Genomic DNA, 72,089 nt, shown 5'->3' with positions numbered 1-72,089 from the left:
TATCCCTTGCCAGAAGAGGTAGTATTACCAGTAGAAGTTTTTCCAAGTTCCCTTAGAAGAATTTCCCACTGGCTCATGATCTTGGTAAGTTCAAACAGGGATATGTTTGCATGAACCTTCTTCATATCTTCTACAATGTTGTAATCTACTGCGAGAAGACTGACCGAGGTGTCTGGGGATGGAACTGGGTTTATGGTTTCCGGTGGGATGGTCTTGTCTTTCCTGCTAGCAGAAACACTTTTAGTTGGAATTGTTTTCTCGAACTTTCTCTAAGTGTTTTGCGTTGAGCTAACCGAAGGACTTAATTTTCTTAACAAATTTTCTTTGAATTTCTGTTTCGGCACCTCAATCATAGTGGTCGGCCCTTGACTTCTCAAGTTGTATCAGTTACTCTGCTTCTAGGTCAAACCATCACTTAGAGGTTCCTTATCAGCAGTACTTTTATGGGTTACGAGAACACAATGATACCTGTTTACTGCATGCCCATTGCTTGGAACTTCATCAGCTGCAGCAGCTTCTTCCTCCTCTTGATCCGCCTCAGCTTGATCCTCAACCATGACTGTGTCCACAAACTGCGCAATTATTCTTCTTGCAAGCCGGTTCCACTGTGGGCACGTATTTTCCAAATGACACTCATTATGAAACGTGCAGTATGAGTATGTGCCAATTTTTTCAATGTTCAGCACCACATTGGAAATCTACGCAGATTTTGTCGGTTGATTGTTGTTGTCAGAAGTTGAATTCCTTTTAGACATGAACCTGGCGGGCTTGCTGCTCACGGTAGTCTGGCTTGTCCTTTGTTTAATTTCATCCATTTTTGTGGTTAGGGACTTCACGAGACGAGTAAGGCTTTCAAGATCATTCGGTTCTTTTTCCTTAGCCTTGCTCACAGAGGCCTGAGACCTCTTACCTTTGTCTTTGGATTCCTTTGTAGGTTCATAATTTGTGATGACTCCAATAACGCGTAGGTCCTTCTCTACGAAAATAGCCTCTTCATAGTTTTATGTTAATGTTGGTCCCACAGTTCGATTTAAAAATTGTTCAATACTTGTTGGCAAGGCAGAAGTGTAGTATTTGATGGTGATGGAGTCAAGAGGTTTTGTGTCATCCAAAAACTTGTTCAAGATGCGATTAAACCTATGATTGAAATATTTAACCTTTTCTTTATGCTCCATCTTAAGACTACCCAACTCTTTCAATAACATGGCAAGGGTCTTATCTTCAGCAAATTTCTCAAGAAAGATTCTTTTGAATGCCCTCCAATTCTGGATGTAGTTTGGAGGAAGGTTGTGGTACCACACAGCTGCTCTACCATCCAAGGTACATGGGAAAAGTTTGCATTCAACATCATCGTAATGTACCTCAATTGTTTGAAGGTGTAGATAAAAGTTTTATAATTGACCTTCAGCCTTCACTATCTTGTCAGGGTCATATTTCATCAATATCTTCTCCACATGTCTCGACATCTTGTGTAAGACACCCGGAAGTGCCAATCGGCCCTAAGTCATCCAATCTAGATTCTGCTCTGTCGTGTCTTATTCTTTGTTGTCATCCTCTTTCTCTTCTGAATCGGATGGTTCCTCCTCTTCTTCTTCGTTTCCTTCCTCTCTACCTCCCCCGTTGGAATTTGAACCTGAGAGTAAAGGGTTGCCTCCTTCTCCTCCTTGAAAGAGTGGAGGTTATTCTTCCCTTTCATAGCTTCTGCTAGTCTTCAAGCGTGGCAAGGATTGTTTCTTCAACAAATGAAACCACTACTCTTGTGGGGGTTGTCTTGTTCTTATTTTGAGAATATGGAAGAGTGATTACTCTCAGATTATTCCAACATCTTTTTCAAATTGACAGGTGGTGGGGCGGACAGCCCGAAGTTGATGGTATGGGATTTCATGTTCAAACCTGGGCGGTGAGGAGTTACCAATTTCAGAGTTGCAAGTAGGGGAGAGGGAGTGGTAGTTACTACTAGAAGATGGATTAGTGGGGATGGGGGAACAATCAGCCATAAAATATTGGTTTCCCTCCTTCTAGAGCCAGAAATTTTGACGGTGTTGGACCTGCCAACAGCAAGGGTATCTCCCCGATATGAAGTCCCAATTAGACCTCACATCGTTTGGTGTAGGAGTCCCATCCGGTATGAAGGCACGGTTTCCAAATACTTAAATATTTTCCTTGGCTCTAGTTGTCAGCACAAGAGAGTGATGTAATGGTATCTTTGAAAAGCAAGGTGAGTGTGCCTGGTGAGTGTGCAACACAACTATGTGTAAGTTCTCTTACTGCAAAAGGGGGGAGAAAAGTGAGCCTCTAAGTGAGAGGTAATAGTACCACCTAGGAAGAGACCCACATGAACCAAAATTTTTTGTCCAACATCTAGCAAAATAGTCCATAGCAGATGCGACAGTAATTAAAACCAATGAACAAGAGAAGATTTGTCTACCATCCAGCGAAATAGTCCCTAGTGGATGTGACGGTTGTTATAATCAATAAGCAATGAAAGGTCTGTGTAGTATCCCGTGAAATAGTCCACAAGGATGAGACAACAGTGACAACCATTACAGCACATTCCCAACAAGATCAACACTAAAATAACCGAAATAGTTCAACTATCTTAGTACATGTGAAAGCAAACATGAAATACAAACATTCAGAGAATAGTCTTACAAACATCCATAAGTCATGCATGAAAACATGTTGGCCTAAAAAGGATTTTGTATTTAAGCAAAAGTTCCAAGACACATATTTACATTGTACATCACTAGCCCTAGTAGTGGGACATTGGAGCCACTCTTGCTCCTCAAAGAACTAAATGATCTCTCTAATGCTTTGTGGGAGGAGCCAAGGTGATAAGTCATATGCTCATACAATGAGAGGGTATATATAACCAAGGGTTTATGCTTACCCCTTGTGACTCTTTGACTACCCTCGTGACTATTTAGGTTCCTTTGACTTTTCAACCTACATGACTCTTCATATTCAAGTGTGTTTGTTGGACTTCCACTTTACAATAAATTTGATTTACAATAAACATGGCCCACAATCGTGATTTGGCATATGACAACTCACGACACGACTTGACATGACATTATTAAGATGGACTGGCTTGATGATGTGGCAATATCAAGCCACTAGTGCTACTGAGTGATAGATGTGTTCTTGGATGTGCTTTCTCTTCTCCTCTGCATAGCTTGATGATGCGGGTTCTTCAATTATCTTCGGTCTTGGAAGATGGTTGCACACTTGTGTTCCTTTTTCTTGCTCTTGGTAGGTTCATTTGTCCATTCGGCTACAAGTGATTCTTTAGGCATGCTTCCTCTTTCTTCTCCTTCTTCATCATCTCGTCCTTATTAGATAGTGTACTTGTTCTTGCAATTCACTCATGACAGGACGACATCAATCTGAAAACTCCCTAATCTAAGATGATGCATTGTTATCCATGAACTGAGCCTGGGACCGATGACAAGATGAGAGAGAGGGCCCAGTAATTGCACATTGCGCAGTTCCAGGTGATAAGGAGAGGGGTTGATTGCTGAGACTGTGCAGAGCGCAGCTTAGGCTTGACTGAGGAACTTCTTAGCACAATCCTTACTCGGGAGAAAAATTGCATAGTAGCCATTAGGAGTCAGGGTTGCGCAGTTCAGGAAAACATTGGCTAATGCGGGATGGGACACTGGGAGGCATAATTGCGTAGCTTTCAGAGGCAAGTAGGACTGGACAGTAGAGAGACCTGGAGGAAAAATCTGTGCAGTTCTTGAGGCCAGTGAACTCTGACTAAGAGAGGACACTGGGGTACACCTCAACACAGTTATGGAGGCCAAGGGAGGTTGGGTTCTCTAAGCATTGTCACTTTGCAGCATGCAAGGGGAAGAGATTGAGGACTAGAGGTGCGAAGTGCACAATTCAAGTCAGACTAGGAGGAATTGTTGCTCAATTATGGAGGTCAAGGGAGACTACTAGGCTCTGGAATTGCGTAGTGAAATTGCCTTGGAGGGCAGTGACTGTGCACTATGCAATTCCAGGTAGTAAGGTCACAACACTAAGGGTTGAGACTGCGTAGTGTGTAGTTCAGTCAGGGTCTGGTGCAGTTGGGTTGCCCGATCAGGAAGATTTTCATAAAAGTGGCTAAGTGCGGGAGGGAGATATACTTGTGATGAACTTGAAATTGTGATCACACACTTAGCATACTTCGATGACACAACATTATAAACCACCGGAGCAACAAGAAATAAATTCCCTCTGTGTGACTATCTCATAACAAGAAGCAACAAGTGTGACACTTGAGATAGACTTTAGGACGACCATGACGACACTTGTGTGACAGTGCTCAAGACTCTTTGTATGAGTGTGATGGGTGTTTACATAGCTAGGAAAACTCGTATACACAAATACCAACCTTCGAAACCACCAGAAAAGGTTCGCAAACATGACATATTAGTCACACATGCCAAAAGACTACATTTGATCCAACAAGCAAAAGGGGGTCAGAGGACTTTAGGAAAGCTCATGAAATGAGCTTAAGTGTTTGCAAAAATCAAGGGGAAGAACAAGGAAGGCTTCGAAATTTGAGTGCAAGCCAAAATTTTGGAGGGTGTTGCAACCGCTACAACACCTTCAAAATTGTATAGAATATGAAATCCCACATGCAACTTTGATCTGGGAGGATCCAAAGATGCTTCAAAATTTGAAATTCTCAAAACCTAATGAAAATAATGTGATGTTGAATATCTCAATGAGATCTTTCCAACGCAACTAGAACAGGTGAAAATGGACTTCATACGTGAAATTTATCACATTCGGAATGTTTCGGGCAATAGTAAAAGGTTGGGCAGGGCTACCACAGTTAGGGTCCCACCCTAACCCCCTTATTTATGTAATGGGATCACGTCATAGTCCAGAGTCAATAAAGCCCATATTAATAATTGTAAGTGGTTAACCCGCAATTAATGCGGGACCACAGTTAGTTGCAAATGGGCCGTAGTATTAGATAGATGGTATTAATAAAACCCACGGTATTGGTCTGTGGTATTGCATGTATGAGTCATATATAAAGGATAGAGACTCCCTGCGAGGAGCATCGTGTCTTATTTTGTAATCGAGCTCTGCTCTATCGGAGGTTGCCCCCTCGAAGAGGCAAGTGAACATTACTCTCTGAATAATAAAATCATTGTTGTTCTGTGTTCTGGGTATCTTCTCTTCGCATATTCTGTATTTGGGTATCGTTTTGCAAGCTAAGAGCATAACAAGTGGTATCAGAGCACTTTCCAGGGCCGGTGGGATCTCCATTTCTTAGCAAAAAAAAAATTTTTTTTTTTGGCTAAAGACGTGTTCCGGCGTCTTTAAACCACGGGATCTGTCGTTGAGCGCATAAACCTGTGGATTTGGGGAGGCATTCACGCAGGAAATACAAGAGGTGGTCACATCTGTTGGACTCCCTTGTAACCCCTGTGGGTACCCCTTCGAGTAGTAGCGCATTAGACAGAACCGCGCACGGACTGTCTTCCACGTACCCTCTGGGTATATCGGAAGCCCCCTAGGCTCCCTTGAAACCTCGCCATAGATAAACCGTCGGCCGTCTTGCGGCTACAGTACACCTAAAACAACACCCGGAGAGATTACTCACCCATACGATAGGGTAGTCGGGTTGTACGGCTAAGGGTACGGTCGATCCTCCTTAGTTAGAGCCCTAAAACATTGGGCCGAGTACTACTGCCAGACCCTTGTGTATATTGCGATCTGTAGCACCTGAAACTCCTCAAGACCATAGTTCCCTTTTCTATCAGGGGATCACACATCATCTCTTCCAGATCCGCTTGTGCCAAGGGGTGCAGCAGCAGCAGACATCAGTCCCGCAGTCTCGAGTTTGCATATCAGCCACTCTGATCTGTTAGATCCATCAGATCAGCAGCAGCAGTCTGTTCCACCGCCCAGAGCTATCCAATCCGCCATTCAGATATCTCAGATCCACCAGATCGGAATCGTTGTGAAGGGTTCCTATACCGGGGTATAATTTTCGCAGGACTTTTGGCCGCATTGACATTTTGAGGAATTGGCAACTGCAGTATTGATAAGGAAGGAGTAAAACTCCGTTAGGAGTTTTCAAAAAAAAAAGTCTGAGATCTTCCGGGGTGCTTATTGGTGATCTAGCCCATCAATATCAGGACGACGAGCTAAGCACAGTGGTACCATTCAATTCTTAGTGAAAATTTTTTAGGCGGTCCCAACTTTAAAAAAAAAATCAGGTTGGTGTATGGTAGAAACTAGAGCTCAAGCGATGGCCAATGAAAGGATGGACAAACTTGAAGAATCCATGCAAACCGTCCACGTTCAGCTTAACCGACTAAATAGCCTGGTCGAGGGCATGATCCAAAAGGGCAAGGAGCAAGCCCACCAGGAGGTGTATAATGGAAATGGACACAATGAGGGTGAGTCTAGCCACTCTCCTCACATCTAGCACACCCACCAACAACCCCGTCAGCGACCTCCCAAGTTGGATATGCATAAATTTGACGGTTCTCACCCGTCGGCATGGATAGCCCAAATGGAGCAGTATTTCAATCTGAATCGCATCTTAGATGATGAGACTCAGCTTATGGTGGGGAGCATGTACTTGGACAATGAAAGGTGACAATGGTGGGAATGGCATCAACGTTGCAATGGACCTTTTAGGACTTGGACCAAATTCACAAAAGCTCTTCAAGACTGCTTTGACCAGGAATCTTCTTTTTTGGGTCATCTTACTAAGCTCCGACAGACTGGTACAGTGAATGAATATATTACAGCTTTTGAAGCCTTAGCCTTCCGCACTTGGGGTCTCTCAGATGTGCTCTACACGGAATGTTTTATCAGCGGTCTTAAAGAAGCTATCAAAGCCCAAGCCTACTGCACCACCCTCCCACATGGACAGAGGCTTGTAAGGTAGCTTGTGACGTGGAACGTGCATTAGCAGCCCAATACAGTCGCCCAAATTTCTCCGCTAAAGGTCGCCCCCCACAGGCTCACAACACGACTCAAACACTTAAGGTCCAAAAGGTGTCACCTGCGGAAATAGCCGAAAGAAGAAAGCAAGGCCTATGTTACTACTGTGATGAAAAATACTCCCCAGGTCATAAATGCAAGGAGCCCAAATTTTTTCAAATTGATGCCACTGACTACAGCTCAACAGAGGAAGATCCACCACTTGAGGAACATGAGCCGCTAGAAGAAGACAACCAAAAGGACAATGTCTCTGATGAACCAGTTATTTCGTTGCATGCTTTGGCAAGGATTTCTTCCCCTCAAACTCTCAAAATCAGAGGTTTTATTAAACATCGCCCAGTAGTAGTCTTGATTGATAGTGGAAGTACACATAATTTCATCCATCAAAAAGTCGCAGAAGCAGTGCATTGTTTTGTACGAGCAGTTTCTAACTTCCAAGTCCAAATTGCGGATGGAGGCACAGTGAAATGTGAAGGCCGTTGTGAAAATGTCAAACTTCAAATGGGGGATTATCAGTTGAAAACCCACATGTTTGCCATACACGTGGGGGGTTGCGACATTGTCCTCGGCGCTGAATGGCTCCGCACTCTTGGGCCAATCACAATGGATTTCCAGGAGTTATATATGAGTTTTAAGCAGAACAACTACACACATACCCTCCATGGACTCCAGGCGGGAGCCCCCTCTATCATCAGCTCGCATAGGATGGAAAAATTGTTAAAAAAGGGCAATCATGGAGTTGTAGCTCAATTTAATGCCATCCAGGCAGTTGAAACCAAGTCTCTGCCAATTCATCCTGAGATGCAACAGATTTTAAATAACCATCTGCCGGTCTTTGACAAGCCTCATGAGCTTCCACCCTCGCGAGGGGAACATGATCATAGCATCACCTTGGTTCCAGGGGCCCAACCCCCAAATGTGCGGCCATACAGATATCCGTTCACCCAAAAGAATGAAATAGAAAAAATAATCAAGGAACTTTTGGAAGCAGGTGTCATTCGTCCCAGCATTAGCCCTTATTCATCCCCAGTGGTCATGGTGCTCAAGAAAGATGGGGAGTGGCGGATGTGTCCCGACTTCAGGGCCCTCAATAAGTTGACAGTCAAAGATAAATTTCCCATCCCGGTGGTTGACGATTTGCTGGATGAACTCAATGGGGCTCAATTCTTCACTAAGTTGGATCTTCGCTCAGGCTACCACCAAATTCGCATGAAGGAAGTCGACATTCCCAAGACTGCTTTCAGAACTCATGAAGGCCATTATGAGTTCCTGTTCATGCCATTTGGTCTTTGTAATGCCCCCTCTACTTTTCAGAGCCTTATGAACCACATTCTCAAACCATATCTCAGGAAATTTGTCCTTGTCTTCTTCGATGACATCCTCATCTATAGTTGCACTTGGGCCGCACATCTTCAGCATGTAGATCTACTCTTGCAGCTGCTCCGCAACCATAAATTATTTGTCAAGATGTCCAAGTGTTCGTTTGGCATGGCAGAAGTTGAGTATTTGGGACACATTGTGGGGCGTGAAGGTGTCAAGGTGGACCCCAAAAAGATCCAGGCAATGCAGGAATGGCCTCAACCTAAGACCTTGAAGAGCTTGAGAGGATTTTTGGGTCTCACAGGTTATTATCATAAATTTGTCCGCAACTATGGTCGCATAGCGAAGCCCCTCACCCAACTCCTAAAGAAAAATTCATTCTTCTGGAATTAGGAAGCACAACAGGCCTTTACAGCTCTAAAAAATGCCATGTGTTCCACTCCAGTCTTAGCACTACCTGACTTCACCAAATCTTTTGTCATTGAATGTGATGCTTTGGGTACAGGTATTGGGGCGGTCTTAATGCAGGAAGGGCGACCTTTGGCCTTCACAAGCCAACAACTAAGTGGGAGGAATCTGGGCCAATCTACCTACGAGAAGGAAATGATGGCCATCTTACATGCAGTCGAGACTTGGCGACCTTACTTATTGGGGCGACGTTTCCAAATCCGCACAGATCATCACAGTCTTAAATATTTTTTGGAGCAATGCCTATCCTCCCCACAACAAAATAAATGGCTCGCCAAAATGCTGGGATATGATTATGAGATCATTTACAAGAAAGGGAAAGACAATAGTGTAGCAGATGCATTATCTCGCCAATTTGAGGAGGAAAGTACTCTGCTAGCAATTTCCCTCCCCATTCCAGAATGGATTGAAGAGGCTCGCAAGGAATGGTTTTCACACCCCGGGCTCTCCCAACTCATTTCTCAATTGCAGGTAGATCCAAATTCCACAATGGTGTACTCGTGGCAGGATGATATTCTTCGCTACAGGGACAGAGTCATAATATCACCAACATCCACCCTCAAAAGTCGCATTTTGGCAGAATTGCACTCATCTCCCATTGCAGGACATTCGGGCTTTCAGAAGACGTATGCTCGCACCAGAAGATCATTTTTTTGGACAGGCATGAAAAAGGACATCCTTAATTTGGTAGCAGAATGCGATGTCTGTCAACGCCACAAAGGGGAAACTGTCAACACACCAGGCACATTACAACCATTGCCCATTCCGGCATCAATTTGGATGGAGGTTTCTATGAATTTCATTACAGGTCTTCCAAAGTCAGGGAACAAGTCCGTCATCATGGTGGTTGTGGACCGACTGTCAAAGTATGCTCATTTCTGTGCCCTACCCCACCCGTTTACACCAACTTTGGTCGCTCAATCTTTCATGGATCAGATCTTCAAATTGCATGGCATGCCCACTTCTATTGTGTCCGACCGCGACCTGATCTTCACCAGTAACTTTTGGCAGGAACTCTTTAGGATACAAGGCACTCAACTAAAACTCAGTACTTCCTATCATCCGTAAACGGATGGTCAAACCGAAGCCGTCAACAAATGTCTAGAAACCTACCTTAAGTGTTTCACTTCAGAAAAGCAACACCTTTGGGTACAGTGGTTACCTCTGGCTGAATGGTGGTATAACACCAACTATCATGCCACCACCAAAATGACTCCCTATGAAGCAGTATATGGTCAACTTCCGCCTTCACCTACTTTGTATCTCAAGGGGTGCTCAAAAGTAAAAGCAGTGGATCAACTCCTACAACACCGTGCAACCATGCTCGCCCATCTTCGAGAGAATCTTCATCAAGCTCATAACCGCATGAAGCAACAGGTAGACCAGCATCGCTCAGAGCGCCAATTTCAAGAAGGGGATCAGGTCTTTTTACGGCTACAACCATATAAGCAAACATCACTCAAAGACAAGGGGTGTCAGAAACTATCTCCCAAATTCTACGGACCATATCAAGTACTTCAGCGCATTGGAGAAGTGGCTTACAAGTTGGCCTTGCCACCTACTGTAAAAATCCATCCAGTTTTCCATGTCTCATGCCTCAAGAAAGTGATTGGGAACAATTGCAGAATTCAGACCAGTCTACCTGAATTGGACGAAGAAGGGTCCATCTGGATTCAACCCGAATAGGTCCTAGACACACGAGACAAGCAACTGCACGGCCGCATGATTAAGGAAGTCCTTGTCAAATGGAAAGACACCTCTCCGGAAGATGCAACTTGGGAACCAGCCACTATTCTTTAGCAGTTTCCGCAGCTTCAGCCTTGAGGACAAGGCTAGTCTTAAGGGGGAGGGCATGTTAGGGTCCCAACCTAACCTCCTTATTTATGTAATGGGATCACGTCATAGTCAAGAGTCAATAAAGCCCATATTAATAATTGTAAGTGGTTAACCCGCAATTAATGATGGGACCACAGTTAGTTGCAAATGGGTCGTAGTATTAGATAGATGGTATTAATAAAACCCACGGTATTAGTCTGTGGTATTGCATGTATGAGTCATATATAAAGGATAGAGACTCCCTGCGAGGAGCATCGTGTCTTATTTTGTAATCGAGCTCTGCTCTATCGGAGGTTTCCCCCTCGAAGAGGCAAGTGAACATTACTCTCTGAATAATAAAATCATTGCTGTTATGTGTTCTGGGTATCTTCTCTTCGCATATTCTGTATTTGGGTATCGTTTTGCAGGCTAAGAGCATAACACCACATGGCAACACCAAGAGGTGCCACATGGCATGTTGACGCCAAAAATAATATGACCGACAAGTGGATTAGTCGTAGGATGACATGTGATAAGTTGTACAGATGACATGGTAACATAAACAGAGAACATGTGGCATCATTAGGTGACATAGAGATGACATGGCTAGCTTTGGGAGTGACATGTGGCAGGATTAGCAATGGACATGTGGCTTCAGGCTAACATGGTAGGTGATGATGTGGCATCATGTATGGAGGACATGTGGAAAGAGTTGGAAGTGACATGACCAAACATAGCAATTGGTCCAATGGAAATATGCCACATGACACCTCGAGAACGATCCAGAAGGTTTGAAGGCCAATGGAAATTTGGGGCATTGTTGAAACTAAAATTTGTTGGATATTGGACCCATAGGATTTGACGTCACAACTTATGGGGCTAGGTGTTTAGGCTCCACCAATTAGCCATGGCAGTTGTCTATAATCGAAGTTGGAATAACTTTATATAATGTTTATGATTACAATTGAGGATCAAAGAAGGAAGGTTCACGGATTTGACCGCAAGACCTCACCAAAGAGCTACAACAAGCTGACAAGTTGGAACTATGCGCCAACTAACTCACCACACGCTCACATTTGAATGGACGCAGCCTCGTTGGTTTCAACGTAAATTTCTAAGGTTAAAAAGGGAACTTTGTATCACAACAAATTAACCATTGAGCATCGGGCCACGCAATTAAGATTTATATGAGCCAATTTTAATCTTGTTTTGATTTATTATTGTATATTTGGATGGAGACCATAACCCCCATGGGCTCGACCTTAGGGCTACGGACTCAGAAAGTATTATGTACCAAAATCATACCACCATTGCACTAGTTATCGAGAGTTACAAAGTGGTTGAAGCTCAGGCCTTTAATGTGATAGTCTCCCTACATATTTCTTTCGTAAAACAAAGTTTTGGAGCTCAATTTTGGAAGCAACTAAGGAGTTTTTTTAGTGGTATTTTCAAACCACTTTTTGGTAGTTGAGAGCTTGTTTTCTGTTGCATGTTTTTGGGAGGCTTTATGTTGATGTAAAATCATTTTTGGAAACTTAATAGAAGAGGCCACTCCCTTGGAGACAAGACCCGGAGACATAGTCCACACTGGACGAACTCCATTATCACTTGGTTGTCATCCTTGTATCCTTCTCTAAGTCTATATTTCATTTAATTGCAACTTCATTAATGTCCTTTATGATTGATTTAAATCTAATCATTCACACTTGAACATTCTTACAAACCAAGTCACTTTTAAGAATCCTAGATCAAACTTCGTGAAACTTTAGTGCAATCTCAGAAGTTTCCCAATCACCACAACAACCTTGAGCTCACTTTAGGTTGGTTCTTGTCTAGCTCAAGAGAGGAATCCCTAAACATTTCCTTTAATCTTGGCTTTTAAACTCATAAGAATGATATATTGTAGGATAAAAGAAATTACCAAAATTAATGATTAGTGTCTAACCATTAGGTGATGAATTACTTGTACAACAATAAATGTTTGAAAATGATAATGGAGAATCCTAGGAAGGAAAATTACAAATCATACTTAGAAATCAATCAAATTCAATATACAAATTTAAAAAAACAAAAAACATTCTTATCTATAGAATTGTTTTTCTTGCACATCCATCCATTTACAACAAAGGAATGTACCTAATCCATTACAAAGATCATGAACCATAACCTCAAATGTAGGATAAGATGACTATGACACATTCTAGTGATTTTCTATTCACAAAAGGCAATGAGGGACAACAAACAATCACAACAATAGCATGTTTTCATCTCAAAATTTCAAGGAAGTTGCACATGAAAGATAGAAAAGAAAACTTTGTTATTAAATTTAAATTACAACTCCAAAATAGCGTTATGATTTACATATGTGAGAGAGGATGAACACACTAGCACCATTACATTATTTCTCTTCATCCCCCAAAAGATAGTACAATTAGTCCTAGGGAGCCCAACCCTTTGTTCATTTTAATTCTTATTCTAAACAAAGAATGTGCAAAGTGATCATGTGACATGTCTAACTATGCCATGCCAATGAGTTTAAATTACAACACAAAAAATTAAAATCAATATATGACAAGTTCATTGATGACCTTCATTTCATTCAAACCCTGTTTTATCCTTGATTAAATACAACGCATTAAGCCATAAGCCCATTGGATATTTTCAATGTTGATCTTCAATCTTAGGATCACTTTCTTGACAAGCAAAATCCGAAATTACTTAAAACCAATTCCTTTCATTAATGGTTAGACATACTTTCAAATTCCCCTTTTATACTTAATTTGGCTACCATGAAATCTCCTAGGGAGCTCCATAATATGTATTAAATGTGTAATCCCTTATAGATTATCTAACATTTCAATTTTATAGATGCATGGCACATTATTATTGAACTTGATGTCCCATAGATCCCTTCCATTGAACCATATAACCCACACCCTTTCCAACATCAATCCTCACTTATCCAATATGGCCCATTGTAGCCAAAGATATCACCTTGTGCATTTCATGCTACTGTAGTGACTTATTGCTAACCTCACCATATCATGGCCATTATATTGGCCCCATTTCATTTATACCATAGGCATTGTCTACATGCAATTTTGGGTATTTATATTGAAATGCACTTCCTCCTTTTATTCAAGTGAAAATCCCAACTCATACTCCCTTGTGCCTTCATATGCCCATGCACCTAACTTTTGGCTCTTCTATCTCTCATTTAAACCTTGACATTATGCCATGTTACTATCTCCAATTCACCTACTAATGGATCATCACGCTACTTGTCATTGTGTTGCACTATGCCACCACTCTTCCATGTATCTACTAACTCAACCTATTAACATAATCGAGCTTCCTAGTGTAGATATCGCGAGTTGAAGTGGGGAAAACCCATAACATTTCCAACCATTAAGGATATCAAAATCGGTCCAATCAATCCATCCTCAAGCCTACCCCCAAAGGGTTTAGGGTGATCCCTTAAAACATCCAACTCTAAAGAATTCAAACTAAGGATTGCTAATTCCCTCATAGAATTAATATCACCTAAGTCCTTAATGGGTATACCCCAACCTTTTATTAGGACAATCCCTCTGACATCACAACACTAAAAGATATGTGCTTAGTGTAGCGGACCCTCCATAAAGGGTTAGCGGTAATCTCATGAGAACTTGACTCCAAAAGAGTATAGTCATACTTCCTTGGATAAAAACATATTTTCATTAATATAGTTGAGACTTAGATGAATTTATTCCATAGGTTTTTTTATGAACATAAGAGATCCCCAACTCTTCTCTCAATAAATATGAGTTGTCCAAAACCAATGTTTTGAAGCAATGGAAGAGAAGGGCCCTTGAACAAGTGTATCCATTGAGTTTTATAATATTTTCAAATAAAACATTATCAAACTTTTCTCCTTAAAGCCAAAAATTCCACTATCTTATATTTTGCATCACACCCAACATGGTTTATATGTTATGACTCTTTGCATCAATGTATTCATAGGTGTTCTATGTTTTCCCTAGCAATCAAGGAACTATAAAATGGCACAATCAACACATAAAAATACCAACAAAAACTAGAAACTTCAAGTTGATTAACATTGGTGGATTAAACGTTGGTGAGAAGATAAGGTCTTGAAGAGGAGCAAGAAGCAATAATGGTTAACCTATCAAGTAAATATTGATTGCCCATGTACATTAGATTTCATTTTCATGAATTTTAACTTTATCCTATCCCTTTGCATTATTTACTTTCCAATATTTTACCCCATGTTTATATATGGTGTTATAACAAATCAGGTCTCTAAGGTCCCTTAATCATGTAGTTCCTTAGAGACTTGGCCTTGCAATATGAATATATATGGTGGTATTTTTGTAAGCTTTGTGCTTTATCTCCTAAGTTTTCATGTCTACATACAAAGTTTTCTTTGTGGTGATTATTTGATTAAAATGTTTATTAATGGTCGATGTTTGAGAGATCATTGTTATAGTTTTGTTAAAGGCTTTGATACTTTTTCTTCCTTGTGACAAATCCATGTTCTAGTATCTTAGTTTTGTTTAGTATTTTTGGCATGCATATTTAGATTAGTTTCATGATGCTAAACATTTTTTATTTTTTATTTTTTATTTCTTTATATTGAGTATCACAATTGGTATACTTCACTCCACTCGAGGCACAAAATTCCATTATCTTCAATATAGTTTTTCTCGAGTTTAGCAAAGACTCACATTCATAATGGATTACTTTTGACCACTTGATTCTCCTATTTATTTTTATCACTTTATATGAATTTCACATAGAACTCACTATCAAAATAAAAATATATTTAATTTCAACTATCCAAAATTTAGATATAATATTTTGAAAAAGTGAAAATTATTTATTATTTATCATCTTATTAAAAATAATTTAACATCTTCATTTTTCATTTAATATCATTTTTCCATCTTTTCAAAAAATTGTAATTTAATTTTTTTAATTATAACAAAATACAAAATCTCAAAATTAAAATCTACTATTAAAACAAAACCACGAAAACAAAAAAGGAAAGACAGACATAACCTAACATGCACACAATAAGAGAGAGTATCCCTTTTTTAATGATTGTTTATGTCATGATTCAAACCACCATTGTAAAGAAACATTTAATGTTATTGTTTTATATTTTTAAAAGTTATTCACACAAGGGTAATAAACCAAAAGTGCTTAATTCACATGTCACGTTTGATAAGGTGTTTCTAAAGTCGCAAAACTAATAGATTGACCAGATGATGTCTATGTAGCTCCTGATGATGATCTTGTGTCTAGTAGTGGTGATGAACTTGATGATTGATCATGTGTACACTGTAGACTTGTAGTAGGCCAATGGCCTCATAGCTTGCAGCATTGTTTTTGGACTTTATAGGCCATTTAGAGCCTCATTTCTTATGTATTTTGCTATTTTGTCGATGATATGTATTGTACTCGGTGCCATTTTGATATATTCACCTTTACATGGTATATAAATGAGCAAACTTTGCATATTTTGTCTCTATTGGCTTGGAATCATGGTTTTACATCTTAAGAATAGTTTCGTTTCATTAAAAATTAATTATTTAATGTATTTTTTTAAAACCGGTTCGTTTAAACCAAACCAGTCCCGGTTAGACCGGTTCCGGTCGGTAAACCGGTTCATTAGGTGGACCAGTCCAGTCACCGGGTCCGGTCACCGGTTCCGGTTTTAAAAACATTGGTTAAACTCATAATAAATATTTCTTGTAATGGCTTCAAGCCTTGTTGTTTGAGCAGTTGCTAGAGGACTGCAACATGTATATTCCTTATATAGAATATAAAGATATTTCTCATAGATAAAAATAAAATAACTATTTGCAGCAAGCTTACTCTTACACGAGGGTAATGGAATGAAAATGTATTGATTTAATGGCAAATGACTTAGGTGAATTTAGGATGTTAGGGTGGTAATGGAAAGTACAACTTAATCCTATTCAACATCTTAGACAACTCCATTTCCACTGACCTACCATTTTTCTCACTAAAATGGTACAAGGGGAAGAAACATATTGATTTAATTATAAATAATTCAGACAACTTTAAAAAGATGTGATATTTGAAAAGGTGAAAAAGAAAGAAAACAACTTGTACAAGAATATGATATTTAAATAAAACCCTTCTTACTCTATTAATTTTATTATTGTTGATAATGATAAATACAATATTTCCTCGTCTTTCAAGAATGCACAACTTGCAACAATATAGGTATATCAATTGTTTATTACTAATGAAAAAGGTAAAATCAATTCAAAAACAGTGTAAAGATAGTAAGAATTGAATAGACTAAGAACAAGAAATCTAAAGAAATACATATGAATGAAGGTTGATGAGGATTTATGGAAACTTATACCCATGTAAAGGTCAAAAATTAATAGAAAACCAAAAAATAAAGGATTAAAGAGATTGAGAGCTCAAGGACATAAATGTTAAACAAGTTGAAGTTGTTGATGACTATATAATAATATCTGAATGATTGCTGGATAGGAAAAAGGAAGGTTAAAATTATATTAAAAAGCAAAAAAGTACAAGCAAACAAAAACCCAAACATTAAAAAGGGTAAAGGAAAAATTATGAATGTTTAGGTTTAATTTATGCCACAATGACATGTGAATAAAATAGATGAGATAATATTATGTGTCCAATGAACAACCACAGTGAGAAGGTCAATGTAACTAGAAAGTGCATATGATCACAATAAGAAGATCAATGTAGGTTTAGTACATAGTGAGTGTGTGAAAGCAAAAATAGAGCCAAGTACAATGCTAAAATAAGTATAAAATGAGATGAGCACAAAAACAAACAAAATCATTGCAAGTAGAAAGGATGTCAACGAATGTTAGAGCCAGATGTCTAAGTTAGATAAGGAGAGAAGGCTCCTCAGAAAAGTCATCAATCAGTTGAACAGATCAACAAATTGAATAAGAACATTGTAAGAAAGTACCTCAAGTCAAGGGGCTTAGTTGTGTAAACCTAGAAGTTTCCCTAATTCAAGCAGGTATATCACTCTTAACATTCAAGTAAGGGGTTGGAGCACGATTTGATCTCCCATCCACCTGGGTTTGATCTCCCATCCACCTGGATTCAATAACAAGGGGATGTTTGGCCCATTGTAATAATGTGTAAAGAGTAGGTGCCCTCACCCATATAATGTCTCGACTCTCGATAAGTCAAAGTTATTGGTATATCTGACATATGGGTCATTGGATATACTTTTGGTGTTATAGTAGCAGCCAAAAGATTTGGTCCTAAGCCTCACCCAAAATTACTCCAATGTGTTACCAATTCATCCTAGTTAAAAGAGCAAAAATAAATAAAATAGCCAAAAGATTTGATCCTAAGCCTCACCCAAATTACTCCAATGTGTTACAATTCATCCTGATTAAAAAAGCAAAAAAACAACAAAAAAAATAAAATATCCAAGGTAAAGGGGAAACTCGAGGTTCAGTGAACCAAGAAAATGGTACTCTGTGCCAAGAGAACCTAGCTCTAGGACCTCGTCTGATGTTATCTTTCCTAGGCTCTAGAGTAGGGGCAAATCAAAAGTCCCGAGTAAATCAAGGGAGGGTTATGATGTAACCCATGGACCTCTGCTTGTCTTTCGCTGCCATACACGGATTAAACAACAAAGTGGAAAGAAGTGATTCGTAGTGGGCTCTCAATGGAGGAGTCCCTATAAAGACTACAACGTGTACCTGAATATCTCCCTTCTGAAAGGAGATAGGTATTTATGCTCTCAATGGAGTCCCTGTAAGGACTACAACGTGTACCTGAATATCTCCCTTCTGAAAGGAGATAGGTATTTATGCTCTAGATGAGTGGAAGGGAGCCACCTGAGCCACAACAAACACAGTGAAACTTCCCTTTGATTTCTTAATAATTAGGACAAATGAAAAGGAGATGCTCCTGTATCTATCTCTTCCAAGTGGCATTGTTGGCAAGTCCTATTAATGCAATGGATGTGTTGACAATGAGATTAAAGTTGAAGATATGTCATACTTAGAAGTGCTAGTATAGATATCAAGAAAGAAAAACAATTGCATTGCAATGTACATCAAGAAGGGTAATAAATACGTAGATAAAGAACTAATCGCATCTACACTGATAAATTTGGGGTGTTTTGAACATAATTTGAACATGATAAAAATGTTCAAATGATACTGTGATTTGAGATGGGGTTTATACAACATAAAGATTGCCTATATGAATGTAATTTTGACGAAAATAGCCTACTACATTTGCAGAGAGGAAATTCTCACAAATAAGGTTTATATTTTATGACATCGATAACTAACAAATTCTCAACTGCAAATATCATCAGAACTAACAAAAATAAATATCTTTTACTCAACATGACAAAATTACCCATGGGCACAAAAAGACACAATTACGGTTTATCTAAACACCATGTGGATTATAGGTGTAACAAACTAGATGATGAAAACGTTAAAACCCAGACCGTGAATACATTTTTACAGGTCTATTGTAAATCATATTTCGACCGTGGGGCTGCATTTTACAAACTCTTTTTTAGCTCTACGTGTCAGAAAAATAGTTCAGTGTAACGATATTGATTGCTGTTGTTGTGGGACATATGAGCACATATAATGAAAAAAAAAGTGATTCAATAGTTGAACATGCGTGTCAAAGTTGATCCCGGTCAATCCCTCTCACAGTGGTCAATATCCAGACTGGCCATGAAAGAACTTTCAGGGGGAAGCCATTGTAATGCAAGAATTTATATCGAACAAAAAAATAACTGATATCGTTCAGGGCTTTTTCCTTTTCCTGCTTTCATTGATTGGCAAGTAAAAATCTTTCATAAAAAATAAACATAAAGTATCTAAGTCATCAATTTTAAGGGTAGTGATAGTATGCATAGCATTCGATACCAAATGACTGACGGAAGGGAACCCACACTACATGTTTATATATCTAGAAGAACAAGACAGAAGGATACGATTATCAAATGAATTTAGCCCTGATGATATAAATAAAAGTGTCCAGAAAAAGTGGGTAGGCTTTTTCAAAATTTAGACTATTCTAGAAATAGTTATATCATTATCATGATGCATGTAGGAACTCAGCGTATCATCATCGTTTTGCATGGAGCTTGCCAATCTAATCATTTGCAAAAACAATTTTGTTTTTACATTTAAACAAGTAAGCGAGCTTTAACAGCATATTGTGCTCGTTTTGAATTTTCAAATTGAGACTACAACAATGATTTCAAAATAGAAGTTCTGTGCGTGTAATTTGCACTCCCAGATACAGGCCAAAATTTCTTCAATTTCACATCTCGTGAAATTACTAGTCTAGCTGAAGTAGAACCCTTCTAATTCCCAACATGATTTATGGCTTCATTATCAACTGCGACGTAGCCAACAAGAAAAACTGGGTAATGTTGAGAGTATCTAGGAATTCTACGATAGTAGTTATAGCTTTCATTTGTCCAGTATGGTTTAGAGTGTTGTCTGAGCTCCGATGATTTGGAATACACAAAAGATGGTAACTGAAATCGATTGAGCAAGGTCAGATAAACATCACATCCTGGTCGGCCTTCATATCCATTGCTGAGGTAAAACCTGAACTCCTCCTCCAAATCAGTCATATCAATACAAATGTTTTTCTTCAGTCTTAGTCCCCATAAAAAATAACAATGTGGCTCCTTTACATTCTTGTCAAAATATGGGTATGGATTTGGATCACAGTATGCTGGAAGCTTTTCAAACTGCATTACAATAAGTATACATTAAGATTAAATATGCAGCACTGAAAAGAATTCACTACTTAGAAAATATCTAGAGTTTTCTTGTAAGAAGACATTATTTAGAGCATTTTTATAATTGCACGTTATGATGTATAGCTGGGCTAAAACTAATGTAATTACCTTCAAGAGAAGATGACGGAAACGTGATTCAACCCACCCTCTCCAACTCCGAAAATCATCTTCATCTGAAGCTGTAACATGAATTTGAATGAAAAAATCATAACTAGAGCAGAAAGGAAACCGTTCAAAGAGTACATTCCAGTCACCACTATTTGGCAAGGTGCTCCAATTTAACTCCATTTTCTGCAAGACAACCAAAAACATATATGTTGATAAATCGATTTCCTCATCTATCATCATCGAAAGACAATAAACCAAATAGCAAAATCATATCGTGTGTTTAGAAAAGCCAACCATTATTGCATCCCAGCCACGTGAAAATTCTGACTTGAGTTTTTGTAGGGTGCTTCTTGTAACATTGTAACTGCAGCAACTATAGGGGTACACTGGTATGATAATTGGCATATGGTGATGTCTATCTGATCCATCGGAATAATCAGGCTGGGTCTCCACCAATGTCACTGGAGTTGGCCACTGCCAATGTGCATATATCCAAAAAAATCTTGAAACCAGCATACTGACGGTGGCATTTGGAAACATTTGGCAAACACGTGCAACAAGCACAGCCCAGTGTATTCCTCCAAGAAACCCGAAAGTCTGAAATGAAGATCAACTTCCAATTATTACATTAATGAAGACCATACGCCAATAATGCTTTCATGGGACTACAGCAGTGCAGAAAATTGAACATTACAAATTCATCAGAATCAACAGAAGCTCATCTTACATGTGAATATATTCCTCTCCTCTTTGCCCAAAACTTGATACATCTCAGGGTGGAACGGAAGTTCTGCAAATTGTTGGCAACAAAAGACAGTGAATTTAAGCCACAACAGAACTTGAAATGCATCAGCATCCCATTAGAATTGGAGACATTTCATGAGCATGACAAAATAAACTTTATGAAATTGAATGCAGCTATCAACAGCATGCAATAGAGATACAAGGAAAACTGTAGACTTCTTAGAAGCCATCCCTATCAGACCAAAAAGAGGGTCAATTAATTCACTTTTTATTTTGAGTGTGGACACTTACAGCACACTTTGACAAAATCTGTTTTTCATAAATGTTTGCAGGAAACACTTTCTGAGTTCCGATTGACAAGAGGAACCACTTGGTGTTGTTGCCAAAGCAACCTTGAAATTCTTTTAAATAGTATTCAGCAAAAGAAGTTAAAACACCTGAAGTTGTTCCTGAAATTCTTAATTTGAGGATGCAAACAAGACTGCAATAAAGACATTTAGAAGGCCACTTTTTTGTAACTGATTTTATTGTTACACATCACACAATACAGACAAAGATAAATATCAATGATGACATCATTGAGCATATGAGGATCAAAACTTTCCCACTAAACAAATTACACTAGTTGCCAAACAATAGCCAGTTTCACTTATTCCTAGGTTCAACTGATATGATATGTAATCACGATTGAGAGATAAACTTAGCAATATCATATATATCATCATTGGTACTTATGACGAAATGCGCACTAAATATGCAGCAGGAGCTGTCAAAAAATAGCCACTTTTATTCACCATATATAGACTCAAAAGGATGCCTTCTTTTCTTATTTCCCTATTGAAATAATCCTCCATCATCATGATACAACAATATTCCCATATATTTCTGAACTTGTTGATGATGCAAGGTGTTAGTTAAGTTGGTCAAGACTCAAAACATTCTACTTAGGATGTGATTCTCTACACTTGTAACAGAATACATTTGAACAACTGTTACGGAAGTATGGGGTGGTATTTCAATTCCCGTCACATTGGCTTTTTTATATACCTAAACCAAGATGCCATGCCGCTATGTAATCGATTTACCTTGAATCTGTAGGAATTGGGTATTCAGCTAATGGATACAGATATGCATATATGTTAGCATGTAGTACTAAGGATGTGTGGCAATCAAGTTGTGCACTATGTGCAGATAACAAGTCCCACATTGTTTTGGGACATCATATGGCTTCAAAGTTCAAACCTCCCATATCATCTTAATATCAATCCATGAGTCAACCTCATAATCTTTTGACTCTCACGTCAGATGGGAATGAAATTATGAATCGATATAGCTTCACCACTACCCATATTGCCTCTGGCACACGCGTCAACACAAATTCTTTTTACTGTTCTTTAGTGTTAATGAACCCTTCACATGCTCAACAAGAGTAGAACCATTATGGCAATGAGGGTCCATTCCTCCTTTTACTTACCTAGCTAGATTTCAATACTCCTTGTATCCATAAGAAATGGAATAATGGCATCAAAGAATATCAGGCATAAATCCCAGACTGAGATCAATCTATGTCATCGTGATACGACATATCAAGAGGTGGCTAACCTTTTCTACCAATAGTTTGGTTCATATGACTATCATGATAGTCGGCTATGAGTAGCCATGTCCACAATGCATTTCAAACTCAATTTACCATCCTTGGGCCTTCTTCATGTATGGCTCATGATATCATGCATGCACAAAATAAACTGTCACATCACGAACTAATACATAAGAAAATTGGCACATTATATCAATATATCATGCAATATCCATCAAAAAGAATACTGAGTGCATACATCGTGTCAATACCATCAGAATATGGCATAGGCAACATCATCCAACAAATTTAATAAACAAGTGGCCACAAAATCATCCATAATAGTCCCTTAAAAGGTTAAATTGTGTTCAAATACTAAAAAGAAATACTATATGATGGTTCTGGTATATGCAATCACAATCCCAACAAGATACAGAAAAGTGTGAATCACTGATAGGAAACCTGATATGGGGAATTCAGGTTGTGTGAACGAAAATAAAATAAAATAGTAAAGAAAACATTAAATAAAATTAAAAAATTAACAAATTAGAGATAATAAATTTCAACAAAAAGAAAAACCTGATATGGGGAATTCAGGTTGTGTGAACGAAAATAAAATAAAAAAGTTAGAAAAAAAAAAAAAAAAAAAAGAGAGACTCAAAATTTAGTAGTGACCAGAAGTAGCATAGTATACAGTAGGGAGTCAATAAAACATGGAGCAACATAAAAATTCAATCAATATGCAAGTTTTTTTCCAAAAGAAGACTGGAAATGTAAGCCGTTGTGATCCTAAAATAAGTCCACTGCCAAAAAAAGGCAGACAATATATAAAATGTTTTCCGGGAAATCCAAAAAGATCACAAACCAGAGAAAAATCCAATCAATATGCAAGCTTTTGCCCAACAGAAAACTAGAAATATAAGCTGATGTGCTCCTATAATAGGTCAACTGCCCAAAAACAAGTAGAAAATAGATAAAGTGCCTTTCAGAAAATCCAAAAGTTGCCATTCAAAAGGTTACTGCACCAAAAAGAAGGGCATTTCCTTTCTGAAGGAAAACACTTAGAAATAAGGCCTGAAAACAGAACATTGTGCATGTAACACATCCTCTCCAAGTTGTGCCTCTCTAGATGGCATTGAAATGCCTCCAAAGTGTGCAGTAGATTCAAGGATATGAAGTCGCACTTCCTCTCCAAGGCCCAAATTACCTCACTAAAACACAATGAAATGACTCCAAAGTGCAGAGCAGATGCAGGTATATGCAGAGCACCTAAAGATGAATGATAAGAAGGACAAAGTTATGGGGTGCCTATACCATTTCAAACTGTTGAAGCTCCTTAGGTCAGCATCATTAGGATTTTCTTAGATTATCCTCCAAAGTTGTGCCTCTCTAAATGACATTGAAATGCCTCCAAAGTGCACAGTAGATTCAAGGATATGAAGTCACACTTCCTCTCCAAGGCCCAAATTACCTTACTAGAAGACACTGAAATGCCTCCAAAGTACAGAGCAGATGCAGGCATATGCAGAGAACCTAAAGACGAATGATAAGAAGTGCAGAGTTATGGGGTAACTATACTATTTCAAACTGTTGAAGCTCCTCAGGTCAGCATCATTAGGCTTTTCCAAGATTATCCTACCATAGCCTTACCAATGTCTTTTAACCCCATCCAACCTCTAATCTAACCCATAGGAGAGCTACTTGCTTCTCAAAGGATGCACAACCTTCCTTTCATAGAAAAAGCTGACACTGATTCTTACCATAGCATTAGCAATGTGTGCACTACGTAGTTGATCTATATTCTTCCTTTTCTGCATCAAAACCAGGGTTATAATACTATCTAAGTAATTGAGAATATATGTGGCTCACTTTTCAAGACCTTATTGTTATTATACTGGAACGATTCAAACTATAAAACTGGTTAAGAATTTGTAAACCTATTTACTATTTAATTATATATAAAAAAGCATAAACTCTCTGTTTTACATAGTCAATTAAGTCTAGTCCAGGTGTTTGAGGAGAAATGTTATACTCCCCACCCAGGTTCAAATCTTGCTTGCGATATGTTTCACTCTTCATGAACCATTTTTTGTTGAGGCTGTGTGCCATGAGAAATATCTTACCCTTGCTTGCGTGATTGTGAGGTGCTTGGCAACATGTTGACCAAAAAAAAATGTTTTACATAACTATTGCTATTCATGCGTTCATACAACAGAAAAATTATTGTTCATGCATAAATGCTCTTATAATGGTAAATCTGAAGAAAATAGATTCATAGATGAATCTGTACATGTGCTGTTATTTTGTTGCATCTATTGTTCTGAAGTTGTGATATACTGGTGAGTTGCTCATTACATAGCAATGACGTTCTAAATATAACTTCAAGGTTATACTAAACAGATTACATTCCAATGACATGCATGCACATCCTACCATAGACAAAAATTGTACTTTTTGCACGAAACAAGGTTTCTCTATTAAATGAGAATGCAATGTATGTGCACTAATGACAGCCATTAACTGAAATACATACAAAAGTTGCACGTCTCATTGTGTGGTCCTCCAAGTCTTCACCTTTACAGAGGCTTCGTATTCAACCTAAATGCTCTCATAGACCATCATTGAGATCCACCTCATAATCAATGACACTGAGAAAGTATGTCCAATGTGAAATGAAAGTGGATGTGACACGTAAATTAAAATCATTTATGCTTGCAGATAGGTGTGTACAAATGTCACACCAAGTTTCCAGAACAGGGGGACAAAGGAACAGGGAAGCAGGTCCAGGGGACATGTGGAAACATCCCCCAAATTTTAGGAAAAGTGATGGGAAACATGGGGGTGATCCCCAACATAGGGGACCTTGTTCGAAACCCCAAAAAATGAAAATTTAAATAGATGAAAAACAATGATAGATCACAACATGAACAATGAAAGCATAAAATAAATATTCACATATACTTAAGGTTTTTATTTGTTTGTAACACGGGAGCGGGGGAATGTGTCCAGGGGACACGTGGAGACAACCCCTAGATTTTAGGAAACATCATGAGAAACATGGAGGTGATCCCCAACATAAGGGACCTTGTCTGAAACACTAAAAAAGCAAAAATTTAAATACGTTGGAAAACAATAAGTCACAAACATGAACAATGGCAGCATAAAATAAATATTCACATATTCTTTAGGGTTATTGACTCTCTAGGACAGTTGAGCAAAAATTATGGGGGGGCACTCAACGGTCCCCCCTGGTCAGGAGGAAAATGTCCCCTACATTTCCCGTGTTTTGTCAAAACGGGAGCATGGGGAAATGTCCCCCACTAAGTTTCCCCATACCAGAAACATGTGAAGTGTGGGGAACGTGCCTACCCGAAGGAGAGTATCCCCATGTAACACTGGTGTAAACCCCTGAGATGCCCAGTGAGCTAAGCAATGTGTCTATGAGCCCCTAATGAAAATCCCATGGCCTTCCAATTTATGCACGTGCTTAAGCATAACTACCTTCTTTAAAAGCTTGAACATGACCAAAGCTAGCATAGATTGTTTGAAAAGTATCGGCACAAGTTTCACAAGTCAAAGCTTGTAAGTTGTACATGTATGCCGTACAAACAATTTTGAGACAATTTTGTTCCTCAATACACCAAAAAAGGGCTTGGTAAATCTAAAACAACTTTAGCATTGATGAGACTTGAAAAGCACTGCCATCTTCTCCCCTACCCCTTTTGCCTCAACATAAGGATATGAAAAGACATATACACGACAGCAGTGATTCTTCCACACAGAAGAAATTTAAAGGTAGTTCCCTTATTTTTATAAGATTGTTTGGGAAATTGATATTTGAGAGGAGCATCTGTCAAGCAATGGTCTAGTGATAAGTGGGGTTGCTTACAACCATGATGATCAAAGTTCAAATCCCAGCGGGTTTGTCCCACCCAATAAGGGGCAGCGTTAAAGCAGAAAAGGAACTGTTATGCAATTGTTGTGCCCATTGTACACGATACAAAGTTTTATAGTCCCTTTGTCTAAACAAATAGTATTTCACTAGCAAATAGTAAATAAGTTATTTCAGTGATGCGGGGGAGCGCCCCCCCCCTTCGAACCCGCTCCCGAAGCGCGCTCCGGGCGGGAGCGGCTCGGGAGCGGGTCGGGAGCGCGCTCCCCAAATCGCTCCCGGACGGGAGCGATTTTCGGGAGCGCGCTCCCGTAAAAAAATTTGCGCTCCCTGGTCTGTGAGGGAGCGCTTCAGGGAGCGATCGCTCCCGCGCTCCCGGAGCGCTTTTTAATGCCCGGGAGCAATCGGGGAGCGATCGCTCCCTGATCGCTCCCGGGCATTAAAAAACGCTCCGGGAGCGAATTTTAAAAATTCGGGAGCGATTCGGCGGAAAAAAATTCCGCGGACCCGAAAAAAACAAAAAATTTAACTTATTTTTTTGGATTTATAAGCCCAATGGGCCAAAACAAAATCATTTCAATGAGATTGAGCTTGAGTTTGAGAGCAAAGGAGCAAGGAGCAAGAGCTGAGGAGCAAGGAGCCAGAGCTGAGGAGCGAGGAGCAAGTGCCAAGGAGCGAGGAGCAAGCTTGCAGAGGTAAGTAACTTAATCATTTAGTTAGTTTAGCTGGTTAGGTGGTTAGTTTGGTTAGTTTAATTTACCTGTTTGAGTTTAAAGATCATTAATTTAAATTAAATTAATAAATTAAATGAATTAATCCCAATAAACTAAATTAATTTGCAGATTCAAGACTCAAACCCTACAAACATCAAACACGATGGACCTGGGGATTTTTATTGGCATTTTCCTCTTCCTGGTCCCTTTTCTGGTTATTATGGTGGTGGAGAGTAGGAAACGGAGGGGGCCTGAAACTGAAGAGGTGGATGAAGAAGCCGGAGGAAGTCAAATAGGTGAAAACCCCAGTGAGGAGGATGTGGAGGAGGGTGAACATGAGGGTCAAAAAACTAAACAAGACCAAACTCCATTGTGGAAATATGTTCAGAGGCCTGAAGCAGGGAGAGGGGGTGGAACCACTAAATTTCATTGCCCCCATTGCAATTCTGATTTCACAGGCTCATACACCCGTTTGAGAAGACACCTTTGCGGGAAAAGGGCATGGGATGGAGAGAAACAAATAGGAATCAGAACTTGCGACAAGGTGTCAACAGAAGATAGAGCCAAATACATAAAGGAAGAGGAGGACGCCCAATACAAAGCAAAAAGATCAAGGGGTTTCTTTGAAAGCTCACAAAGAACTCCTTCAGCATCCTCCCAAGGCAGTGGATATGGACATGGAGGCTCAGGGTCATCATCTTTACGCCGTAGAACCATATCAGATTTCCTTGATGAGGGGTGTAGGAATGATGTGGATTCAAAAATTTACAGGTTCCTCTATGCAAATGGGATACCATTCAATGTTCTACGCTCACCTTATTGGCACGAAATGGTTTCTGCCATAAATGATGCCCCTAAAGGATACAAGAGCCCTGGGTATGACAAGGCAAGAACAGTTGGCCTTGATCATGAAAAAGCAAAAATAGCACATTCTTTGAATAAAATGACAAGTTCTTGAACTGACAATGGGGTGTCCATTGTATCTGATGGATGGACAAATGTAAAAGGCAAGCCATTGATAAGTGTTCTCGCTGTGTCCCGAAGTGGTCCCATTTTTCTAGCTGCACATGATTACTCAGACAAGTTCAAGACCGCTATCAACATTGCAGAAGCATTGCTTGAAACAATTGAGCGTATTGGCCCATACAATGTCATCCAAGTCATCACTGATAATGCTCCTAATTGTAAGGCAGCGGGAGCAATTATTGAGGATAGATACCCGAACATATTTTGGTCTGGATGTTTGGTTCACACATTGAACCTTCTGTTGCATGATATTGTCAAAAACAAAAATGAACAATACCAATGGATTGGTGATTTGTACAAGAAAGGAAAAAAAATGATAAAATTTATTACAAATCATAGCAATACCCATGGCCTTTTCCGCAGTCACTCGAGATTGGAGTTGCTGAAGATTGCGAGGACTAGATTTGGTAGCTATTACCTCACCTTCAGGCGCCTTTTGAAGGTAAGAGAGGGTTTAGCTAGCATGGTATCAAGTCCAAATTGGCAGGTGTTAAAGGAAAGGGCTACAAATGTAGCTGACATTGCAGGTTTTGAAACGGTGGAGGAGGCCGCTCTTGATGGGCAGTTTTGGACAACTGTGAGACAGGTATTGGATTTCACCAAGCCAATTTATAACATGATTCGGTTTGCAGATACAGACAAACCAGTGATTGGTGAGGTGTATGAGCAAATGGATACCATGTTGGGGGAAATAAAAGACATTGTTAATAACAGAGATCCCGACTTGTACAATCTGATTCACGATTGTGTGTGTCAACGGTGGAAAAGGCTTAACCTTCCACTACATTGCTTGGCGTATATCCTTACGCCAAAATACTACTCAGATTCTTGGTTGGGCAAACCTGCAGCAGGGGGTGGTGTTAGGACCAAACCCCATTTAGATCGAGAGGTAACTAAAGGATATCTGGATGCATTAGAAAAGTTGGTGCCTGACAGGGAGGAATGTGCAGCTGTGCGCCTTGAAATAGGCAGATACTTCACTGGCAGTGGTTTGTATGGTAACTTCCATGCAATGGACGACAAAGATAAATTTGATTCTCTCACATGGTGGGAAACATATGGCGGCGACGGACTTTTGCGAAAATTGGCATTGAAAGTTCTTGCACAGGTTGTAAATTCTTCTTCTGCAGAGAGGTGTTGGAGCACCTACAGTTATATACATAATGTGAAAAGAAACAGGCTCAACGAAAACCGAGCAGAAAGCTTGGTTTATGTGCACTACAATTTGAGGTTGTTGAGCCATTACTGTGATCGGGCTAATGAAGATCCCACATATAAAATTTGGGACAATCACCCTGAGGACGACAATTTGGAAGATGGCATTGTACATATGGAAGAACTAGAAGATGAGCTTGTACGGGATGAAGCTGAAGCAGCTGCAGCAGCGATGCCACCTCCACCTCCACCATCCAGTTCTCGGGGCCCGAGTCTTGTTCCATTGCTGTCGCCACCTCCATCGACACCCTCGTGTGGAGGCTCTAGTTCTGGTCGTCGGTCTGGGCGGGAGACTCCTAGAAGACCGCCAAGACCTACTTATACTCCTGGAGACTCTCGTGGCAAGGGCCACTTGTAGATTTACAGTTTACTTGTCTTTTTTAGTTTCTATTAGACTTGTGACTTGTCACTTTAGTTTTCATAACTGTTCAGTGTTGAGTTTTGAGTCCTTGACTCTTGACTCTTGACTCTTTCATATCATTATGACATTATGATATTTTTTGTAAACATTATATCACTGGTGACTGTGACAATGAAAATTTGAAGTTTGAAGTTGGGCCTTGGCAATTATAACTCATTGGTAATGATTGTGAATTATGAATATGATGCTTTGTGAAAGACTAAAGTTGTTTCATTTCATCTCATTATTCATGTTTCATTTTATAAATTTTTAACATTTCATATCATGTTAACAGTTAGAAGTTAGGACTTAGAAATATCTTCGATATTACTTCTTGTAATGGTTAAACTTGGCTTACAAGTACAACTTGTTACTTTGGTGATCAATGATGATAAATGTTATTGAATTGAATGTTATTTTAATTTATTATTTTACTAAGGTTGATGACGATTATAATTTCTAGATGATTGATGTGATATGGTTCAATGATCAATTTATGTTTTTTTATGTTTTTTATGTCTATTTCATCATTCTACATGTTTTTGTTGACATATATGTATCAAAAATTAAAAAATATAAAAAATATATATATTTTTAAAAAATCGCTCCCCGATTCGCTCCCAAACCGGGAGCTTCTGAAAATGGTCGCTCCCGCTCCCGCTTCCGCTCCCGCTCCCGCTCCCAAGTAACACTGAGTTATTTGAGACAGCTGAACCTTAAACTATGTCAATATAATACATAATGATGTTCTTTAGCACTTCTAAAAGGGAAGTTTGCATGTACATTTCAGTGATCAAAATAAGCAATTTAAAATAATTGCAGCATTCAATACTTTAAGTGACAAATCTCTAGTTGCTTTTCATCATCATACGAAACCTGGAATCAATAACAAGGGGAACATGCATACCAACTGCCGCTTCAAACTTTTTTATTCATAGATTTAAGAACCCAATTGCCCATTACAAAATGGGTAGAAGATATTTATGCTTTCTCAGTGATATGTTGCATTCAAACTTTCATCTGAGAATTGTAGAAGCAATGCTTGGTTGTACAAACTAGCCATCCAATGAAATTGATTTTAATATCAGCTATTATTTATAGAGGGTTTAAACCATGGGGGATACTCATATGGGAGACAAAGATAAGATAACATAATTATATAGACATCCAATGGATGACCAGAAAGGTAGGTCAATGGGACTGAAGAGAAAAAAGGTTCAATCAATGATAAGCACCTGCAAGAGTACCTAATGCTACTCTGAAAGCATAAAGTAAGCCAAACAAACAGATATATGAAAAATACTTTAAAGAGCATAAGCAAGTAATGTCAAAATAAAGAAAGAAAAGGAATAGGGACTAGATATAAGTTATAACAGTCATTCCCTAACTCATTATCAGCATCATAGATGAAAAACAAGCCCTTAGTTCTTCATACTTCATAGTTGTAACATTCCACCCAAATACTAACAACATGCAATATATTATTCCCTTTTACTCAAAACTTGATTGGGATATATGATCAATCACCAACCCCAAACTAGACACTCTTCAGATAGTTTTTTATTTAATCTGCTCGTCTAACATGAAGGATCATCAATAAAAAAATAAAATATATATGGTGTGCCTTCAAGCAACATGCAACTATACTCAACCGCTCATCTTAAGTACACAATATTTTGCATCTTCAATGGTGATATGAATTCTCACTATGCAAGCCACCTTAAACATGGTGAAACACGCCTATTAAAATTCTGAAAATATACTCTCCTCAACTTCATGATGTAAACTTTCTTGCTAGAGACCAAACAAGATTTAACAAACTTACATCCAAGATTCAATCAGAAGAAGCAAACTATCTCCATTTGTCAGACTTCTAAGTTTTAAATGTTTTTACCATAATAAGAAGTTTTGCCCCTTAAAATGTTGGATGTTTGGATAATAAGTCTCTTCATAGCATATGTTCTTCATTGACATTTAAATCTTTCAATCAAGGGAATCAAACCAAATGTTCCAATTTTTACCTCAATCTTGGGTACTAGCTGAAGGATCCGTGCGGTAACTCTGCATCCATTCAAACTTTTGACAGTTGTATCATCAATATTCTCAAGCAATTTTTCATCGAGAATATCCATATCCTGCACCCATACTCATGAAAATTATGTTCTGCACACAGGATTGAATATCAAAAGGCAGGAAATCTCATGGTCCACTCTCTTTGCAAATCAGCTAACAATGAAAAATTTGCAAAGAGCCAAAAATAACAAGAATGGAAATGAATATTCCCTTAAACTACTCATTCTATTGAAATTTGAATGGATAAATCAACTGAATAATTGCTTAAAGCAAAGGTGATAAGACTACAAAACAAACAAGAGAAGCTGGGAATCAATGCCCAGATACATATGTTGGTCAATTTGGCTTGCTCGAAAGCAATTTTCAAAGGGGAGCAATCTTTATCTTCAATGGTGGCTCATAAAGCATCATGTCTTCTGTTTGAAGAAATTAGGCACTACATCCCACCAAATCGGAAGCACTAAATTTAGACCAATTGTCAAACAGAACCGGCTCATTAGAATGGACTCTGAATTTCAACGCTGGCAAGCAAGCAAAGGGCAACATTTTCTGTTTATCAATGGAGCCTCAAAAGGCAATCCAGGGGTGGCAGGAGCGGTAGGGGTTATCTTTTGCCCCAATGAACAAAAGGAGCTTAAATTTGTCTGGGGATTGGCATCTCGACCAATAACCAAGCTGAATAACTAGTCCTGTGGCAAGGACTGGAATGGGCAATCAAAAAACAAAATTCTAAGATTCTGGTTTTTTGGTGATTCAATGCTTGTGATACAGCAAGTTCAAAAAGCCAAGGAAAACTTTAATCCCTCCCTCCCAACAGTTCTTCAGAGGATTATTCACCTATTACATCAACTTGAATACGTTAAATTCTATCATGTGTATAGAAATAATAATTTAGAGGCAGATGAAATGGCGAAAAAAGGGGCAACTCTGTCTCAGGGGACTATGAAAATATAACCATGTTCAAAGTGTTGTTATCAACCAATTCCTTGATCATTATGAAAAAAATCCACATTATACAATCAAACTTTCCAATCTCCCCTGTCGGAAAACACCCACCGGAATCAAGCTGTTTCAAGTGCAGCGTTCTTGGGTGTCGAGATTATTTAATCCCCTGGCAGCCTTGAGATATGGAAGCCAGACCAAATACCAGCGATGTAATTGCATAAAGGCGGAGCAGGTTCGATGCATAGATAGCAACAACTGGAGTACTCAAGCGGTACAAAGCACAAACAGGTGGACGCAGGCTCTCTCCTTAAAAACAGCTTTAAATGCAATGTGGGGATGGCTCATGAATTGTTGGTCTATTCAAATGCAATGGGCCTTAACTCTCTTTGGCCCCCTCACTGTGCTCTTCCCTTGGCAATCAATACAGGATTCTATCAGGGAGGTTCACACGATCATGGCAGATCTGCATTCAATTATTCTGCAATGGCGCCCCATGGATGGAAGGAATTATATATTCACTGCAGTTTCTCTGATAAGGGATCAGGATAATCCTCTGCGGAGAGAGAGCAAAAGGAGGCAGAGTCTTTCTCAAATCACTTGGAGAGCTCTGTCACGCTGTGGTTTAGCAATGGAGGGAAGAGATGACAAGACCCATAATCTTTTGCACATGAGATTGTACGTGCTTCTGGACAGGTTAGCAATAGCCTCCGAAGGGTTGATCTGGCGGTGTTGAGGAGGATTGAAATGGAAGAGCATTGGATGCAAATTAAGACATAATTGATGGAATCGAAGCTGGTTCTGCTGGAAGCAAACGTTGAAAAACTTGAGATGGAATGCAAGACAGGATTGATTGCGATGGAAATAAGGATGACAGAGCTGGAGAGGAAGTTCAAAAATGAGCCTCAGGACAAGGACGCAGATGCAGAGTCTACTGAGGAACCTCAGAGAAATCGGATGAAGCTGGATTGGGAGCAGCAGAAGGAATGCCAACCATCTGCTCAGACTGCTAAAGCTCTCGCGGAGGGACCATCCAATGTCAGTTAAAATTTTGTTTTTGCAATGCTATGTAAATATTACTGATAGTGGATATTAGGTGTCTTTTTCTGAGTCTATAGAAGGTATATTTCAGAATTGTTGGTCAAAAGAGTTGCAGGCATAGGCTGTCTGCATTTTGCCATTATCAATTCAGTGTCTTTGAAGAACAGATTGAATTTTGTATGGGACCTGGGCCAAAATCCAGTTTTTTGATAATATAACTAAACTAGCCATTTCTTTAAAAAAAACTATAAAACAAACATATACACCTCCACCCTTAGAAGCAGAAAAAAATACTATCAACTATATACTTATAGGCAGGAAACTACATTCACAAATGATAACCAAAGAGAAAAACATCCAGAATCATTGTGCATCTCTGCTAATAAAACATGTAATATCAGCTGTCAGATATGGTACTAAGTGCTATGCAGATTGCCATTAAATGACAGTTTCAAGCATGCAAAACAGAACAACATTGATTCCAAAGTCAGCAATCACATGTTTTATATTTCAAACTAAAATCATGCCTCGAAGGAGAACAAAGGGAAAGGATGTAGCGGATGAATCATGAAACACAAGAGACAACATGACAACAAAATGCCTAGTTTTCGATATTGGCAGGCACGGACCAAGACTCCAAAACTGAAGCTGAATCCACATACCTGGCTTTAGACTTAGTTTAAAAACTATGTCCTGATGTACGTATTAGCAAATTGGAATTTAGAAAAGATTACGCATCTAGTTGTAAAACTGGTCAATAACAAATGGAATTAATTTGAAAGGAAATTGATAAAAGTTTCTATTTAAAGTTTAAACAATACAAAGCAACCATAATACATGTCCCAGGGAAGCAGAACCATTCAATAGATAGAATGGCAAAGTAATAGGTCCAACTATAAGTGAATTAGAATCTAATAAAAGAGTTTGAAAGCATCATTAAGCGGGATCTAGTTAAAAGGACTTTAAACCTTAATCTGGAAGCCTGCCTTTTTGATAAAGCCGTTAACTGATCCCCCACGGGGGAGAGATGGAATCTTTAATATAGTTTACAATTACAACTGATGGCCATAAATGAAAAGGGATGAACAAAAAAGAAGCAGCATTGAGAAATTTCTCAGAGAACTCTTCACTGCTTACCTGGCCTCAGCAAGTCAGAGATGAAGTCAATGAACCAAGTTCAATGTATGTGTGCCAACAAAGAAATCAGTGGTGCTGGTGATGCTCTTGGAAAGAAGGGAGAGAAAAATTGCAGGTATGAGAATCATAATTTTCTAGCTCTCCCATTACCTAATGAAGCTAACAGAAGAAGTGCAAGACATTCCGAAGTTGGACAAGGAGAAATAGTTGCAATTTCACTGTTTCCAGGAAATGGTATAGAAGATAGCTACCACCTCAATGATCTGTATTCACATGGATATAAAAGCACAAACCTGTAGATCTTATGAATTTAAGGACAGAAAACCCTTGAGGAGAAACCCCAGAGAATGAAGATCAGCCAGCTGATGAACGAATTCCTGGGATAAGCCCTGGCTTCTGTCTCTTTGTTTCTCTTTCTTCTCTGCACATCTTGGTCTTTGCATGTCAATGGTTTTTGTCTTTAGATAGTTGTAAAACAGGACACTATGTTCTAGCAGGCATAATCATTTCTCATTTAGACACAGGAGTAAAAATAGTAATTTAAGCAAAAGAAAACATGGATATACAGACAAATGCTTATCCTCCCAACCAGCTTTGTAATAACTTCCATCACAGGAAGAATGGAGAGATCAAACACAAAAACAATGTTAAAGATGATAAAATTTGGTAAGAAAGTTAGTACAACTACATATCAAGAGATATATTTATATTTTGCTAAGATCATGATTCTTGGTTGTAACTGTTCAGTGATATGTAAGAATTCTGATTCTACATGCATGGCCATAGAACAGATCACCTTATATTCAACCAATATGTTGTCATGAGAAGATAGACTTCTATTAATTATAATTTAGATGAATATACATTTCTATGGCAAAAGCACAAGTTAAAGATATATCAAAGAGGATAAGATAAGAAAGGATAATTTTGTTAAAGTTCAACGGATCACAACAAAGGGTGGGTTAATGGGACTAAAAGAGTACAATCTGTGTAGTACAAAGTGGGAGTGCAAGAGAAGCTCTAGAACAAAGTTAACATCAATATGACTTAAAAATCTTATTGGTGTATTGGAGAATAAACATGCCATTACAACATTAGCAAGTGTCATGCATCATCCTGTGTATAGGCAATGATTCTTGGTTGTGATTGCTCCACTATATGCACAGGCCTCTAATTTTCCTGGGGATATGGAGAATGTCATAAAATCACAAATTTGTAAACATATAACAGCTTTCAGACTTTCACAAATTTGCAAACATGGGTCTATGAAGCAAAGTACAGCTGATGGGCATCAATGACATGTCAGAGAGATTAAGAAATCTTCATGAATTGGATTATATTCAAAAGGTTTTCACAAAGGCACATCAAGCAAAGGAGATTATAGAGAGTAGTTTTTCAGCCTAAGAATTTTCTGAAAGTATCATATGAAAAAATCAACCCGACATTTTTGTGACAGTATTCCTATCTAGCACATAATTAGTGCATATCTCGCACAAGTTTGATAATTCTGGTTTGAAACCAATCTAATTTATCAGATTATTTCTTATTATCCCAATAATTTCAAAATTATTTCCATGTGCTGCTTATTACGTCAATTTGATGCTTGTGGATATCAAAAGATTTACTTTACAAGTGGTTCAGCCAAGAATGCCATTGAAGTCATACATAATCATGCCACAATTCTTAGCCTAAACAGGAAATCCACAGGCAACAGAGAGCAGGTGTGTCTTGCCATGATATGATTTACTACCAGCTTCATTTCTCCTCAGTCCCTCCTCGTTTGTACATTGGAGGTGAAGAGAATGATTGTTTCTGATGAATAGTTGCTATTCTGTTCAGCAAGAAGCCAGAAGCATAGGCTATTGCAAGACTACTGTATCAAGATTAGTTCTGAGAAGGCATAGAGGAATATGCCAGGGTTGTTCACTTGGCTGATGGTGACAATCTTACAATGGGCTACCTATATGAGGCCATGGATAGGGCCAAAGAAGTATCCGTTCTTACTGGGGGCAATGGCGATGTGGAGTATAAGAGATAGATGATGATCTAGCATTTGATCAATGGGCAATGGTACATACTACGAATTGCTCCATCACCCCATTCATTCAGAAGGGCTCTAACTCAACCCTGCTTTTTCGTACTATCATGACTCTAATTTTGATGGCAAAGTTCAAGGAATCCTTACATGCATATAGACTGTAGACGATGGGCCCTGATACAGATGAACAGTGATACAAAAACAAATGAGTGTGCATAAAAGGGTTGTCAGATTATTTGGATTCCACATGGCAGTGCATGCAAGGATAACTACAACACCTTGTAAGCAATTTAAATTTTAATAACAAGTTTCAATGTTTCTTTTTTGTTTTCCATGTAAGCAACTTAAATTTTAATATAACAAGTTTTGATGTTTTCTGTTTTGCTTGATTTAATTTTCCTTATTTGGCAGTGAATGCAGATGTAATTTATTTCTTTCCATTTTCTTTTGTTTGTTGTAGATATTCGGTGGGAAAAGCCCTATTGTTACACAGGGATGTATTCCTGAGGTTAAGGTGTGCACTACCGCACTCCTGGAATGGGAGTACTCCATCTGGGATGTTTCCCCACAAACTTTTTTGGAGGTATACTAGGAAACTCACAGGAAGACATTCCCCCAAAAGGTAGGTATGCTCCCGAAAAAAGGGGGCTTCTAAGCACTCCCCCCTCCCCTGAACCGCAAAAAAGGGGGGCTCTTGGACACTCCCTTTCAAAATGCCCATGCAATACCTTGAAAAAAGAGAAAACATTAATTTAAGAAAACAAAAAGCAACCCTAACTCATCTACCCCTTAAAACCTATTTGCAAAGTACATAAACACCAACCCACATTCATTTGCATTTGCATTTCATTGTGAGAGCATTACAGCATGCAATGTAAGAGTTGAACTGTGAACGATGAACCATGAGAGATAAACTATGACAACTTAAGCCTTACTATTATATTGTGTACATTTCATGGACAACAGGCATAATATTATGTTAAGTATCATATATTATGTTTGTCATGGATCATTATTATGCATGTTCATTGTTTTGTATGTATGTTAAGTATCCGACTTCAATGTATCATTATGCTATATCAGATTTGTGATTGATTAATAATAAATATCATGTATCATCTATATTTCAGTTTCTCATATATTTAAATTTTAAATAGTTGTATTTCGATCTGGATCCCCACATGTTGAGGAACCCCCATTATGACCTGCATCCCCACTCCCAAATACTTGGTGAAACCATCACAAAAAACTGGGAAAATGCCACAGTTCCAGAAATCCGACCTTCATATGTTGAGCCAAACATTAGCACTTCCGATAGCAAGTGCAACTAGAGTGTATTTGAACAAACACACTCAAAGAAGCACAACCAGTAGGAATATCAACACTTCAATGATATGGTCTCTGTCTACTGCAATCTCTGTCTATGGGTGAAGCAACATCAAAGATCAGTGGATGTGGATGTCATTTGCTTGGATGACATTGACACCATGGCCAATTGGGTAGTGAAAATTGATAGGCCTAGGATGGAGGACTCTCATAAAGGGGCAGGAGCCAGCACAGAAAATCCCGGAGCAACCATTAAAGGACACTGAGGAGAGTCAGACACCAGCGTCAGTACATACCTACACCCAGCACCAGACATTCAACTTCTGGCATAAAATCTTCCATTACTAGAGGAAGGCCCATTAACTTTGCCAGAAAAAATAGGCAGATTAGATTAGATTAGATGGATCATGAGATACATTTATACAATTTTGTAATGTGTATACTATAACCAGTTTTGAGTATTGACTCAACAGCAACCGGCAATAAATGTCTGATGTGTCATTTGACACATAATACATCTTATATATCTGTCAACTTTTCAAATTTATGTCACAACACAATTACTTGATGTGTTCATTACTTTATATTTGTTAAAAAAGAGAGAGAAAATGACTGCATTTTGTATTTGTGATATTTCTCAATATATCGTTGATACTTTACCAATCTTTACAATAACATGAACTTATGACCCCTGCCAATAAATTGCCAATGATGATATTAAATATTTTTGCAACACTGATCATAATAACTCGTACATATTGGTTACTTGTATGAATGATTTTTGAGAACAAAAAATAAAATGCCACATTGCTCTGCTATGGTCTTTGCACCCCTGAGCAATTGTTTCACTCAAGGACTCCTCCAAGGTGGGGATTCCTTGAACAAAGCACTAAAGGCCTTCTATATCATCTGAAATTGCAGCAGTTGTAACAGCATTCAAGACTCTGGCAACACTTGAGGCCAAGAAGGTAAAAACTTTGAAGGCAGACATAGGCCCCAGATTTAAAGTTGGAGAATATCCCAACACTGGTTGTCTCTACAACAGCACCCAAGAAGAAGGCATTGGTATTCATAGAATGAACCCCGATTGGTATGTTTACTGGGGTTTGGCTAAACTCTAAAACCATCAAGAACTAGCTAATAAAATAGTGGATTCCACATCTTAAAGGTCAAATTCATTATTATTTATGTGGACAAGGAGTCAAGGCATTTGTCCTGGAGCTCAAATCAGACTGGGACTTCTTGACAATTCTGTTCATGTTTAGAAATGGCACCTGTGGCATGTACTTCAACACACTAGAATTCAATCTCAAAGAATATCTTTCCACGGTTGTTCTTGTCTAGGTTGAGACAATAACATGCCCCTGGATATATGTGGACGTAGGCCTTAAAAAGGGCCTTCCTAAGCCCATCAAACTAGATATGGAGGATTGGATCTGTATTCATCTTCTAGACTTTGAGTAGCTTCACTTCAAAGGCAACAAATGTCATAATATGGCCATTTTGCAAATGATTGCAAGAAGTTCCAAACCCAGCTCACCAATCAAGAAAACCTAGATAAACAAAAATCCCTAGCAGTGAATAATCCAAGGGGAAAAAGACAAAACCAGCCACAAGGTAATCCCTCAAAACTTGCCTTGGCTGGAAACTCAAACAAGTTTAGTGCTTTAAGTCTATATCTCCAACAGACTAATGAGACCTTCCGCTTTGAAAAAAAAAGTAAATCTCTAGGGCCCAATATGTTGAGTTAGGCCCTTAAATGAAATCCACATGCATATTATTTTCGTGTATTTTGGTGCAAGTATCGCTTAGTTTGACTATGGACCCAAGCAAGGGTCCTCTTGGGTGATTAAGTTTGACTTCTATTCACAATGAATGTTATTTAAACCCATGAAATTCCAAAGTGTATGGCTCCAGTGAGAGTCAAGTAGTAGTGAGATAGTCTCTATTGCATCACTACCACATGCAAAGTTTTGGATCTATTGAGGCTCTATTGGCACCTGCGTATCTGGTGTATTTTGTATTGTTCAAAGATCAGAAATATTGACATCAATCTGTCACACGCAGTGAATCTGGAAAACTTTTCTAACAATTTATGCATCTGGTTGATGCAATTAAATATTGCAATAGCTAATTATTAAAGCCATCTTAATCTATTTGTTATGAATCTCAATGGTGCAACAACCACATGTAACACTGATTTTCTTATTGAATTGGCAATTTACACTATAGTGTGCCTCTCATTTCATTGTACATGGCTCAAGATTGGTTCCCTTAGCCCTAGTCCCAGCCCTTTGCCATCAACACCAGCATGTATTGTTGAACATTCTAATCAATGGATGAGTGAATAAGGTATCAAAAGTGACATAGGACCACACCCTTCTCCACAAATTGTGATGAATATTATGCAGGACATTTGTTTTTGGGTTTGAAGAGTATCATCTAGAAGACAGTCACTGGCTATGGGAACGCACTTAACAACAATGGCAACTAGCTCCACATAAGCACAACATTCTTACACTCGACACCAATGAAGCACGACCCGCATAAAACCCGCGGGTAAGGACGGGTCCTATGCTAGGCCGGGTCACCCGCATAGAACCCGCAATCTAGATCTGGACTTGGCGGGTTTTGTATAAGACCTGGCTAGCCACATCAAACCTACGGGTAGCCCATCAAACCCGTATCGGACCCGTATAAGACCCTCCGAGCATCAATACCCACAATCTATCCAAAAATTCAAAAAAAAATTGTTTCTTTTTTTCTTTTTTGGAAATGAGGTGGAGGAAAAGGGAAATCAGAGGGGAAAAAAAGCTTTATAAGCACCTGTCTCCCTTCCATTTGTCATTCACTTGTCATTTGAGTGTTTGGCTAAATTGCGTGAGTGTTGACACTTGAAAGTGAAGCTAAAGGAGCGTGAAGGAGCTGTTGGAGGAGGCTAAAGAAGGCTTCATCGAGTCAGAGTAAGCTTCATGTAGGCTTCATGAACCTAGTTAGAATGTTTTCCATGTATTCATTTTTTTTTGTGGGGGGAATGCCTGTGGCTGAGTTTCTCAGCCACACAGCAGCCCTTTGTGGCTGAGATACTCAACCACACAACCAAAAAAACTTGCAAATTATTAAAAAAATTCAAAACCCAAAAAAAAAAATTCTTCCAGATTTTGTCACCATGCCACCAAAGGATTTCAAACAGTCTCGTGATCCGGCATGAGCACATGGTCAACGAATCATTCCTGGTAATGAACACAATATCAAGTGCAATTATTGCAATGCCACAATGCATGCAGGCATAAACAGGCTGAAATATCACCTAGCCAAAATTCCTGGAAATGGTGTGGGATGTTGTCAAAGTTGCCTTGATGAAGTCACTACTGAAATGGTAGTTGCTTTGGAATCCATTAAAGAAGCAAGTTCTAAGAGGGCAAGAAGGAATGATGAGATTGTTGGGATAGGTAGATCTTCATCTCAGAGTGAAACACGGTTTCAAAGTCCAGGTATTGGTAACTCCTCTTTAAGTGTTGTGGCAAACAGGAGTATAACCTCTTCTTTCCTCAGTCCTCATACAACTTCAGGATCTCAACCAACCTTGGACAGCTTCAATGATAAGAAGAGGGAGGAGGCAGATATGGCAGTGAGGAGGTTTCAGTACCATAACAGTCTTTCATTCAACTTTGCAAAGTCTTATTTTTATCAGCCCATGGTGGATGCCATTGCATGTGTTGGCCCTGGATACAAAGCCCCATCTTATAATGCACTTAGGGGGAAAGAGCTAGATGAGGAGCTTGAGTGTGTCAAGGAACAATTGGAGAGCATTAAAAGCTCATGGAAATTTACAGGTTGTACACTTATGTCTGATGGGTGGACAGACAGAGGGGTAGAACAATAATAAATTTTGTTGTATCTTGCCCTAAAGGAACCATGTTCCTAAAATCCATTAATGCATCTGCAAATGTAAAAGATGCACATTTGATTTTTTCATTGTTGGCTAATGTGGTGGAGGAAATTGGGGTTGCAAATGTTGTCCAAGTAATCACGGACAATGTAGCAAATTATGTGGCGGGTGGAAGGTTGCTTTGTGCCAAATATCCCACCATTTTTTGGACTCCATGCTCTGCCCATTGCATCAACTAGATGCTAGAGGACATTGGGAAGTTGGAGTGGGTGCAAGACGTTGTGCAAGAATGCAAGCATATTACCAAGTATATTTATAATCATGCTTGGGTGTTGAACCTTATGAGGGAATTCACACAAGGTGAGCTTAGTCGCCCCGCTGTCACATAGTTTGCTACAAACTTTCTTTCCCTCCAAAGCCTTTTGTATGAGTACCAAGCTTTGAGAAGAATGTTTTGTAGCCAACAACACGTATTCTGGAAAGATAGCACAAAACCGGAAGCAATGTCTGTGAAAACATATGTCTTTGTTGATAGTTTGTGGGACAAAGTGACTGAGATTGTCAGCTTCACTGAGCCCCTTGTGAAAATTTTGAGATTGATGGATGGAGAGAAACCTGCAATGGGATATATTTATGAGGGCATGGACAGGGCCAAAGAGGCCATCAAGACTTTCTATAAGGGAAATGAATCTAAATACCTCCCTATATGGCAAATTATTGATTCCAAGTGGGACAGGCAACTACTAAATACCTCCCTATATGGCAAATTATTGATTCCAAGTGGGACAGGCAACTACATTCACCATTGCATGCAGTAGGAGCATATCTCAATCCGAGCTTATTCTATAATGAGGGGTCTAGCATTCAAATAGATCCCAAGGTGATGAGAGGTGTCATGATATGCATTGAGAAGATGTTCCCGAATCAAGATATTTAGGACAAAATCAACATACAACGAGAAATGTACAAGGAAGCATCTGGCATGTTTGGATTCAGCTCAAACCAATGTCTCAAGGACAAGAAAATGCCTTGTAAGTGCAAATTGTTAGAACTTAGCTTGTAATTTTGCTAGTTCTCTTTTATATGTTTGGCATTGCAAACTGATAATCTTTGTTGTTATTTTTTTACAACTCATTGGTGGATAGATTGTGGCACTGAGGCACCACAATTACAAGAATTCGCCATCAGAGTTTTGAGTCAACCCTGCAGTGCTTCTTCTTGTGAGCGTAATTGGTCAGTGTTTGAGCACATCCACAACAAAAAGAGAAACAGGTTGGAGAAGTTGGTTTTCATCTCCTACAACCTTCAAATGCTCACAAAACAAGTGCAACCAAAGGATACAGATCCAATTTTATTGGATACTATTGATTTAGAGTCTGATTGGGTTGTGGAGGAGGCCCCTGATTTGAGTTGGCTTGATGAAGAGACTGAGGATCTCTCTAGTTTGTCATCTCAAATGGAGACTCCAAATACACTTGCCTCACAGTTGCTTCAGTCTTCCGATGTTAACACTAGCTCCACGAGGGCTTATTTTAGGCATGGTCATCCATGAGTGATGAGACTCAAGATTGTTATGAGACAATCATTTATCATTTATGACATGTATTTGAATTTTGAACTTGCTGACATTTTTTATTTTAATTATGGAATCATGAGTCCTTTTCTTATTCAGTATCTAAATGTTTTGCTTACAAAAATCGAATATGTTATGTTGTACTTTTATAGATATGAGATGATGTTATGAATTATTGCATATATTGTGGTTTTTATAACTTATAAGGATTGGAATTGTCATTAGTTTCTTTTTTTGCTTAAAATTTACCATATTTTAAGGTTTTTTTTTTTGTATTTTAACGAGTCTTATAAGGGTCATTCCCGAGTCTTATACGAGTCGACGAGTCAATGCCATGACGAGTCTTATACGGGTACGAGTCATGCAACATTGCTCAACACATTGTAATGATACTGGACAACATTGACTTTGCACAAGATATTCACAATCTAAAGATAATTGAATGAGTAAAACTACACCAGTGATTGCAGACCACTCCTCAAGATTTGTCGAAATTGCTTCACATTTAATTTCTTGACCCCATCAAGGACGTACATGCCTAAGAGACCTTTGGCACTTTTGCCACTTGGTAACAAGGTGGATCTGTTACATACAAATTTTCCACTCCACTACCATTTTGATGATGCACACCCCTTTTATAAGAGCTCGACTACTTTACATTTTGCATGTTCACACTCACTAAGCTTCAAATGTCTCACGCTTGGTATTTATTTTCGAGATTCCTGGTTTTCTTAGTGTTGTGAAATGAAGATAAATTGTGGAAACCATGGTTAAATTTATAGGCTCTACACACTTGGTCCAACCAAACAATGTGGGTATTGTTATGATCGCATCCTACATCCTTCCAATGGATCCATCATTTTGCAAACATACCACATCTCTCGAGTCTCTTCAAGCTACCCCACTATTATTCTTTCCATATATTATGTTGTTTAGAGAGTAACTTTGGGCATGCATCGAATAACTCATGTAATCTCCACAAAGTTTTCCGATTTATATCCTCAAAAGGCACACATATCGAGCTCACCTTCGACGTGTTGTAAATGCTTCATCTAAAACAATAACAATATATCACATGCTTTATCAACTTCATTAAACTAAGACTTAGATGATATACACACCTAGCATGTTCAATAAATGCTCAATTTATTTCTATATGTTTGATTTTAGTGGTCAAGTGACAAGGATGCATGGCTACCATGGTTGACATGGTGTTGATTTTCTTTTCCCCATCATTCCTTCACTATGGAGGTGGCACAATACCTACACACCATGGCTCACTTCAAGTTTCCCTCTTGTTAATTTTTTCTAAAGAAAAAATTGTCCAAAGGGAAATTACAAGTGTGCACCTCTACAAATCTCTCATGTTGATTAGAATGTACCTCTTCCATGCGATCTACTGACTTTTGTCCTTAGTAAGTGTGCAAAACTTTCTTAAAATATATGTGGTGTCCAATAAATAAAATCAACCCACAATAGCATAGTCCTAATGCACTTAAGCCCTTCTAGGAATATCCCCCACTTAAGAGTTTCTAGCCATTCAAGGGACTAGCACAAGATTGGAGGCACCACATGTGATAATTGGTTAAAGGGTTTCCTAAAATATAATAGCAACATATCTTCTCATCTGTATTCACTAATGGTGACTTACCAAACACTTATTGCTCACACAATGCACACCTTTCCCACCCCCAAGACCATTCCAGAAACACTCTTGGACAAAAGTAAGTTATAACAATGAGTTGTTAGTTTTATCCTTTGATAAGAGTTATTAATTGTGTTATATATTTTGAAGAGGTTGCATTGCCATAGATTGGTTCCATTAAATTTTTTTGTTCGTGATGCATTGTCATGAGGTGAAATTGCAACATGCCTTCACTACTTTCATTAATCAAAGCACATGATCAAATGGCATCTAGCTTCAAATCCTTCCCACCATGGATCTAGCACCAATCATAGTGTTGTTGACCAAGTTTTGGCTTGAACATCACGGTTCACCACAACACACATGATTATCTACAAGACCATCAATGTTTTGGAAACACAACACATTCAAGCATCCTTCCTTTGCACCCAAGATCAAGTAACCCACACACATTCTTTATCATAGGCATAGTCGCTCACGCAACCCAACAAAAACCCTATCACCACACCCATGGCTCCAATATTCATCAATTTGCACATGCACAGTATCATATGCCTACTCAATCACATGCCATTGAACAAAGTGTTATCACTGTGCTCCATGGCTCCATCGATCGCAAGTATATACACCTTCTTCATAGCAAGCCTACTTGCTCAAGCATTTCAACACATGTCATTCAACAAAGCCTTACCACCACACTCCATGGTCCCCAATCTATGTAACAAGACACGTCTAAACTAGCCCTATGTCACATATCAAATGTGTCGGACACATATTCGTGAGAACACATGTCCTATTCACAAGACACATGCCAAACACATGTTTGACACATGACCAACACATGTTTGCCACCTTGTTCACAGGGCACGTGCCAATCACATGTTGAACGCATGCCCTAACCGTGTCCTCATAGTTCCCTACAAGTGCCATCACAGTGTTCAGTTGGCATTAGCCAAGTTGGATCTTAATAATCCATTACTAGAGATAGTCACTTCTGATGATGGTGATACTCTTGAGGGGTCATCCTCCGAACCCGAAGATGCACAGATTGGATTGGATATAAAAGAGGAAGGAGGATAAGGGAGAGAGCAATGGCAGTGGTGTTGATTTTGATGATGATGACATGGAGGAGAACTACTAGCAATCACAAGCTATGAGATTCTTCTATCTACAATTCTAGTATCAACCCTATTTTGTATCTACAATTGTCATTCCCACCTAGAGTAGCAGTAACTCAGTATCCATATAATGCATTTTGATTTTGATGACTTAATGAGAAAATTGCAGTCTATGGTTCTAATTTCTTGTGTGTTTGTCATTTTAATGTAGTTCTAATTGTATCAGTGAATTTGTATCATCATCATGTAAAAGCTTTAGTTTCTAAATCCTAAAAAAAATTGATCGTCTATATTCACTTTTGTATGTGTAATTCACTAATTTGCTACACACATATAGATAACATGTCATGTTTATGGGGTCGACATATCTTGTGTTGGACAATCATATTTTCGTGTCCTCCATGTCCTCTTTCATCTCATTAGGTGACTTAGTCCCCAACTATAACCATGCAACATAATTATTTTTTTAACAAGACTAACGCTTTGAGGATCTATCATCATATGCTACTTAATGCCACCCTACTATCTTCTTGATGGTTCCCAACTACAAGCATCCTACATGTTAACCTAATTCCAAGGTTGTCTATATTTCATTTTTCTATGTGATTCACTAATTTGATATATATATATATATATATATATATATATATATATATATATATATAACATGTCCTATTTCCACAGTCGACAGATCTCGTGTTGGATACTCATCTTTCCATGTCCTCCATGTCCCATGTCATCTTGTTAGGTGACTTAGTCCCCAACTATGACCCTTCAATGCAATTATTTTTTTAGCAAGACTAGTGCTTTGATGATCCTGTCATATGCCACTTAATGCCACCCTACCATCTTCTTGATGCCCCCCAACCACAAGCATCCTACATGTTAACCTAATTCCAAGGTTCTGCACCCACAGTTCCTTGGCCACGACACTCAACACAACATTATTCTCATGCCCTTGAGCCTCAGCATCTCCCTCCCAGCAAGCTCCCTCTGCATCAAATCATGTTGATCATCCCCATGTGCTATGTCATACTTTCCACAGTGTTCCAGTCTAAAGCTGAGAGCATACCAATCTTGCAATGATCTTCAGCACAAGTTGACACGTCTTAGTTCCGACACTTCCTACACCCATCTTGCCTTAGGTTTCTGATGGTTCTTTTATGCAACTCTTGATCTACAACCTTTCAATGCTTTCTTCCATCGTTGCAAATATAATTTTGGGGAATATATAGTCAAGGATCCAAAAACAAACTTATCAGAAATATAGGGGAAAATATCAGAAAATATAAGGTAAGAAGAAACATAGACCTAAATAATTTTGAAAATATCAGACAAATTGGCAACCTGTAAAACTCGGAAGAAATCAAAAGTATGGGCAGAAATCAGAGATATTTGCACCATTAAGTTTCTTCCACTCCAGGTCAGTTTTTGCCCAACGGCACTTGCTTGCAAAACTACATTAGTATTGATCCCTCATACTTTGGGACGGAGCAAATGTTTAGGGTTAGATAGTGTGGAGTCAGGTTTAACAATTTTTAATTAAGCCCACATGTGTCTTGTTTTATTGCATTTTTTATGATGTAAGCATTTCTTGAGTTAGTTGTGTACTTGAGTAGGTTATGTTTGACTTGTATTGACAATGGATGTGTACTTATACCCTCGAAATGCTACTGTATATGGCATGGGTGAGAGTCTAGTAGTACAGAGAAAGTCTCTATCACATTAACTACCACTTGATCTAATGAAGCACTATCGGAAAAAAGAGTGCATATTTTGGTGTATTGTACATTGTTCTTGGGTATTGTTCATTGGTTTTAGAATCTGGTTGATTGGGCTGACTATTGCAGCAATTAATTATTAAAGCATTGTTAATCCTCTTATGTGTCCAATTGTCCAGCTATCACTTGTAACAAGCCCCAAGAACCCCAGCTGGAACTAGGGGAGATCTGAGAAGAAAGCGAACCAAAACATCCAAATGAATCCATGAACTGCAGATCCAATAGGCAAATGAGCCTCAACAGGAAGCACTGCAAGAGGGATAATTCTTAGCAGACAAAGTCCTGAAGGAACTAAGTCCATAACATTGGAGCATCTGAGGGCAGTGACTAGAAATAGAACTATGGAAACCTCTTCAAATGCAGAATCTGAGATCCAAGGTCCCAAAATAAGGGAGAAAGGCAAACAAAGAAGACAGATAAGCAGCATGTTGGGTTTGAAATCAACATTGCCCCATGCCTATGCACCAGGGTACAAACTCAAAAACAAGTAATGAAAGCAATCTCTTGGAACTGTAAGGGACTGGAACCTTGAATAAAGAAAGATAGTTTAAAAATTCTTATTAAAAAAGAAACACGAGCAGTATTCCTGTTACAGGGAATCAAAATGGAGGAGTCTGTATTATTAGAAATAACAGATATTCTCTGAAGAGGTTGCAATGGTTGCTGCCTAAACCCGAAAGGGCTCTCATGGGGGGTGGCCAAAATATGGGATCCTTCAGTCCTTCAACTAGAAGAGACAAATTTAGGCCCCAGTTGCAATACACGTGTATATGGTATCAGCAGCTAAGCAGCTGGGTCCAAATAAACATAAAACAACATTTATGCTCTCAACAACTATGGGAAGAAGAAATATGTTGGGACTCCTTGACATCTTCAGTAGAGCAGTTCTCTCATAAAAATCACAGAAGCAAGACACTTAATTTTAATTTTGGACATCAAAGCAACAAAAGGAGGCACATGCATTAGAGACCCTTATATGGAAATAATTAATAATAAAAGAAAATAATCTAATCCAAGGTCACACCTAGCCAGACACCAAATTGATGTATGAAACATTGAAACCCCCTTGTTTGTGGCGCAAGAGACCCCCTACACAACAATTTTACTGCTTAGTTTATGGAGGTGTACATACCTACCACCCTCTGGATTTGAACCTGTGACCTCCAAGGAGCAAACACATGTTCTTAACCATTAGGACCACTGAAGACCTGATCTCAGAATAGGACCTTTTTAATGGAAAATTCAATTGAAGCAATACAAGGCTAGGGCCAGGGTTCATTGTGGAAAGACTCTATAGGTTTCTCTTACAAAGCTCCTTTTTCTCTTAGTAATTCTAAATTCTGCAATGATCCCAAATGCACTATCCAATCACAAGATGATTCTGCTCTCAGTATCAACTCTCAAATACTTGGTCCAAGTCATTTAAAATGTAGCCCTGTATGGTTCTCATAGCCAGACTTTAAAGAAACGGTGAGAAATTCTGGATCTCTCCCAGTTCATGGCTTTCAAGTTTGCCTCCTACATCTGGGAGAAAAAAAAAAAAGAGATTAAAATTGAAATGAAAGAACGGGCTAAATCCCACAAGGAGGACTTGTCCCATTCCAGAAAGATGGGAAACCTTGAAGAAGTCAAGTCCCAAATTGATGAATAAGGGCTCTCTGAAGTATTCAAAGCTCAGAACGTCGAAGAAGAAATCTGGAGATTTAAATCAAGGAGCCTGTGGCTGAAAGCAGGGAACAGGAGCATTAAATTTTTCCATTACCAAGAACACTCTAGAAGAATTTGAAATTTCATCTCTGAGGTAACTCTTAAACAGACTGAAAACAGATTGTTTAATGAAATCAAAGTAGCAGCCTTCTCTCACTTTAGGAACCTGTTTTCAGAATAAGAGTAGATACTGGAAGAGCTCGGGACAAAATGTTGGACAAGATCCATGTTTTTTTACAAGAACTGGATAATGAGAAACTCACTAAATACCTACAATGATCAACACTCCATAAAATGTGTCCAACGCTCCTACAAGCCTCCAATGATTCCAGTGTTCCTCCCAAGCCATGTGCTCCACTAGGTCCACTCCCCTTGCATGGACACTATTGTAACCTAGGCATCTGTAGGTCAACTCCATGTTTTTTGGACAAGATCCATGTTTTTTACAAGAACTGGATAATGAGAAACTCACTAAATACCTACAATCATCAACACTCCATAAAATGTGTCCAACGCTCCTACAAGCCTCCAATGATTCCAGTGTTCCTCCCAAGCCATGTGCTCCACTAGGTCCACTCCCCTTGCATGGACACTATTGTAACCTAGGCATCTGTAGGTCAACTCCATGTTTTTTGGACAAGATCCATGTTTTTTACAAGAACTGGATAATGAGAAACTCACTAAAAACCTACAATCATCAACACTCCATAAAATGTGTCCAACGCTCCTACAAGCCTCCAATGATTCCAGTGTTCCTCCCAAGCCATGTGCTCCACTAGGTCCACTCCCCTTGCATGGACACTATTGTAACCTAGGCATCTGTAGGTCAACTCCATGGCTACATGCAAGCATCCAAGCTACCCATACTATCGAGGGTTGAATGCTCTCCTTGTGAATACCAAATGCCCCTTCTCCAATGTAGGGTGTTATCTAGGCAAGCAATCTCCTCCATGTGGCCAGCAAATGGAATGTCACTAAGACGTCTAAAGATCTCCAATGCCCTAAGGAATAATGTTATGCATGCACCAAATTTAGGTCATTGCTTGGACACTTCGCTCTGACAGGTATTTAGCTCATGGACACTTCACAATTTGCCCTCTGTTTTGCTATGTGCACACTTTGCTATTTACTTGGCCTACAGTTTGTCTATCAATATCTGTATCACTATGGAAGTGGAAATACACCATGTGATAGAATATTATTATGATATTTGAGTGAAGATGACATATTAAAAATCTGGTGCCTTTTATGTGCAAAAAGCTCCCCTTTGGTCTGATTCAAATCGAGCCTTCCTAATACAGCCAAGGCCTTGTGAAAACCTTATGTTAAATATAATTCTCTAGTTTTATAAAAATATGAATGATGCTTAAGAAGCCTCACTTATCCTTTATAATGTTTAGTTTTAAAATAGTTATGCAGTTGACTCCGTCATAGCTTAGTGCTATCTATAGGAGTTTGTTATCCTCCTATAACAAGGAATGTGCTTGACAATAAATTCTCTCAGAGCTTAATTGAATTTGTAGCAAGAGTTATATTCATTGCATTTTGAGCTTATCCCACCTTTCCAAAATGCAGGCTCCTAGTTGGGTCTCATATACATCAAAAGACAACCTACATTGGTTCGATACATTTCACTGTATAGAAGAGGAACTCTGAAGACTCGAACTTGAACACTTGACACACTACTGAACTAATTTATGTCAATTACGTAGTTGCTGTAGACCCCTCTCTGGAGAAACTCTTAGCCTACCTTCCATTGGGACTAAAAGATCTATCAAAATGATCTATCATTTTAAAGTTCAACAATCATTAGTCTAAAACGTTCTTCTACCAGGCTACCCACCCAGATATTAGGGGTTGCACAATCAAATAGGTCTATCTTTTAGCAGTTTTCAACTGTCTTAGGCACATGCTCAAGTTGTTTTTGTCAGCATAGACACACTTTGGATACAGTTGCTATGTGAAATCATCTGTTCCATCCACACTTGACCATGTCAAAATTGAGAATAGATCATTATTTTCTTTGACAAAGCTATCATCCCTCTACTTCCATTTTTGCCCTTTCTGGATTAGTTTCTCCTTATTAATTCTAGTGAAAGATTTATCTTTTTCTATGTCAAATGCGATGGGAAAAATGGTATAGGCTTCTGAAGCAAAACAGGTTGCAAATTTTGCCTCAATGTATAATTCTTTCACTGCATCTCAATGTCAATGAATATTATATTCTCTAAAATAATGCGGAAAATTTTGCCAAAATATTGGAATATCTTTATTTTTTCCGATTTTCCCATCCCAAGAAATCACCCAAACAAATTGCAAGTTTTTCTGAGTTTCGAAAAAATCACAATTTCAAAAAAAAACGCTGGAGTATTTTGGCATTGCTCAACGGGGGCCTTGATGTTTAATCAGTGCCAAGAAATCTTTCATGGATTCCCCTGGTTGAGTAGATGTCAAGTATGAGCAGGAGTGGGTGGCAGTAGAGGATGTCCTTAACCAGCCACTACAGGATGGACAAAGTTCGGTACTAGACTTAGTACCCACCACTGTGTTTGACTCCAGCCACAGAACCTTCCACTACTAGAGGATGACCCAATATCTATGCCCACTAAAGGAGCAGAGGCATTGATACTAGATACTAGATCATTTGGCATCTTACACCTTTTATATATGTATCTTATTTTCATATGGTATGGCCATATGATTATATATTGTTGCTAGTTTATACATAAATTTAAATGAAAAAACGAAATATTTTGCATTTTTTAATGCTTACCCATATTTTGCCAAGTCATTTCCATTGTTTTCTCGAGTTTTGATGAATTTCAAAGTTGTTGACCACCACGAAGTTATTCCCAAGTCCAATTTTTCCATATTACTGAACCATACAATCCTTGACATTAAGGTACATCTCCTTACATATGGTCACAGAATCTTGCATTCTACTTCTTCATCCATGAGTTGGGTTCTCAACTATAAATTTAAAGATCTAAACATACCTTGACTTATTTTTAATCTCCTTCCCTTGACCCTTGAGGAACTCAGCATTTTGTATGAAAAAAGAGGACTCATATTCTTTCGACATTAGAAAAAATTGCTCGTTCTCTGATCCTTCTTGTAAGCTCTGGAGCTCTTTTTAAAAATCAATAAAGAAACAATTTGGATATCAACACTTCAACATGGAACAGAACCACTCCCCCTCTTTCTTATAATATCAATCCAATAGTTCTACAACTTGTCACTTAAGTAAAATGTGTACCAATGGCATGAATATATATCAAAATTTCCATCCATGCAATAATCATCGAAAGACGGAAACATACAACCAAAATGATATGTCTAAGGCGTAATGACAGTGGACACAAGGGGACATCCATTGTTGACCTCAGGAAAACCCATCCCCTAAACATACACAGCATAAAAGCCAAGCCCCTCATGCAACTCAATACAATTGTACATGCCTAGAAAACCCAGATCGATGAAACTCCTTTCCTCGACCCAAACATAGAAGAATGCAACACTAACTAATTGCATAACCAACTTTCACTCGTCTCCAGATCAACTTATTGTTAGAGAATGGTTGCTCTACACCCTAAAACACGTGTTTACATAGACAAATAGGAGAAAAGATGTAAGCAAACAATGCAACCTCCTCAAATTGAGGGGTAAACCACGATACGTCCATCATAATAGGCACCTTAAGGGGATAGATCATGCCCGACACCAAACTGTTAATTTACCTTGTTGTTCCGAGCATGTTCTCCTTCTGATAGTGGAGCACTCAGCCTTTGATGGAAAGAGGGCACACCTATGGAAGAGTTTCTCATGTGGACAAGTTGATTTCTAGACAACCTTATTTTATTTCTGGTAGGGTGCACTTATCTAGGCGTGCAAGGCACATTCATTCTGGGAGCTCTACTCTTGCATGTGGCATACTAGCCTGGGTGAGATTCCCGCATGCATGGCAGAGTTACTCTGGGATTTCCACTCTTGCATTGCCCATCAATAACCAATTTAGTTTGCATTCTAAAGCTGGAAGACACACTCAACAAATAGAATATGAATATGGTATGCTGTCCAATTTCATAAGCATGGAGTCATGGACTGCTATCATATCAAAGGTTCAAAATATTATTTGCAGCTTTTTATAATTGTTCTTGGTATCAAAGCCCCTTGTAAACCAACATGTATGGGACCAACCTAGGTCTTGACCATTTTGCATGGAAGCCAATCACAAGCTCTTCCCTCATGTCACAACATGATTTGATAAATTTGGCCAGGGTTGAATGCATTAACAAAATTTGACCAAAATTTGTGTTTTATGTAACCTAAATTGCAGGAAACTCAACCACCTGCATTTCAATACCTGGAAATGTTTTAGGTAGTGAAACACATCAATTATGGCTTGGAAATAACCTAAAAAGATTCAAATGTTTTCCATGATTTGTAAACACAGGGGTGCCATGTCAGTTTCAGGCCCAAAAAAGCGCATTTGGAAACATGAGGATCCCACATAGCCCCTATAAACCAAAATTAGTTATGTATCAAAAATTCAAAACTCCTAATTAGCACTTAGTCCCAACTTCCATTGAAAGAACAGTCATGGGATGTTACCAAAGAGTTAACCAACAGATAAATAAACACCACAAATCACACGTTCACTGGAACTTCCCCTCCCATGCATGACCATGTAAGGGAAAGGGGCAAAAAAGAAGAAAAGAAGTCAGCCAATCATCACAGTCAGCCAATGATTCTTAGTGTCAAATCATTGGAAACTGCAAATCAAGTGCAAATTTAACCCATGTATCCGTGGGTTGGCAAAAAGAGTTTGTAGCAGCCACAAGATAATCACTCTACCCAAATCTCACACAAACTCCTAGAACTTGTTGATTAGAAATTCCCCAAGAAATTTCACTTGGTTCATGAGAGAATGAAAGACGAGTGCAAATAAACTTGCTATGCTTTAACAGCGCTGGGTTTGTTTACAATGTCATTTGTTTCTCATTCTTTCATAATCTAAATTCTAGGCTACAAAATCATTAATTCAAACTTCCTTGTATGATATGCAAATCCATCAATTGTGCATTTGTAATCACTTTACCCCCAATATCACACAAACTACTAGAATTTGTCAATTAGAACTTCCACAAGAAATTTCACTCGATTCATGAGAGAATGAAAGATGAGTGCAAATAAACTTGCTTTGCTTTACCTAGCAGGGGTTCATTTAAAATTTCATTTGTTTCTCTTTCTTTCATAGTCTAGATTTTAGGCTACAAAATCATAAGTTAGTGGCATTGAGATTCTCTTTTTGAACTTACTAACATACAGCAGCAAGAGACATTGCTGAGAAGATTATAAATGACCAAACCCATATTGTAAAATTTCATGTTACTCTACAACCTACAGCACCTTTACTCCATGGTCCACCTTTTCTATCATCCAGAAGGGAAGTTATCATGAACATGAAAATGTGCAATGTAATATTCACAAAAAAGGACAATGAATATCAATATATTAATTTCAAAACCTGAAGATCACACTTACTTCTGGAATTGTTCTCAGAGAAAGCCTTGCATATAAGAGATCAATTGAAATCCCACTGAATTTAAACCGCATCAAGGGAACATTTGCACTCTTCACACATTGAACCTCTGAAACTTCTTGTGTGTCCTTAAGCATGTTGTACAAAACAATAAAAAAGTCGTCCTGCATAAAAGAAAATTTTCTACTTAGAGACAGTACCAAACCTGTTTCTCATCTCAGAAATGACCTAAGACACACAAGGACACCTACCTCCAATGTTGCATAACATGGTCCAACACACAAAGCATCAATATCTGCTTCTGGTCCATGGACCTGATCATTTTCATCAATTAATAGTCAGAGCTGTTTCAAAATGGTCACAAATACTTCAAGGAAAATGTATCGCAAGGGAAGAGAAAAAGAACCTTGAAACAATAAAATAAAAAAGATATTTCCAAAAATCATCGTCTTGCATAAACATTTCTTACTGATCATTTGGTTCGAGAGAAAAGATGAAAAGGCTCAAAAATAGGATGCACACACTCTCTTTTACTTACCCTGTTATGAAGCTAAAATGTGCAATGTACAGGTCGTTCAAAAGGCTATAATAAGCAAATGTGGAATGTGTAACAATTTGTAAGGGGACTAAAAGTTTATTCTATTTGTTATTTGTGACTGGCTAGTTACATGCATATCAATACGTATTAAAAATCTAGTAGTAGTATATGAATAATTCCTCCACCTTGGTTTACAAGATAATTACAATGTAAAGCAGGTCTGTGAGTGGGTACACTAGATTTTACTTTGGTTAAGAAGCTAAGTGGGGGTCAAGTTGATTCAATTTTACTCGTTGAAAACCTGTTCCAAGTACTGTCTGTGTGGGTGCTAAGAGCAAGAAAGCTCATGTGAAGATTGAATTTAACATTATTGTGGATATAATCCTTTTTATAAAAGCTTTGTTCTTCTTTGAGGAGAAGCTGTCATGAACATGGAAACCTTTATGTTTGGTTTTCTTTAATAAGTTTTTGTCATTACTAATCTTAACTACTAGAAACCTTCTAGTGATCTAATGATTAATCTTTAAGCATATAGTTAGAGTCCAAGAATTTGTATCATTTGCATTTCCAAGTAAAAGTTCACGGCAACATATGAAAGCAATTGCCCAAATTTAAATATTTGGTCCATGTTACTGGTCAAACTGTACTCAATGAACAAAATCCCTAGTCCATAAGGTACAACTTAGAGAAACTGTTAGGATGATCACCATTCTCGCCTCAATGACCTATCCTCTTCAATTTATGCCAGCTCTCCTCTGGCTCAATGGGGCACCCTAGGGCACAAGGCAAGGTTGAGACAAGCCTTATTAAAACAGAGTTTTGGGATTTTTAGTGTTTTAAAATAGGTGATGGGAGGAAGTAAAGATCAATGCCAAATCCACCCAAGGCAATGGAGTCAGGCTGAATCAAATGTTTATGAGATCAAAAATAAACCCTCCAAAAAATTGGCCTATTTCTCTCATGGAATAGGGCTTTGAGATTAGAATCAAGAAGAAGCATAATCCCTCACCCAATCAAAATCATCCATGAATGTCAAGGTCTACAAGAAGGGAACCTTAACGGAAAACCTTCACTAAGCAAGATCAACTATGGCTTGACAAATTTACTTGAGACTTTTTCTCGGGATCCACAAGGAAGAACAAAGCATGGCACTAAATAATAAGCAAACCGACAAATAAAGAAGGAATGAAACCCTATAACTTCTTCCTTCCAAGTGGTAGACTTACTCCTCAAATGGATCGACCATGAAGGCTTGTAGAAACTTGAAAGCTTCAACATTTCACCATTAATCCTTATGCACCAAATAAGAGCCAAGATATAGAAGATTCCAAAATTCAAAAAAAAATATCCACAAATAAAGAACCTTATGCACAACCATATGCTCCAAGAAAGATATGTCAATAAAGCTCCAAGGAGTGAGAGGTCCAAAGATATGTCAAAATGTTTTCTAAGAAGAGTTAGCTTTCAAGGTTACTTTGAGAGTGTTTAAGCTTTACACCATGTTTCAGGGTGCTTCATGATATGTGGGCTACATGGTGTATGCTTTTGAATGGTCCATAATGGATTTGCACATTGGAGAAGGCTTACTTAGTGGTTGCTTGACCTAAATTTGGTGCATGCATAACATTCTTCCTTAGGGCATTGGAGATATCTAGAAGCCTTAGTGACATTCCATATGCTAGCCACATGGAGGAGATTGCTTGCCTAGATAACACCCTACATTGGAGAAGGGGCATTTGGTATTTACAAGGAGAGCATTCAACCCTAGATAGTATGGGTAGCTTGGATGCTTGCATGTAACCATGGAGTTGACCTATGAATGCCTAGGTTACAATAGTGTCCATGCAAGGCGAGTGGACCTAGTGGAGCACATGGCTTTAGGAGGAACACTGGAATCACTGGAGGCTTGTAAGAGAAGCGTTGGACACATTTTATGGAGTGCCTTTGCATTGGAGCCTTCCTTGTATACGACATCACCTTGGAGGTTGTGTAACAGACTAGGGCAATTTGGTCTAGGGTTTACAGAATTTTTTATTTTTTAATTTTTGTACACTAATCAAATTCGATATATTCTTTGAACAGTCAAATTGCCTTCCAATGATACACTGTGTAATCAATAATATAAAATTTCAGCTCCGCAAGACAAAAATGATCCAGAGAATATGCAATTCAATCTTTTGCAAAGAATAATACTATGCCACTGACAAAGAGCAACATCAAGATGGAACAGTATAATGATATGTAATCCAGTATACAATCCAACCACAAAAGTTCACTTCATAGGTCCTACTTTTCTTTAGTTCAATCTAAACAGATAAGAAACGCCTAATTGTACAGCTGCTAGGGTGTCCAATAAAATCTTCTACTTCACTTCAATCGTTGTGCTTCGTCCAATCTTCAAGAAGTGTTATCAATCACAGAATGTGTTGTTAAGACCATAGACTTGCTGCCAACAACTACGTTGTATCAATAGATCGTTGTTATCCTGAACAAAACCTCGCTATTGTACCACAAAGGTGACCAACCCAAGACTGAAGCTCGTTGTACTATAGTGATGTTGCCACAGAACTACGTCAAAGGAACTCTCTCTTCACCACAGGACTTCGTTGCTCCACAGAAATGGTCCTTCACAGGACTCACACTCCAAAAACAAAGTTCCATTGTACCCTTTACAAGCCTCATTGCCTTGGATATGTCCTTAATTTGTTGCGTTGGGCCCTCACTGCGTTAAAGAGAACACTTGTGATTGCTTTAAACCCTCGATGTACCACAAGAATGACTTTATCAGGTTTCACTCTCATAACATGCCTTGACAACTAATCATTGTGCTTCTTCCAATCTTCAATAAGTGTTATCAACCACAAAACGTGTTGTTAAGACCATAGACTTGCTGCCAACAACTATGTTGTATCAATAGATCATTGCTATCCCGAACAAAACCTCACTGTTGTACCACAGAGGTGACCAACCCAAGACTGAAGCTCGTTGTACTACAATGATGCTGCCACAGAACTACATCAAAGGAACTCTCTCTTCACCACAGGGCCTCATTGCCTTGGATATGTCCTTAATCTGCTGCATTGGGCCCTCACTGGCAACTGCCTTGAACAGAACACTTGTGATTACTTTAAACCCTCGATGTACCACAGGAATGACTTTATCAGGTTTCACTCTCATAACACGCCTTGACTGCTCCTCATTGTCACGAGAATGTATCCGTTACCTCAACACTGCCCTTTCTTCCACAGAATAGACCTTAGTGAGTTCGCTGCCCAAGATATAGACTTGCTGCTTCAGGAACTGCTCTCAGAATGAGCCCTAGAGACTTGCTACCCAAGATAAGAACTCGCTGCTTCAGGAATTGATGCTCCTATGAACTTGCTGCCTTAAGAAAGGAACTTACTACCACAGAGAAGGTGCCTGAGACAATCCGTTTTTCCCTTCAAAAGATTCTTGTGCCCGAACAGAGGTAAAAGGAGAAGGAAAGCCAACTAGGGTGGAATCTTTCACCACCGAAATTGGCAAGAGAAAATGGGGTCTTAAAACCCTCAGAGCTATTGCTCAAAACAGAATGAATTGATCTCCAATTGATGCCTCCAATTGAATCCAAGCCTCCTTAATTTATAGACTTCTATGAGGGGTCTCACTTCCTTAAGTGGTTGAGTGTGTCACACTCAAAGCCCCAACTTTGGGTTTTTTTCACCCAACTTACCCAAAACTCGCCCAACAATGTAAGTTTTGGGTTTTTATCCCCTATTTAATGGACTATAGCCTACAGGGACAAATAGGCTACTAAGTCCCCTTGGTCATTAATTTGTTGAGGACATTACAGCATGACATGTGTGCCCTTGGAGTGTAGCATTCCACATGTGTGAGACATCACCTTGGAGCTTGACATGTGTGCTCTTGGAGTGTAGCATTCCACATGTGTGAGCCTACTTGTGGCTTTCTAGGTTGTTTGTAATGGTTTAAGCCCACATATGTAGTGTTGGCCTTCCTTACCTCTCACATATATAGGAGGAGAGAGTCCTTTCATTATTCTCATTATTATTCATTGTATTAGAAATATGACTAAGAGGAGCACACTAGTCTTCCTCTCTCTTGTGCATCTTCAATTATATCTCTCTTGTCCTAGAGGTGTTGGGGTTTCTTTTGGAGCATCTTGAGTACTGGGGTTAGGGTTTGATCCTATGGAGACTTGGAGATTAGTGTTTTGTGATGAAACCCTCGGTTATACTTGTTGAAGCAAAGAAAAATAGATGTCTTGCCTTGGAGGACATGCTAGTGTGATACTTACATGTTTGAGCTCCTTGGTGCAAGTTAATGTTTTTCATTATCTTCCCCAGCTAGGCTTTTGGAGAGATAAACAATTGCACTAACCTTGTGACAAGGCTATGGTGTGTACATGAACTTCATCTTTATACATATATATGAAGTTTTTAACGGTCCAAAATTATCTCTGTTGCAGATTTGATTTTCAGCTATCTATTTTTTCATGGTTTTGTAATTTCCAGCACTTGTATCTCTTGCTGATTTGACAAAAGTCAAAGCTGAAATTGTTAAGTGATTAACACCAATAGTGAAGAACACAGGGCAGATATGCTGCTGTATTTACAGCTCTGATAAAGTGAATTTCAAATCCTTTTTGATGCATGATAAGATTGCCCTAGAGGGCTGGAAATTGTTGGCACATTTTGGTATCTTTTCTCTTGAATTGCCTGGCAAATTCGGGTTGTTAAAAGAAATATTGTCAGCTGTTGCTGCTGTTTTATTTATATTTTGATCAGCCCTAAGGCTGAAAATTCAATAGGTTAAAATCAAAGAAACCTCCAAGAAAAAATTGAAACTTTCTGAGTTGCATTGATTGCACCAGTGCAGTAAATTTCTACAAGAAGAGCTTTGCTGCATCCAAGAAAACAAAAGCAGACATGTTCAAATAAAACAGGTAAACAATAACATCAAAAAGTGTGAAATTCATTGATTTCATAAAGAAATGCTAAAAAAAATGAAAAGTTTTTCTAAGAAATTAAAATTATGTTCATGTTGCATTTTGAATATGAGAATCTTTCTTTTCCGTCTTTCCTTCCCTTTTTCTTATTTGTTGCACGTAAGGGTACATAGATCAAAAAAATGGACTGACAAAAAAATTGCGTGTGTAAAAAATTTTATGGAGCTATATAGAGTTCACATATTCATTTTATTAAGCATAGGTATGTTAATGAATAAGTTGAATGCAGTCCATAAGAAAGGGAAAAGAGCGAACATTGCATAAAGGAGAACAAGTTTTAAAAATCGCAATTTCTTCCCTTCCCTGCTATTTTTTGTAAAGTAAAATAAAGTAAAGAGTATACTTACCAATTTCATACAAGTCTTATCATTCTCATTTAGATTTGAGGCAATTTCTATTCACTTTATTGTAATTTTCTTTCTCCGTAGAATCCACCTATAAAGAATTAATATAACACAAAAAACACAATGCACAAAACATGAACTAAAAGAACAAGCAACCTTGGCAACAATTTCCCTTATAGCATTTTCTAGGGCTCTGGAAATATTCAGCCGATAGCCCATGAAAACTTTATTAATTATTACCACATAAACACTTAAAATTGAATATAAAATTGAATATATTTTTCACACCCACAATAGATGGTGTACTTGTCCTACCTAAAAGATATTTTACATTTTGAATAAAAATGGCAAACAAACAAATTTCTTACCCCTAACTGATAAGACCCAAAGGTGAATATTTTTGCATTACTGCTTTCTCTCAGATCTTTTGGGAGACCTCTTTGCCGAGTTACTCTCCTCGCCCAGCGTTTGACAATCTATAACATTAAAAGATAAGCACGTCATTGAAATCATGTTTTCTCAAAATTTTACAACTTTCTAAATGCCTGCTTAGTTTCCTCTTGTGAAAATGAAACACATCAATCATCCACAGAAGGGAAAGAAATTAAATATTAAACAATATAAAATTAAACAAAGAGAAAATGCCTGAAGAACATATGAAGTACCAAATAAAGCTAATTATTATTTTCAACCCATTTTCATATCATATAATAGCTCCTTTGACCAACGACATTTATTAAATCTACGATAGAAATAGCCCAGATTCAGATTTCTCTGACAACAATTAATGACATGAAAAGAACCACGTAAAAACTCAACATGGACTCACTATATGTGATATCCCCTTATCAAAAGATAATTTCAGAAACAATTTCGTGATTACGAGGATCCAAATTTTAAGGACATGATGTATCTTAACACAGCAAACAAATCCCTAATTCATCTTTCAAACAATCTATATATAGAGAGAGAGAAGGGGCAGGAGAGAGAACACACAAGGGTATCTAACGGCTTTGCAAGAATTTGTACTAAATATCACTGTTGAGATCGTTGCATTACAACAACCAAATATAAAAGAGACACTCAAATAATAGTTTACGAAACTTGAAAAGCAACTAAAAGGTACCAAGGGAGAATAGAGACAAGGGGTTTTATTTAGATGTTGAGAGAGGAATCGGATCTGAAATTGCTTGAGGACTAGCAAGATCAACCAAGAATGTGGAAAAAGTGCATGCTCCCTAAAAGCATTACCAAAAGGGAGGGCATTAAAGAGATTTGTGTTGGTCACCTGACATATAATGCAGACATCGCGAGGAGCAATATGATGCCAGCAAATGTCAATTTGACCTGGATAATATTCAGAATAAATCTCATGCTAAAGATTTCCATTACGTTGCCTTTACTTAGGCGTGACAAGCATAAAATGACGATGCGAATCGCATGGCCAATCAAGGTGTAAGTTTAAATGCTAATAATATTATTTTTAAATGCATGCTGTACACCATGAACATAAAAGTTTGAAATAGGTTAACTCTCTATTACGATGTAAAATGGAAAGCTAAGAAGGCGGTACAATATTCACTGTCCAAAGACATAAGTTGACAGGATTATGCCATCCAGATGAAGCATGACGTGTTTGAGATTAACTAAACAACTGGGCAGGGTAAGCACCCAAGTAGGGGGATCTAAAGCTCAGCTCTGACAGATATAAAAGCACCAAAAGGTGCACACAAAAGAATAGCTGAAAATGAGAGATGACAATGAGACACGTCAGATGGAAATTAAATGACAAAAACAAAGATTTTAAGACCTCAGTCAAGAAGTCTGGCACCCAAGGTGAGGACTAGACAAACTAAAGGAACACCTACGATTAAACTCAGATGCCAATGTTTGCTGTAGCTCTAGACTCCCCATGGACAAACACTCTAATGGCTATAGCGGAAGCTTCTTCGATGAGGCTAGTGGTGATGACCATGGCAGTCAATATTATGCCACTTGACCACTTTGGAACCTGACAAATGAAACTTGGTTACTGGACTGGCCAAGACAAGATCTAAATGATTTTTGCTTTAAGATGGCAATGATACTTAGATTCCTCTTCTTGCATGGATGTATCAGTAAAGGGATAAAGCATATTTACAACCCTATTTTGTATATAATTGGCCTACGAGTATGGATGAGGACCCTGTAATTTTGTACACAGCAGATATGGAATTTTAATTTACTTGTGCAAACCTTCAAAGTAATAAAGGGAGTATCCTCTTCTCACACGGATATATGAGTAAAGGTGTGATATATGAGTAAAGGTGTAAACTGTAAAGCAATTTTGGAGCCTTGTAACTTTCCGGATGGTTGATGTGTAATACTTTGTTTTTGTTTTTGTTCAACGCAATGAAGGGAGCATGTGTGCATGCATTTCTAAGATATCTTTTGATCAAAGTCATTACCTAATAGGAAAACAGTTTAGAAAACACGATGAAAAGACACTGGTGTTGATATATTGCGCTGAACAGTGTCAACATATCTGCATTTCAAAACCCTCTCCCATATAGTCTACAGTCTTTCAAAGGTGCTTAAAATAAGATTGCGTGTTGTCTTCCTCTGAGCATTTACGGGTTTTCTTATTGGTTGAACTTCTTGAAATTTATTTCATGTCGTTGATATGTTCATGTGACACACCTCTGCCTTCTGTGCCGGCTTTTCTTGATTGCACGTTTTAGTTGAATGACTTCTAGTACGATTTCAGGTTATGAGCTACAATACTAATTCAAGAGCTCTAATAAGTCTAGGGTCTAAATACTGGATTTGGTTTTTGTTTCCTGCTGTATTCACTGCATGCATCTTCTACATAACCCAGAGTTTGTATCGAACATTGCGGCTTGGTGTAAGTACAGATCGATGCCACATATGGAGTCAAAATTAAGAGCTCTAATATATGTTCACACTTCTTTCGCAAACTCACAACACTCACTGAAAAACATTAACCAGAGATGCAATAGCGAATATACCTGTTCAAGTTGAGCCAGTACACTTCGCCTCTTTGCTTCTTCTTTTTCAGTCAATATCAATTCTGCGTCAATTTGGAACTGGAACATACCAATTTGTGAGTCCCCGAGAAAATATCTAGAAGACAAATATGCCAAACCTATTTCAGTATTCAAAAGATATGAACATTCTTTCAAACAAATACCTTTTCAAGAGCATGTGTTCTAGCAATATCAATCTCAGAGGGCGAATCCAAAAATACATTTCCAGGGATAGCCGGCACCGTCATGATGGGCCCAGAGACAGGAGCAGCAGCAGCAGTTGAGCCAAAGATACCAATATGGGGCCTCGCATTGGGCATAGAAACAAGCGTCGCAGGAGGTATAACGGCCACAGCGGGCCTCATGATAGGCGCCGACATGGCACTTGTAGGGCTCATAACGCCACTCTGAGGGGGTCTCTGCGACGGATGCATATATGCCAAGCTTTCCAAGCCTCAGTCTGCTTCAATTCACACCCTAAAACGCACTGGAGAAATTGAGGCCAATAAAACCAAACTGATGGGCACTAAGTTTTCAAATGTATCTGTAAATGAAATCCGGAACCCCAGAAAACCTGCAAGAACTGGAAATCCAATACACCTATTGCAACTGCGAGGAGTTGATTGCAAAACAAATTGCTGCAAAACTTTAAAAAAACAGATTTTTGGGCAGTTGAAAAATTACCTGTACAAATGAATCCTGCCAAAATATTTACAGAATTGTCGATATCTGAGTGAAGAAAAGATTGTTGAGGTACGGCCAAGCTTAAATGGAGAGCAACTGCAAAGGCTACTTTGTCCAGATAGTTCGATCTTCACTGCTTCTGAGGGGAATATGCAAAATTACTACGAACAAAGAGGACGATGAACAGACACGAGTGGTCGTATATATGGGAGAATATATGTCATCAAATCATCAACCTTCGGAAAATGGCATTTTTGAAAGAGCCAGGTTCAATTTAATTGAAATTGAAATTGAAATTGATTTGAGATCGAAGGGTATATGAGACTACGAGCTCATAAAAATGTAATGATTATATTATAGCAATGTGAACAAATGGAATTAGGTGCTGTTCGAATGGCAGGCAATTCTTCCTACATATGAAAACCACAGGTTAGAGGGGATAGGCATGAACATAAAATGTTAATATTTAAGTGAACGGATTCATGTTTTCCATTTATTTTTAAAAGGAATAAACTATAAAGTCAACTTTCTTGGAGAAAGCTTATCGAGCAAGCAATATCTCGTAACATGTTTTATGTAATGATTGTTATTCATTTGAAACTGAATTTTTAAAACATGATTAATAAAATAAAATGGTCTGTTCAAAATGTTAAAAAAACCGACTTGAATTGAATTCAATAGGATTATAGATTAATTAGTTAATTTGAATTGGAATATAAAATTTATAAAATAAAATGTTTTATTAAAAATGTAATAGAATCGATTATAAGGATTTGAATTTAATATTGTTACATGTTAATTATTTAATTTGAATTAGAATATTAAAAGAGAAAGATTTCTTGTAATGGTTTTAAAATTTGTTATTTGTGTAGTTAAGGACAAAAATATATATATATTTTTTTTAGAATGGAGGCTTTTGTGATTCATGATTATCAAGTAAAATTCTTGTGTATAGATTACATGAGTTTTTTTTGGATCAATCCGTCACCTTTCCAACCTCTACTGAAGTTCATCATCAAGAAAGGATGAAAAGAGAGATCAATAGACCACATAGTTATAGTAGAGATGTAACGGTAAATTCCAAACAGGTATGAAATCAAATAATATAGTAGAGATGTAATGGTAAATTCCAAACGGCGATGAAATCAAACAATATAGTAGAGATGTAACGTTAAATTCCAAACGGCTATAAAATCAAATAATACTATAATAAAAGGAACGTTATATAATATATTAAAAATTAAAAAGAAAACAACTAGAAAATTTTCATTATTATTAATATTTCCAACCCCTAGTGAAGTTCATCATCAAGGAAAAGAATGAAAAAGAGATCAACATACCACAAAATTATAGTAAAGATGCAACGGTAAATACCAAACAGCTATGAAATCAAATAATAATATAATAAAAGGAATGTTATATAATAATTATTATTTGATTTGGAAATATAAATAATAATGAAAATTTCCGTTGTTTTCTTTATAAATTTTTAATATATTATATAGTGTTCCTTATATTATTATTTGATTTTATAGCCGTTCTTTTTCTTATATTATTATTTGATTTTATAACCGTTTGGAATTTACGATTGCATCTCTTCTATAACTATGTTGTTTGTACTATAACTTCTATAACTATATGGTTTGTCGATCTCTCTTTCCATTCTTTTCCTAATGATGAACTCGGTATATTATTATTTGATTTCATAGCCATTCTTTTTATTATATTATTATTATTATTTGATTTTATAGCCGTTTGGAATTTAGGGTTGCATCTCTTCTATAACTATGTGGTTTGTACTATAACTATGTGGTTTGTCGATCTCTCTTTCCATTATTTTCCTCATGATGAGGTTATTTCCATTCTTTTCCTAATGATGAGATTCTTTCCATTCTTTTCCTCATGATGAACTTTAGCAGGGATTCGAAATGAGTTGATCCAAAAAAATTGATGTGATCTATCTGGAAGAGCTTTGCTTGATATACATTCCTCATATTAAATATAGAAGTAATTTCAAAATATGTTTTTTAATTGTACAATAGGTAATTTACCGTTGCATCTCTACTATATCTATGTGGTCTATTGATCTCTCTTTCTATTCTTTTCATGATGAACCTCAATAGGGGTTTGAAAGGCGTCAAGGCGTTGTCTATCCCGAAGAGTTGTGTTTGATATATGTTCCTCATATTAAATATAAAAATGATTTCAAAATATGTTTTTTTAATTGTACACTAAGTGAGTACAATGATATTTTTTTGAGGCCAATTATACCTATAACCTTATGAGGGTCTTTATTCTTAATATATATTAGTTGTTTTACTATGTTAAAGGACATAGGGACAAAATTTACACTGCATATCACACCCACTATTAAGGAAAAGTTGTCAAAAAAAGAATATCATTTCTCATTAGGACTAGTTCAAGAGTTCAAGTTTACATTTTTATTAGTGAAATCATCTCGAGCAAAATTGTTCATTCTCAACACATGAAAGAAACTATTAGTAGAGAAGACTAGTTTCACATACCCAATTCTATTAATAATGTCTCACAACTTGCAAACTTTAAATAAAGATCCATGAATAAGGTGATGGATATTCTCCATCTTCCCACAGTTCAAATTATATTTTAAAAATATATAATTTATATATTCAAATTATATTTTAAAATATATATAGTTTATATAAATTGTCTTTAATTTATTCTTATACTTTTTTATTTATATCTATTCCATTTTAATTTTTGGATTATTTAATTATTTTTCATTTTATAAATTATAAAAATTTGATGATTATGTTGAAGATTTGAATAATTGTGAGTTCTCATTGAGATGTGCTTTTCAAGTGAACACTTCACTTATTTTTAGGGATAGAAAGCTTAATTTGATGATACTAAAAAGTGTTAGATCATGAATAAATATGGATAAAATAAGACCCTTAGAGAAAGGATATCACTGTTTGGGATATGAAAAAAGATTTAAATGTTGATGTAATAATTATTTTATTTTATTTTATTATTAGCTATTGAAGATTTGGGAAATAGAAGAAATATAATACAATTAAATTAAAATGAAATCAAGTAATAACTAATAAGTTATTTTTGATATGGTCAAATAATATTAGTTATTTTTGATACGGTAAATAGATATTGTTGATATAAAAAGTATAATTTTATTTGGAATCTAGAATGAGAATTATAATTTAGTATTAAATAATATTTAAATTATTATTATGTTGATAGTAAATTAAGGGATTGGAGTAAATTAAGGTATTGGACTAGAATATGGGAAAAAATTATAAAATATTAAGATTGAATCAATAGGTGAGTAAAATGAAATTTTTTTGAGGCCAGTTACACCTGCAACCTTATGAGGGTCTTTATTATTAATATATATTAGTTGTTTTACTTTGTTACAGGACATAGGGTCAAAATTTATACTGCATGTCACACCCACTATTAAGGAGAAGTTGTCAAAGAAATAATCGCATTTCTCATTAGGACTAGAAGTGTTCAAGTTTACACTTTTATTAGTGAAATCATCTCTAGCAAAATTGCTCATTCTCAACGCAGAAAAGAAACTATTAGTAGAGAAGACTAGTTTCACATACCCAATTCTATCAATAATGTCTCACAACTTGCAATCTTTAAGTAAAGATCGATGAATAAGATGGTGGATATTCTCAAATTTCGATGATTATGTTGATGATACTTTAGAGAAAGGTTATACCGTTAGGGATAATGAAAAAAGATTTAAATGTTGATGTAATAATTATTTTATTGTATTTTATTTTATTTTTAGTTATTGAAGATTTGGGAAATAGAAGAAATATAATATAATTAAATTAAAATGAAATCAAGTAATAACTAATAAGTTATTTCTGATATGGTCAAATAATATTAGTTATTTTTGATATGGTCAAATAGATATTGTTGATATAAAGAGTATAATTGTATTTGGAATCCGTAATGAGAATTATAATTTAGTATTAAATAATATTTAAATTATTATTATGTTGATAGTAGATTAGAGTAAATTATAATTTAGTATTAAATAATATTTAAATTATTATTATGTTGATAGTAGATTAGAGTAAATTAAGGGATTTGAGTAAATTAAGGTATTGAACTAAAATATGAGGAAAAAAAAAATATATATATATAATATTAAGATTGAAATAATAGGTGAGTACAATGAAATTTTTTTGAGGCCAATTATGCTTGTAACTTTATGAGGGTCTTTATTCTTAATATCTATTAGTTGTTTTATTATGTTAAAGGACATATGGACAAAATTTACACTGCATATCACACCCACTATTAAGGATAAGTTGTCAAAAAAAGAATATCATTTCTCAAGTGTTCAAGTGTTCAAGTTTACACTTTTATTAGTGAAATCATCTCGATTAAAACTGTTCATTCTCAACACATAAAAGAAACTATTAGTAGAGAAGACTAGCTTCACATACCCAATTCTATCAATAATGTCTCACAACTTGCAATCTTTGAGTACAGATCCATGAATAAGGGGATGTATATTCTCCCTCCTCCCACAGTTAAAATTGTATTTTTAAAAATATATAATTTATATATTCAAATTATATTTTAAAAATGTACAATTTATATAAATTGTTTTTTAAATTCTTCTTATACTTTTTTATTTATATCTAAGCATTTTATTTTTGGATATTTTTATTATTTTTCATTTTAAAAATTATAAAAATTTGATGATTATGTCGAAGATTAATAATTGTGTGTTCTCCTTGAGATGTACTTTTCAAGTGAACACTTTACCTATCTTTAGAGATAGAAAGCTTAATTTGATGATACTAAAAGTGTTAGATCATGAATAAACATGGATAGAATAAGACCGTTAGAGAAAGGATATAACTGTTAGGGATACAAAAAGATTTAAACGTTGATGTAATAATTATTTTATTTTATTTTATTTTGTTGTTAGTTATTGAAGATTTGGGAAATAGAAGAAATATAATACAATTAAATTAAAATGAAATCAAGTAATAATTAATAAGTTAATTTTGATATGGTCAAATAATATTAGTTATTTTTTATACGGTCAAATAGATATTGTTGATATAAAGAGTATAATTTTATTTGGAATCTACATTGATAATTATAATTTAGTATTAAATAATATTTAAATTAGTATTATGTTGATAGTGGATTAGAGTAAATTAAGGGATTGGAGTAAATTAAGGTATTGGATTAGAATACCGGAAAAAATATATATATATAATATTAACATTGAATCAAAGAAATTTATAATTAATTATAGTTATATTAATATCATTTAAGATCGGTATTAGAATAGGATAGGGGATATAAATATATTAAGGTTAAATTAGGTAAATTATAATAAATTAGAGATAGATTAATATCATTTAAGATTTGGTCAAATTGACATTAATACTCGAAATTATAGCTCAATATTAAAATTAGAATAGAATAGGTTTCGACAATTTGTTAGCAATTAGATTCGAATTATTAAATAATATTAATTAGTAATTGGATTTGAGTTATTCCAAGTAAAATTGTACTCTTTGTAACAATAATATCAATTTGACAATATCAAAAATAAATTTATTATTTAGTACTTGATTCCATTTTAATTTAATTGTATTAATTTTTTTTTTATTCCTCAAATATTTAATAGTAAATAATTACTATTAAATAAATGTCTAAATCCTTCTTATTATCCCTTGTTATATTCTATAATGGTTATATTGTATCCCTATTTATTGATGTTGTGACACTCTTCATATCTTTATATTCAGGCTTTATGACCCATAATGAATTAAGCAAAGTATTCGTAAGAAATCATATAAGAGAAATTTTTGGCCAACGTGTTTTGAACCAACAAGTGTGGTTCATCATCAGGACCAGATGAAAAAGCAGAACATGGCAAAGGCTTAAACAGAGAGCAATGTAGAGACCAAATTTTTTCAAATAAGAGCTATATTTGAACAAATAATATTTAAATTATAATATTAATTTATTAATATATTAAAAAACAAATTTTATTAAGTAAGGTTATATTAAACGGCTAGTTTTTGAAAAATAATATTTAAATATTAGTTTATTAATTTATTAAAAACAAATATTTAACGACTAGTTTTTGAAAAATAATATTTAAATTATGATATTAATTTATTAATCTATAAAAAACTAGTCGTTTAATATAGCCGTTACTTAATAATATTTGTTTTTAATATATTAATATCATAATTTAAATATTATTATTCAAATATATTTTGGTCTCTATATTGTTGTCTATTTAAGCCTTTGCCATGGTCTAACTGTTCATTTGGTCCTCAAACATATATATATATATATATATATTTTATTAATATAATTGCAAAACTTAACTAATAAATATTTTCAAAATTAATAAAAGTAATTATATAATATTTATAACACTTTAATATTTATGTATTTTAAAAATATGATGGAGGATGCAAGATTGAATACGTAAGATATAGTCAATAGTTGAGTATTTTTTTTTTAAGATAATGTAGTAAATAAAGGAAACATTATTAATCATAACCAGTATAGATCTATTTTAACTATGGATTTACCAAGCGTGAAGAGGG

At 37.2% G+C, this 72,089-nt stretch overlaps 1 protein-coding gene across 3 annotated transcripts; it reads right to left on the bottom strand.

Moving 5' to 3' along the window:
- Positions 1 to 19,630: 19,630 nt before the first annotated feature.
- LOC149250016 (nuclear poly(A) polymerase 3-like) lies at positions 19,631 to 65,909 on the bottom strand. Of its 3 annotated transcripts, none has more exons than XM_089458887.1 (11): positions 65,485 to 65,909; positions 64,965 to 65,383; positions 64,783 to 64,860; positions 62,143 to 62,250; positions 56,136 to 56,198; positions 55,887 to 56,048; positions 32,091 to 32,204; positions 21,231 to 21,293; positions 20,798 to 21,100; positions 20,504 to 20,686; positions 19,631 to 20,344 (listed from the first exon to the last, which is right to left on the bottom strand). In XM_089458887.1, the coding sequence occupies exons 2-11, from the start codon at positions 65,232 to 65,234 to the stop codon at positions 19,949 to 19,951; spliced, it is 1,740 nt and encodes a 579-aa protein (XP_089315013.1). In that variant the 5' UTR covers positions 65,235 to 65,383; positions 65,485 to 65,909; the 3' UTR covers positions 19,631 to 19,948. The 3 variants fall into 3 exon arrangements, with proteins under 3 accessions (XP_089315013.1, XP_089315014.1, XP_089315015.1); XM_089458888.1 differs by having other exon boundaries at positions 64,965 to 65,374; XM_089458889.1 differs by having other exon boundaries at positions 64,965 to 65,277.
- Positions 65,910 to 72,089: the final 6,180 nt, after the last annotated feature.

Source organism: Pinus tabuliformis, chromosome 7 (assembly GCF_031772625.1).
Source record: "Pinus tabuliformis cultivar Carrire ecotype Pingquan chromosome 7, CPIR1, whole genome shotgun sequence".
NCBI classification, from domain to species: Eukaryota; Viridiplantae; Streptophyta; class Pinopsida; order Pinales; family Pinaceae; genus Pinus; species Pinus tabuliformis.
Note: the sequence above shows the minus strand (reverse complement) of the source record. Positions and strands in the feature narration are given on the sequence as shown.

Excerpts from the sequence above, each read along its gene's own strand:
- LOC149250016 (XM_089458887.1), bottom strand. The coding sequence starts at position 65,234 with ATGCATCCGTCGCAGAGACCCCCTCAGAGTGGCGTTATGAGCCCTACA. Across the intron at positions 62,251-64,782 it reads TACTGGCTCAACTTGAACAG|ATTGTCAAACGCTGGGCGAG; the intron begins GTATATTCGCTA and ends TTAATGTTATAG. Across the intron at positions 20,345-20,503 it reads TCCGTCATCTTCTCTTGAAG|TTTGAAAAGCTTCCAGCATA; the intron begins GTAATTACATTA and ends ATTGTAATGCAG.